Source organism: Bubalus bubalis, chromosome 2, assembly GCF_019923935.1.
Source record: "Bubalus bubalis isolate 160015118507 breed Murrah chromosome 2, NDDB_SH_1, whole genome shotgun sequence".
Lineage (NCBI taxonomy): Eukaryota > Metazoa > Chordata > Mammalia > Artiodactyla > Bovidae > Bubalus > Bubalus bubalis.
In genome coordinates this window covers 613,398-683,477 of record NC_059158.1, presented here as the reverse complement: position 1 = coordinate 683,477, position 70,080 = coordinate 613,398, and the positions used below count along the sequence as shown (strand labels likewise).

The following is a 70,080-nucleotide window of genomic DNA, read 5'->3' as shown; positions in this document are numbered from 1 at the left end:
GCGTCTCAGGCCGATTAGGCAGGTGCGGGCCGGATGCGCGGGCCGAGGCCGCGAGCAGGGCGTCGGGCAGCCGCACGGGGCAGTACAGGTGCGCACCGGCTGCCGGGCCTCGGAGCGGCTTGGCCGGGGCCGGGGCGGCCAGGGGTGCTAGGAGGAGGGGCGGCGCCTCGGCCCCGCGAGCTAGCAGCCCCGGCGGCTCGGCCGCTCCAAACGCGCAGAGCGGCAGCAGGGCCCCAGCGGGCGCAGCCTGGAGCAGCGCCGGGTAGGCGGGCGGCGGCGGGCAAGGAGCCGCTCCCCAAGGAGGGCGCGCCCCGGGGCCCGCCTCCCCAGCGCGGCGGCTGCGGAAGGGCTTGCTGAGGATACTGTCGATGGCGAAGGGGCCGGAGAATCTGCCTACCGGGCTGGCGCGCCCCTCCGGGCGGGAGGGCGAGCGCGCGCGGGGCGAAGCCGGGGCCTGGGCGACGGGCGCGGGCGGCGGGGGCGCGCCGTCCGGGGGCCGGAGCGCGGGGCCGGGGGCCGCTCCCCGGTGGCTGAGGCGCTTGCGGCGGCGGCGGAAGACCCCGTCGGCGAAGGTGTACTCGCTGTTAGGGTTCAGCATCCAGTAGTTGTCCTTGCCCCAGGGTCGAGAAGGGTCGCGAAGCACCTTGACGAAGCAGTCGTTGAGCGAGAGGTTGTGGCGCACGGAGTTGCGCCAGCCGGTGTAGCTGCCGCGGAAGAACGGGAACTTGCCCATGAGGTACTCGTTGATCTCGGCCAGCGTCAGGCGCCCGCCCGCCGAGTCGCGGATGGCCATTGCGATGAGCGCGATGTACGAATACGGGGGCTTGGGCCGCCGGGTGTACGGCTTGCCGCGCGCGCCCTCGCCGCCGCCCGCACCCCCCGAACCTGCGCCCCCGGCTCTGGGCCCCGCCGTCGCCCCCGCCGCGCCCGCCGCGCCCGCCTCCTCGGCGCCCGGCCCGCCGCCCGCGCTCCGCTCGCCGCTGCCTGCCGCCGGGCTGTTGGCTGCGCAGTCCCCGTCCGAGCCCAGGGAGTCGTCGCCCGCGGCCGATAGCGGAGATGGCGCGTCGCTGCCGCCCGCACCCTCCAAGTCACTCCCCGGCTTATCCCCTAGACCCGGGCGGGGCCCGAACACCTCCAGCTTCATGCCCGCGCCCGTCCCCGCCCGGCGCGTACCCTTTGCCTCCGCGCGGTTCTGGACAGCGGGCGCCCGGGGCGTGGTGGCGATCGGGGCCCGGGTCCTGGCCTCTCTCTCCCGGAGCTCGCCTTCCTCTGGGTGAGACAGTCGCTTTCCGGATTGGAGTCCCCTTCCGCTGGAGTTCTTCTTTGGAGTGGTTGTGCTTATTGGGTGAACCGACAGGGGCGAAGAGGGAGGAGCTGGGGGCGTACTGGCTTCAGGGTGAGGAGCGGAGACTTGGGGGAAGGCGTGCAGAGCCGCGGTTCTAGCCTCGGGTGCCGGGGCGCGCGGGGCTTGGAGTTCCTACCGGAGGAGGAAGCGTGCGCATCTGCTTCCCGTTCCAGAGATGGGGTTTCTTCTCCCGCAGTCGCAGGTCCCGGACAGGCGTCCTCGCGGGTCGAGTCAGTGCTGGCTCCCGTGCCTGCCACCCCGGGGCGAGGGTCCAGCCTTCAGCCTCGAGCGCCCACAGAGCCGAGTCCCCGATGCCGCGGCGCCCGCAACCGCCTTCCCGCCCCTGGCCTCCGGAGCAGCATCTCCACGCCTGCCGCCGCGGGCCCGTCTCGTCTCCACCTTCGGCCCGTCCCAATATAACCCCGCGGCACCCCGCGAGGGCGGGGCCTGGGCGCCGACGACGGATGCGGAACGAGGTGGCCCAGGTGGCCGCGGCTCCGGAGCGGGCGCGCGCTAGGTGGAGGCCACGCGGCGGCGCGGCCGCAGGTTGTTTGTTTTGGGTCCGCCCGGCCCCGCCTTCCTCCTCCCGCCAATGGGAGGCGTGCGCGCGGCTGAGGTCCTCGCGTGTGCGCGCGTGCGTGTGCGCCTCGGCTCGGGGGCCGCGCGCGGGCGCTCGGGAGGGGCCCCTTCGCCCCGGAGCTCACGGAAGCCATACGAGAGCGCGGCCGGGGCACCTGTCGGGACGCCTGGCGCGGCTGGGGCCCGCGGGCTCCCTAAGCCACACTTGGTGTGCGGGTGCTCTGCGAGGGGAAACGGCGCTGCTCCCCCACGCAGACCCCCGTCGTCCCGGCAGAGGGGCAAGCAGCGGAGCACGCGCAGGACACTGCGGTGACCTCCCACCGGGGCCGCTCGACGTGTCCTTCTCGGGACCTCGTTTTGGGGACAGTCTCTCTCTTCTTTCCTTCTCTAATGAATAAAAGTCTGGACTCAGGATTGGCTGCACCTGAGATGACCTTGACTCGCTCTCATACTGGCCTGACTTTCTTTGTCTTCCGTGGCCTCTTCCCTCACCTGGGCGGGGGCTCCTGCGAGGAGCGGCGGGCGGGGCCCCTGCCGGCTTTGCACGGCTCTCGCCCCCGGGCTGCCCGGCGGCCCTCCTGCTCCAGGACGTTCGCTGTGGTTTCCGTGGCACCGGCGTCTGGCGGTCGGGAAAGCGGGCCCTCTCACCTCAGCGGGACGCCCGGCGGCGTGGATGATCCCCGAGGGCGCACTTCTAACCCGCTGCCCTTCCAAGCTGAGGCTTCGTCCTTTTCCGGCCTTTGTTGCAAATAAGCGACAGAGCTGCGAGTAGGTGGGACCCCCGTCGATGTTTATTTTATTACTTTCCACCATTTGTGCAGAAAATGTACACAACCCTCTCTTATCTTTTTTCAGGCAGTTTTAAAGGCATTCAGCATGGGGTCCGAAAAATGACGGGGCCATGGAGATGTTGTTTCTGGCGTTTGGGGAAAAGATCTGCTTTAGAGATTAGATTGGATTGCGTGCCTGCCGAGAGCTGGGAGCTGGCAGGAATGGCTTTTTTTCTGAAGGCAGCTGCCGGAGGGGGCTGGCTCCAGGCCAGGGGTCTGTGGTCCCCAGGACCTGGAGGTGGGGTGGGCTGGAACAGGAGAGCAGCAGGTGAACAGCCAGGGTGACAGCGTTGGCAATGAGTGCCGTCCTGGTGTGAACTCTGGAGGTGGGACCAAGGCCTGTTTTATGGGGCAGGTAAGCTGGGAGCTTGAAGTGTGGGCCATCCGGCTGCTGCAGAGTCTAAGGCAGGCCAGAGACACTCCAGGGCCAGGTGCGCGGGGACCCAGTTCCACCCTGGAGACGCCTAGGAGGCAGTCCTGCAGGCCTGTCCGCCTGGCCACCACCACAGCCCTGCCTCAAGCCACCCAGAGCCTGGATTCGCAGCAGTTCCCTTTCTGGGCTCCCCACCGGCTGCCCCCCAGCCCCTCCTGTCTCTGTCTCTGCTTCCCCCTCGGCCCCCAGTGGTTCTCCAGCTGGAAGGTTAGTCTGGGAAGTGCTAGTGAGCTGGGCATGTCGGGGGTTTGATCAGAAGGGAGAGAAGAGACCTACTCACTGGGCCCTGTTGCCACTCACAACACGCACAGCAGCGACCTTGGGCCCTGTCCTCCCTGCCGCGCGTGTAAAATGATGCCCAACAGAAGGACTCCTGTGCTCATTGCCTTCGGCACTGCTCCTTTCTTGGGGTGAATATACGGCATTGCATTTCCGCCTCTGGGCACTTGGGCCTTTGGGTGAACTCCCAGAGCCCTGAGATCCTACCCCTCGCCCCTGCTCCAGCCTGGCCTGGTAAGAGGGGGCGTGTTGAAGTATGGGTGCTCTCCCCCCCACTCCCCCATTCAAAGGAGTGTTGGTCCTGCCGGGGAAGCAGCCCCCCACCCTGCCCCCTGCAGCAGGGTCTCCTCCACCATCACCATTCTGCTGGGGAAAGGACCAGCCATCACTCCCGTGGGGCGGTCTCTCCCTGCCTCAGGGCTGGGCTGCTGGTGGGCTGCAGGTTTGGGAGGAGGGGAGTGAGGTGCGAGGGGCATGGAAGTGGGGGGACTGTCACCAAGAAAACCTTTTTTATTTTCAGAGTGACAGCTTTGGGAGATGGGGAGAGGGCTTTGTAAAGGAAGACCCCATTGACCGTGGTGGGCAGAGGGCCACTCGGAAGGTTGGAAAGGCCCCCCAGGAAGCCAGGAGTTCTTTTTACGTCCCTGCTGTGTCTCCAATCCTTGCCTCAAGGACTCTCTCGCTGTGCCATTCCTCGAGGCAGGGTTGCGCTGCTGTTCAGAACCCTTGTTACCTTTACCGTTCTTTCACTCCCAAGAAGTCCTCCCCCTTCTGCCGGTACAAGAAGGCGGAGGTGGATGGAGGTTGCCCTCCCCTCTGCATCGCGTGCACGGCGCCCTCCAGGCCGGTGTGGACCCTGCAGGCATCTCACGTCTGCTGTTTGTGGGTTCCCTAGAAAGGCTTGGAGACGTCTGCTCCCTAACTTTCAATCCCTCGGGGACCAGCATTGATGGGTTAATGATAAATGCCCATCCGTGGAGCCTCACCAAGCACTGTGTTGGGTTTGAAAGACCCATCTGTTTGTCCATTTATTCCCTTGCCCTTGAACTTGTGTGGCAATGAGGAGGTAAACCTGGCAAAGCATGAGCTCGCGTCTCAGTGGTCACCAGGGCTCCTTGAGCCTGGAGAAGGGCACAGCAACCCACTCCAGGATTCTTGCCTGGAGAATTCCAAGGACAGAGGAGTCTGGTGGGCTGCAGTCCATGGAAAGAGTCGGACACGACTCGGAGACTAACCCTTTCTTTACTTTCTTTCTTCTTGGGCTCCTGGAAGTGGTTTTAGGCAAAGGAAGGACGTGTGTCCATCTCCAGACAAAGACTAACAGCTGGAAACCCTCGGTGGGTTTCGAACTCACTGTTACCTGATGTTTCACTGCTCCATGCCTAAACCTCGGGGTGTGACTTCTGGAATGTGAAGGACTCGGTGGACCTGACTCTGCTGGAGACGTGGGAGCTGGCCCCAGTGCACACAGCATCCTGGACCCAAAGGAGCCAGGGAATCAGCTCTCTCACTCTCCCCTGCCCCCGGACACCTGGAACCGTTGGTGAGCTTCTTGCCGGGTTCCCTCTGCAGGAGCCACCTTTGGCCTCTGGGTCTGAAGAGAAGGTGAACTTACGTTGCCTGCCCTGGGGTCCCAGGCCTCTAACTCTGTGAGAGCGGCCGTGTTGGGGCCCCAGTCCACAGGCGTGGCTCAGATCCGAGCTCCATCACTTGTGGAACGGGGTGGGGCTGAAAGCTGGGGCCTGATGTCCTCTTCAGGGCTCAGGCCCAGCTCCCTGGACATGCCTTGCTCGTGGTGGAAGGGTGGAAGGAGGGGAGCTGGCTCTGCCCAGGCCTCCTCCGTGGCCTGGCTGGCTCGTGGTGACGCAGGGCCCTTGGGGGAGCCTGCAGGGTGGGCACGAGTCCCTGTTGGAGCCTGCCTCGCTGGCCTGAGCTCTGTCACTCTCTTCCTGCTTCTGCTCGGCCGGGGACTCGGTTTAAGCAAGGGCCGGGCACTGTCCGGCACTGTTCACCAGGGAAACCCAAGGGCTGTGCTGGAAGTTTCTCTGGAGACCACAGGGGTCCTGACCACAAGAAGCCTGGTGGGTGTCCCTGCGCTGCAGATGCCGCTCCTGGGCGGTGGGCCCCGGGCGTGGGAAGGGCGGGCAGGGGCGCAGTGACCTGGGGCGGAGAGAGGGGTATGGGGCTCCCTGGGGAAGGGGGTGAGGACGGGGGTCAGCCCCAGCTTGGGGCAGAGGAAAGTCGGGGGGAGGATGGAGGCCAGGGGAGCCGCCTGAAGCTCACGACAGCCCTGCTCCCTGTGGGAGCTGCTGCTGAAGGGGAGGAAACCTGGGGGACTTATCACGGTGCGGTGATGGCTTGATCCTGGGGTCATGGAGCCGTCCTCAGGGCAGCGCTCCTGGTCCAGCTCTAGTCCAGCTTCCCTTTCACCTGAAGTCCTTTAACTTGTGAGTTTTAAAAGCAGAGCAAGAAAGCTTGCACTTCCCTTTACGGTAGGCTAACGACCAGACACACGCCCGTGTTTGTCCAGGAAGGAGACCTCTGGGGTGTGTTTGAGCCTCCCCTCTCCCCCTGGCACTGCCCCTTTGACCTGCTGCCACAGCATCCAGCGAGACGGGGGAGACGGCAGCTGGGACCCGCTGTGTCCTTGGAACGAGACGGTGTGTGCAGGGCCCACTCAGCCCTCCCCTGCCTTGACCAGGAGCCCCAGATCCTGGGGGTACAGCTTACCATGGGCAGTTGGGCCTATGGAGACCAGACGTCTTTGCAAAAGTTCAAAAACTCCCTTCAAAATCCCACAGGGCCCCCATCGAACTCCTTAATCTTGGCTCAATTAAACTGAGCACCGACTGTGGAGCAGTCAGAAATATGACGGGGGCTTCCCTGGTGGCCCAGTGGTCGGACTCTGCATTCCCTCCGTAGGACCGCAGGTTCCATGCCTGGCTGGAGAACTAAGATCCTGTGGGACTGAGATCCGCAGCATGGCCAGTTTGTTTTTTTTTTTAATTAAAAAAAAAATTATGAAAACATGATTCTACAATTTTATGCCCCAAAATATTGGCCACTCTAAATAGTTTATATTTTTAAATGAATAACTTAATGACATCATTCATGCATTTAGAACACTTCAGAAAGCTTTTTGTTTTGGAGAGTTCCACATAGTTATTGTAAAAGGTAAAGAAAATAGGATAATGAACTCCCACATACCCTAGATTCCACTCTAGCCACTCCCAACCGATGGCCAATATTATTCTGTCCTTATTCCTTCCCATTCCTCTGCCACCTACCTACATTTTTTAAAAGACAAACCACAGACAGCATATAATTTTATCTATATTTCACTGTTATTCTAAAGATAATAATTCATTAAAAAAATAACCAAATTCCATTATCATACCTACAAAATTAATAGTAATTTTAACATTAAATACTCGGTATTCAAATTTTCAATTATCTTAAAATGTAAGATTACTTTAAAGTCATTTTTACTGAGCTACATTTTTCGTATAATAAAATGTACCTATATTAAGGGTGCAGTTAAACTGACAAATTTATACACTCCTCTGCTGCTGCTGCTGCTGCTGCTGCTAAGTCGCTTCAGTTGTGTCCGACTCTGTACGACCCCATAGATGGCAGCCCACCAGGCTCCCCCGTCCCTGGGATCCTCCAGGCAAGAACACTGGAGTGGGTTGCCATCTCCTTCTCCAATGCATGAAAGTGAAAAGTGAAAGTGAAGTTGCTCAGTTGTGTCGGACTCCTTGCGACCCCATAGACGGCAGCCCACCAGGCTCCTCCGTCCATGGGATTTTCCAGGCAAGAGTACTGGTGTGGGGTGCCATTGCCTTCTCCGATACACTCCTCTAACCACCATCATATCAAGATATAGAATATTTTTGCCACCATGGGAAGCTGCTTCCTACGCTTGCTATCAACTTCACCTCCTTTTCCATCCTCAGCCCCAGGCTACCTTTGCTTTTCTTTTTTTTTTACATTTGTGAACAGCAAGGAGATCCAACCAGTCCATCCTAAAGAAAATCAACCCTGAATATTTACTGGAAGGACTGATGCTGAAGCTGAAGCTCTAACACTTAAGCCACCTGATGAAAAGAGCCAACTCACTAGAAAAGACCCTGATTCTGGGAAAGATTGAAGGCAGAAGGAGAAGAGGACGACAGAGGATGAGATGGTTGGATGGCATCACTGACTCAATGGACCAGAGTTTGAGCAAACTCTGGGGGTTGGTGATGGACAGGGAGGCCTGGCGTGCTGCGGTTCACGGGGTTGCAGAGAGATGGACTGACTTAGTGACTGAGCAACAACAACAAAACATTTATGTGAATTTAGGAATTATAGGATGTATGTATATATATCTGTTTTTTCTTTTTCTGGCCACTTGAAACATTTACTGCCAACAGCTGGTTCTCAGCAATCTGACTGACCCTCCTCCTGTGGCTGGTCTCTGCCACCTGCTCTGTGTCTTCTTCCTGGACTCTAATTACACACGTTTGACTACTTGACAATTAACCTACAGGTTGCTGAGCTTGTGTGTTTGTATTTTGTCTTTTTCCTCTCTATCTGAACATTTTCCATTGCAGTGTCTGCATATTCACTGATCTTTCTTTTGGAATATCTGATCCGATGTTACAATTGTCCAGTTAAATTTTCCCAACAGATACTATACTTTTCTTCTCTAGAAGTCCCATTTGATTCTTTTTTAAAAAATATTTTCCATCTGTCTCTTCATCCTGTTCATGTTTTCCTTTTAGATTTTAAATATGCGTGTAACATATTTTTAGGTGTCCTTGTCCGCTGTTTCCAGCCTCTCATTTGTAGATTTGTTTCTTTTGACTGATTTTCCTTCTTGTTATGGGTAAAATTTTGCTGATTTTTTTTTTTTTTTTGCATGTCTAGTAATTTTTAATTGGATGCAGGACATGAACTTTAGGTCACTGAGTGTTTGGATTTTGTTTCTTTTTTTAAAAGGGTTTTTGAATTTGTTTTGCTCAAAAAGTAAGTTATGTGTTTCTGATTAACCCTTACCAAGGTTATTTACTTATTTAAATTGGAGTCTGTTGCTTCACAACGTCGTGGTCGTTTCTTCTGTACAACAGCGTGAATCAGACGTGTGTACACATATATCCGCTCCCTCTCGAGCCTCCCGCTCTACAGCCCCCGCCCTGGGTCATCACAGAGCCCTGAGCTGAGCTCCCGCAGCTCCCGCAGCTGCCTGAGCCTCCCGCCCTACAGCCCCCGCCCTGGGTCATCACAGAGCCCTGAGCTGAGCTCCCCCAGCTCCCGCAGCTGTCTGTCTGCCTGTGGCAGTGTATGAACGTCAGTGCCCACTCTCGATCTGTCCCCACCCTGCCTCCCACCCCCATGTCTGTAAGTCCGCACCGGGTTTGTTCTTAAGCCCTCTTTTAGGGCAGCTGTAGACTAGTCTGCGGAGAAGGCAATGGCACCCCACTCCAGTACTCTTGCCTGGAAAATCCCATGGATGGAGGAGCCTGGCAGGCTGCAGTCCATGGGGTCACTAAGAGTCGGACACGACTGAGCGACTTCACTTTCACTTCTCACTTTCATGCATTGGAGAAGGAAATGGCAACCCACTCCGGTGTTTTTGCCTGGAGAATTCCAGGGACGGGGGAGCCTGGTGGGCTGCTGTCTATGGGGTCACACAGAGTCGGACACGACCGAAGCGACTTAGCAGCAGCAGCAGCAGACTAGTCTGCAGTCAGTCCCGTTCCTAAGACGCGCCACTTTTGGCATCTCCGCCTACGGCCCTGGGTGTTCGAGCGGACGTGTCCACTGTGGCTGGTTGGAAGCCGTAGCTCTCCCAGCCCCGTGAGGTCTGGGAACCGTCGCAATTGCAGCTCTTCTTTGGTTCTTGGTCCAGCCTTGCACATGCCGCCCCGCCCCGTGCATGGTCTGGATTTGCCCAGGCTTGAGGGCCCCTGCAGACTTCAGACCCTCCGGTGCAGTCCCCTCACGCCCAGCAGGCCCCGCTGCCCGAGCTCAGCCCCGCGCCCCTCGGCTCAGACGTGGGCCTCTTCTCCCCTCGGCTCGGACGTGGGCCTCTTCTCCCCTCGGCTCGGACGTGGGCCTCGTCTCCCCTCGGCTGAGACGTGGGCCTCGTCTCCCCTCGGCTCGGACGTGGGCCTCTTCTCCCCTCGGCTCGCACGTGGGCCTCTTCTCCCCTCGGCTGGGACGTGGCCCTCTTCTCCCCTCGGCTCGCACGTGGGCCTCTTCTCCCCTCGGCTCGGACGTGGGCCTCTTCTCCCCTCGGCTCGGACGTGGGCCTCTTCTCCCCTCGGCTCGGACGTGGGCCTCGTCTCCCCTCGGCTCGGACGTGGGCCTCGTCTCCCCTCGGCTCGGACGTGGGCCTCTTCTCCCCTCGGCTGGGACGTGGGCCTCTTCTCCCCTCGGCTCGCACGTGGGCCTCTTCTCCCCTCGGCTCGCACGTGGGCCTCTTCTCCCCTCTTCTCCCCTCGGCTCCCACGTGGGCCTCGTCTCCCCTCGTCTGCCCTCAGCTGGGACGTGAGCCTCGTCTCCCCTCTTCTCCCCTCCCCTCCCCTCATCTCCCCTCTTCTCCCCTTGTCTCCCCTCTTCTCCCCTCGTCTCCCCTCTTCTCCCCTCGTCTCCCCTCCCCTCCCCTCTGCACGGGGGCCTCGTCTCCCCTCGTATCCCCTCTTCTCCCCTCCCCTCCCCTCGTCTCCCCTCGTCTCCCCTCTTCTCCCCTCGTCTCCCCTCCCCTTCCCTCGTCTCCCCTCTTCTCCCTCGTCTCCCCTCCCCTATTCTCCTTCGTCTCCCCTCCCCTCGTCTCCCCTCCCCTCGTCTCCCCTCCCCTCCCCTCGTCTCCCCTCATCTCCCCTCGCCTCGTCTCCCTTGTCTCCCCTCCCCTCGTCTCCCCTTCCCTCTTCTCCCTCGTCTCCCCTCCCCTCCCCTCTGCACGGGGGCCTCGTCTCCCCTCCCCTCCCCTCATCTCCCCTCTTCTCCCTCGTCTCCCCTCCCCTCTTCTCCCTCGCCTCCCCTCCCCTCCCCTCATCTCCCCTCGCCTCCCCTCCCCTCCCCTCGTCTCCCCTCCCCTCTTCTCCCTCGTCTCCCCTCCCCTCCCCTCTGCACGGCGGCCTCGTCTCTCCTGCTCCTGTCCTTTTGCTGTCGCTCTAAGTTTACTTTCAGGCAAAACTCGAGGCTGGAGTAATCTCTGGGATCAGCATCATATTGTTTTATATCTTATGTCTAAACACATTTTTATTTGTATTTTGCCCAATTTTCTGTTTGTTCAGTGGAGAAAAATATTCTGATTTCTCCTTCATAGTTGGGAATATAAGCCATGACTTTAAGACACAGTTTATGTACTTGAATTGGGATTCAGATAAAGCTCACACAGTTTGATTGGCTCGTGTGTCTTTTAACCTTTTTAAATGATCAAGTCCATCCTTCGCCTTCCTTGCTGTCTCTTTTTCCTGCCACTTTCTTTTGCTGAAACACTGGCCATGTTTGTATGTTGAGTTTCACACATCATTCTGGATTTCACTGACTCTGTTCCCAGGGTGTTTGAACCTGTTCCTCTGTACATGTTCCCTGGTAGCTGGTCACTGGATTGAGAGACTCGATCAGATTCAGATTAGGTTTTTTCAAGACAACTTTAAAGATGTTGGTTGGTTTTCCATCATAAGGCACACGCCTTTTTGTTGTGTTAGCAGTCACTGATGCTCAGTAACTAGACTAAAGCCTTTCATTTAATTTGCTGAGTTATCACAGAGCCTGGGTCTCAGCAAGGATGAGTTTCTAGACTGAGCAAATGGGACCGTTATATCTAGCCATGTACTTGTTTTCAAAAATACCAATTATGATGACAACTTGGAGCTCCAGTAAAATGTGGAGTGTTTTTAAACTTGCTCAAGGCAAAGTTGTCCCATTTGTACACACTGGAAGGAGGCCACGCTGAATTATATCCATCCATACCTGTTCCTTTCAAAGCTGTGCTCTAGTTGAAGCTGGGCTCAAGTGGTGCTGCCAGGAGGGAAGGCACCTGCCCTCTTCAATGTGAGGCAAGAACAGTTTTTCAGATCAGTCCTCGACAAGGATGATCCTGTGGTGCCACTGTCCCTGCCTGGGGGTAGGCACAGGACTGTGTCCCGTGTGTCGTGTCCACGGGGGCTGTGCCTGCAGGGGTCGTGTCCACGGGGGCTGCATCCTTAGAGGCTGCATCCTTGGGGGGTGTGTCCATGGATGCTGCCTCAGCTCTGCGGGTAGCTTGTCCAGAAGGCCTGTCCACCATCTGCATGGACATGCCTGTGGCCATGGAATGCTCTCTGTCTGCTTTGATATGCCCGATCCTCATCCTAGTCCCGTGAGGACAGGGCGGGTGATGGTGAGAGTACTGAGCGCGGGTGCTGTTCGGGGCTCCGCCGTGAGCCTGGGGACCCTAGCGTGGGTCTGGCTGGGGCCCCTACCCTTTCAAGTCCCACAGTCTTGTCCAGTTTCTTATCTTGCAGCAGCTGTTGCCTCACTGGGGGAATAACAAAGAGTCAGAGTGAGGATTAAATGAAGCCTGAGTGTGCTCGGAGACGTCAGCTTAGAACAATGCTCAGCAAGTGGCCAGGACCACAGGGGCTCAGTGGGCAGTGGCCACCTGCTCCCTGCCCGTTCCTGTATCTTCCCTGAGGAGCTTGTGACTGAGGGAACTTGACCTGCCCACAGCAGAAGCCTCGAGCGAGTTCAGCTTGCTGCCAGAACGTTTACAGGGAGCTTGGTGATGCTCGGCCTGGGCCAAGGGGCCTGATGGTCCTTGAGAGCCCAGGACATGTGTGAGCCGAGGGGACTTTGGGGGCTGACCCCGCTGGCTCCGAGTGTCTGAGCGGGTCCTGAGACGTGTCCTGTGGTGCCGTGAGGTTGGGGTTCAGAGGCGTGGGGGGCAGGCTTCTGACCGCTCCCCGTGTGCTGGACTGAGCCCCTGGGAGCAGCTACCTTGCAGCCTCTCCAGCAGCTGCAGGGCCTCGCCATGAACTACCAGGTGGGAGGGAAGTGCTCCGGACCGGGCGCTCACGGGTCAAGCTCTCAGCTGACCGGGTCACCGTTGCCCTCTGGGCGCTGGGCCCCAGGGAGAGGGTGTGCCTGGCGGCTCCTCGGAAGGCCGCTCTGCAGCAAAGGACGCATCAGGAGCCTGGGTATGAGTCCTCCAGGAAGGGAGGACTCTTCCTCGCAAGGCTCACATCAGGGGAGCTTTGAGAAGCTTTCAGCAGCTTTGTCCTGTGCGTGGCTCCCTCCCGCTGGGGCCTGCCGCCCTGGGGGAAGGAGCGGGCAGGACGCGCTTACCTCCGCCGGGTGCCGGGTGTGGTAGCTGCTGCCTATCTGTCTGTCTGAACTCGACTGTTTTGGGTTCAGAGGCAACAGCAAAGCTTCATCACCTCATTCACTCGGGGCGGCTCCCCTGTGGACCTGGGCTCAGTGAGGACGGCCGGCCCGCTGCCCCAAGCCAAGAGTGGTGGGGGTCTCAGCCCCAGACTGACACAGACCCCTGCACTCTACACCACCGTCTCCTGCCCAACCTCCCCCGGACGCACCGGGTCTATGCACTGGGCACCAGGACTGGGCACCCCTTTTCTCAACACTTTACCCACAGTTACTTCGCAGCTCGACGCTGCTGTTGGTCAAATGCCAAGCTGAAAGTGAGCCGGGTGCCCCCGGGGCACAGGGTCCCCTCTGTGAGCTCCCCGGTCTGCGTGTCACTGGTGTGACTTTCCTGCCCGAGGAGAAGAGGTGTGCATGTGTGCACATGCGTATGTGGTGTATGAGCATGAATACGTGTCTACATGTTTGCCTGAGCACGGGTGCCTGCAAGTGCCCTGCACATGTGTGAACATGCGTGTGTATGTACATGTGTGCAGGTGTGCATGTGGGTGGGTGTATGTACATGAAGAAGAATTAGAAGTGTGTGTGAGGTGTGATTGGAGGCACCTGATTGCTGGCCATTTTTTTGCATTGACCAGCCCATCAAGTCACTTAACCTACTACTTGGACATTAGTTCTGTCAACAGTTAAGCATAGGACTTGGACTGCATTATCCCAAAGAGAATTTTCAGCCTGAAAAGTCTGTGTTTCCGTCATGAATGCTCTGAAGCCTTTACAACCCCTGGTGGAGAGCGGACGAGCTGACCTTGGTGACTGTGCCCTCGAAGTGCGCTCCGACCTGCCTTGTAGGTTTGTTCTGATCCTATGTCCGGGTGACACTGGTTTGGACTGCATTTCCTGGCTTCCTGCTAAAGCTGGGATGGGTTTTACCTCCAGTCGTGTGGCCCAGGGGCTGCGGTATCACCAAGAGCATGGGCGAGCTGAGTAGGAGGACGGCCCCAGGAACAGGCTGGAGGGGGAGGGCAGTGCCCACTGCTGAGGCCTCCATGACCACTCTGGGGGAGGGCAGTGCCCACTGCTGAGGCCGCCATGACCGCCCTGGGGGAGGGTGGGTGCCCAGCGCCCAGGCCCTTGGCTGCCCGGTGCACACTCAGCCCTGACTTCCATCTGCCGAGATGGGACACTGTCCTCCATCGACTGAGGGCTTCTCGTGAGCTGGGGGCACTGATGGGGGCCGTCTGTGGGGCGAGCCAACATCTGTTTCCACCTTCTGGGTGGTGGGGTTGCAGGTATCTGCAGCCTCAGCTGGGCTCCCTTTGGGGGAAGCCGGGATGGAGCTGTGCTCTCGGTGGATTTGGGGGCCACCAAGGACATCAACAGGTGTGGGGCTCGGGTGCGGCAGGCTCATTGGGTGCGGTGGGCGCCGTGGCCAGGCGGCACAGATGGACCCAAGCTGGACTGCGCTTCGGTCGTTGCCTGGCTGTGAGTTTCCTCCTTTGCCGGGAGCGGGGCTTGAGACGAGGTGGTTATGTGTCCTTCCAGCCTGCAGTGCTTTGGAAGGAGGAGCAGAGCTAGCTAGACTCAGCAGAGCCTGGGGCCGGAGGGGCGGCTGGGAAGTGACCAGTGTTCGTGGGTTGATTGACCAGGAATCAGACGATGAGGGGATCCTCTTGGTCCTGACAGTGAACTGAGTGGATCACCATTCTCAGCTGCCTTGAAGGAGTTCTGATGTGTTTGAGATCCTCTTTGTGAATTTCGATTCTGCAGTCCCGGGTAATCGAAGGGAACGACAGAAGCCCCTGGGGCCACAGGACGGCTCTGGATGAGCCCTGGGGTCCCTGGCATGGACGGCAGACAGAGGGGCCTGCAGCCTCCAGGGTTCGTGAGCTCAGGCGCTGTCCTGAGAGTGGTTTTGGAGGCGTGCAGGCTGAAGTCCCAGCTCAGTGCAGGGCCACTAGCAAGAGCAGCTGCACAGCCCTCCCGGGCACACGGGGCCCTCCTCCTCCGCGAGCCCGGCTTTCCAGGCCCTGGGGGACAGGGGAGGCCGTGCCGTCTGCCGAGACTCACGGCCCACGAGGCCCAATGCTCTACAGTCATTTTCAAGCCTCTGTGTCACTTGGTCATCCTATCCCTATGCTGACGGGGACCCTGAGGCCAAGAGGCTGGAACACGTCTCCACACAGCCACAAGCCTGGGGCGGGGGCGCAGCCTGGCCTCTGACCCCACACCCCCTCCTTCACACGTGCCCGGCTTCCTGGAGGACAGTCTGTCACCAAAGCTTAGTCTCTGCTTCAATAAAGGGAGATTTAAGTTTCTGAAGAGGAGAAGAGGGTTAGCCCTGTTGGAACCATCCCAAGCGATAAAAGCCACTTCTTGTGGGGGCGCCGGCACTCATCACAGAAAAAGAGACTCGGCGGCTGAGCCAGTGGAGGGGGGAGCCTGTCGCTGATCAGTCTGCACTTTCCTCCCTCCCACCCCCTGGGTCTCACCGCCAACCTCCTGGGCTCTGTGACTGAGCCACCAGCGGCGTCTGACACCCGGCTCGCCAGCCTGCCCCGTGTCCTGGGAACGTAGGGTCTCGTATCGGGTGCCCCACCCCTTGCCCAGGTGCCCACGCTGTGTATAAGCAGAAATGAAGGCTGCAAGGTGGGGATAAATAGTTTCCACAGAGAAAAAGTCAGTAGCCAAAAAAGACAGAGTTTACTATTCTTAACATGTAACGTGTCATGGCTAATTAATGAGAAAAAGACAAACAGTCCAATTGTAAAATGGGCAAAGGGCATAAACACAACAGCCCGGGTTAAAACATCCATAGCCCGCTTGCACCCGGAGGTAAGTGGAAGCGCAGCCTGGCTGGAGGACACGTTGGGGGAGGGGCCCACCGGCCTGAGTCCTGGGTCACTGTTGTTTGGCTCCACGATCTTCGGCACGTGAGACTTGCTGAGACCTGGTCATTCTCTGTGAAACAGGGGCAGGAGGTACCCGCCTGCAGGGCTGTCCTGAGGTTGGAAGAGTTGATTCTGTGAGGAGCTGAGCGAGCGCCTGGTATGCACACTCTGACGTCTCTGCCAGCGGCGCAGGGCTGCTGATAACGAGGCATGTTCATGAGTTCACACCTCGCCGATATCACACGCGTGATGGAAACAGCAGGGAAATGCTACTTGTTGCCTATTGGAGTGGGCGAAGCTGGAAGCGTTGCTAACAACCCCCGAAGGTGAGGTGCGGGAAACCAGTCCTGGGCTGGTGGGACCCAGCTCCCCACCTCCACCGGGCGATTTGGCCGTTTGCCCTCATGCTGGAAATGCAGACAGGCCCTGACTCAGTCTTCTCCTAGAAATTAACCCGGGGAAGTTCTGGGACGAGGGCACAGTGAAGAATGTGTCAGGATGCTTATCCTGCCATTGTTTGTAGGAGCAACAATTCAGAAGCAATTATGAATGGATCATCAGTTCAGTTCAGTTTAGTTCAGTCGCTCAGTTGTGTCCGACTCTTTGCGACCCCATGAACTGCAGCACTCCAGGTTGCCCTGTCCATCACCAGCTCCCGGAGTTCACCCAAACCCATGTCCATCAAGTCGGTGACGCCATCCAACCATCTCATCCTCTATCGTCCCCTTCTCCTCCTGCCCTCAATCTTTCCCAGTATCAGGGTCTTTTCCAATGTGTCAGCTCTCGGCATCAGGTGGCCAAAATATTGGAGTTTCAGCTTCAACATCAGTCCTTCCAATGAACACCCAGGACTGATCTCCTTTAGGATGGACTGGTTGGATCTCCTTGCAGTCCAAGGGACTCTCAAGAGTCTTCTCCAACACCACAGTTCAAAAGCATTGCTTCTTCTGTGTTCAGCTTTCTTTATAGTCCAACTCTCAGATCCATACATGACTACTGGAAAAACCATAGCCTTGACTAGACGGACCTTTGTTGGCAAAGTAATGTCTCTGCTTTTGAATATGCTGTCTAGGTTGGTCATAACTTTTCTTCCAAGGAGTAAGCGTCTTTTAATTTCATGGCTGCAGTCACCATCTGCAGTGATTTTGGAGCCCAGAAAAATAAAGTCAGCCACTGTCTCCCCATCTATCTGCCATGAAGTGATGGGACCGGATGCCATGATCTTAGTTTTCTGAATGTTGAGCTTTAAGCCAACTTTTTCACTCTCCACTTTCTCTTTCATCAAGAGGCTTTTTAGTTCCCCTTCACTTTCTGCCATAAGGGTGGTGTCATCTGCATATCTGAGGTTATTGATATTTCTCCCAGCAATCTTGATTCCAGTTTGTGCTTCCTCCAGGCCAGCGTTTCTCATGATGTACTCTGCATATAAGTTAAATAAGCCGGGTGACAATATACAGCCTTGATGTACTCCATTTCCTATTTGGAACCAATCTGTTGTTCCATGCCCAGTTCTAACTGTTGCTTCCTGACCTGCACACAGGTTTCTCAAGAAGCAGATCAGGTGGTCTGGTATGCCCATCTCTTTCAGAATTTTCCACAGTTTATTGTGATCCACACTGTCAAAGGCTTTGGCATAGTCAATAAAGCAGAAATAGATGTTTTACTGGAATTCTCTTGCTTTTTCCATGATCCAGTGATGTTGGCAATTTGATCTCTGGTTCCTCTGCCTTTTCTAAAAGCAGCTTGAACATCTGGAAGTTCACGGTTCACGTATGGCTGAAGCCTGGCTTGGAGAATTTTGAGCATGACTTTACTAGCGTGTGAGATGAGTGCAATTGTGCAGTAGTTTGAGCATTCTTTGGCATTGCCTTTCTTTGGGATTGGAATGAAAACTGACCTTTTCCAGTTCTGTGGCCGCTGCTGAGTTTTCCAGATTTGTTGGCATATTGAGTGCAGCACTTTCACAGCATCATCTATGGATCATAGTTGGATCAAATCAGCATGTTTTATACCTTAGATGTCCACAGTGTGTACACCTGTGTAAACTGTATCTCAATAAAAAAACTCAGGAGCCTTTTAAACACCCCTAAGTGAGACTGGTCAGTAACTCGCACTTCGTCCATACAAGGGTGTCCTTTCTGACCACACAGCAGCACGGTGCAGTGTCCCAGCCTGCAGCAGCGGTCACGGGTGAGGCCCCTGACGGCGACGGTAAAGAGAGACGCGTCTGTCCACGCCTCCGTTTGTCTGCACCACCTATCAGTTCAATTAAAGGGAAAAGTTTAGAAAGAGGCACTAGCTTTGAAACATCTACATTCCCTTCTTCTTGGGAACTAGGTTTATGATCTGACTCTTGTGTGTCTATTATCTTTTAACCAGAAAAAAGAAAACAAATGCGTTTTTTGGTCCTTTACCAGCTTACACTGTATGCAGAGATCTGTGTGTTGATTTGGCTCCAAGTGTACACTGACTTGGAGCTTTGGTCCAAGAACACATCATCCTAGCGTTCTTCCTTTTCTCCTTTCCTTGTTTGTCATCCAGGAGTGTTTCTTCATTCTTTAGTCTGTGACTCAGCAGCGAGACATGAGAGCCAGTGTTTTGCAAGAGTCTCCGTGCAGTGGCGGGCACCCTGGCCCTGGCGCCAGAGCCAGGCGGGCACGGAGCGTCGCCGCCCGCCTGCCGGGGGAGGACGCAGCCCCAAGGGGTGGGGCGAGCCGGAGCCAGCCGGTCAATGCCGGACGCCCGGCCGGGGCCTCGGGCAGCACCGCGACGCATAGGGCTCCTCTGCTGGTCTGGCTGAGACTCACTGCAGCGAAGGGTCCCTGAGGTGTCTGCCGGACTGTGTCACCCAGCTGTTCGCTAGGGAACTGGGGGGACGCGCCCCGGTGGCTCCTAAGCCACCCTGGTATGCGTCTCTTTCCCTCTTGGCTTGAGTTTCCCACCGTCCACCAGGCTTTCACAGACTTTCACAATGCCCCAGTCAGCCTTGTTCTGCGCCATGTACAGTGTTTAGCAACTCTTGCTCCATCCGCGCTGCCCAGAATCCTGGGGAGCAGGCAGAGCGGGAATCACCATCATCATTTTGCAAATGAGGAAGGAGCTCAAAGACTTCTGAGGCTTGGCTGGGCACCCACAGCACGGCCAGGCTGGCGCTGGGTCCTCTGTCCCCGCTGGTTGCGTTTCTCACTGTGAGTCTTCAGCTTTGCAGAAAGCCGTTGCCGTTGTCCTCTGTGGACCACCCGAGAGCTGACCTTCAGTTTTCCAACTGAGACCCTTGGTTTAAACTGTGGACCTGCACGGGTGCACACATTGGTGTGCGCACACACACACGCACATGCCTGAAACAAAAGTTTTAAGAAGCGAAACTTAACCTTTCTCCCCTGTGCACGCAATGACTCAGACGTTTTCTAGTCTTTTCATCCCATTCTATTCTTTCTCCAAAAGAAAAAGGAAGGGAAAGTTTGCCCCTGACGTGGTGACTTGACTTCATGACCCCCGGCGAGGCAGGGTGTGTGCCCCGTGTGCCCCTCTGGAGGGTGGGCTCCCGGGCGGGGGTCCGGAGGGGAGGGGCGGAGCGCCCGTCTCTGCAGAATGGAGCGAGGGGCCCGCAGGGTGGGTGCAGACAGAGACAGGCCGGTGTGAACGGAGCGGCTCGAGGGCCCGAAGGGCAGCTTCATCCTCTGCCTCTTGTCTTTCTCCGGTGGGGGATGGGCCGTGTTGCCTGGGGGCCCTGAGGTTCTGTCTCCTTCCCCATTCGGGGTCAGGCGGCCTCTTGGGGAGGACGCTCAGCTCTCCCCACTCATCCTTGGTCAGGATTGTCATGACCATGCCACCAGCCGCTGAGGGTCCCCAGGTGACTGGGCATGGGCTCCCTGAGGCCGCAGAGGGCTTTCAGCAGACCTCGGGCTGGGGTTCCAGTGAGCTGCTCCCCTGCAGCGGCCTAACGGCCGCAGCCTCAGAGCACAGCCTGCACCCGGGCTCTTCACCTTCGTAGGTGGGAGATCATTGCCTCACATTTCACAGACGCAGAGGTCAGCGTCCGTCCAAAGCCTGGAAAGGGCTGTGGACCCAGAGGATCCTAAAGGCTGAAGTCAAAGAAGATGGTGCTGAAGAGGGAATTCTCAGGGGAAGTTCTTCCTTGCGGCCCACTCTTCTGTAGACGACCTGGTGAAGCACAGAGTCTGCTGTGTCTGACCTCACAGGATTAGCCCTCTTCTCTTCTTTGTGCCTGCGGACGCACTAATTCTCTCGTGTCGCGTCTGACTCTGCGACCCATGCACTGGAGCACATCAGGCTTCCCTGTCCTTCTCTGTCTCCCAGAATTTGCTGAAACTCATGTCCATTGAGTTGATGATGCCATCCAACCATCTCATCCTCTGTTGCCCCCTTCTCCTGTTGCCCCCAGTCTTTCCCAATGTCAGGGTCTTTTCTAATAAGTCAGGTCTTCCCATCACATGGCCAAAGTATTGAAGCTTTAACTTCAGCATCAGTCCTTCCAGTGAATATTCAGGGTTGATTTCCTTTAGGATTGACTGGTTTGATCTCCTTGCAGTCCAAAGGACTCTCAAGAGTCTTCTCCAGCACCACAGCTTGAAAGCATCAACTCTTCAGTGGTTAGTCTTCTTTATGGTCCAACTCTCACGTCCATTGTTGCCTGAATCCATTAGAAAATGAGATGAGTTACCAGTGATAGAAAATTCAAATTAATGGTGACTCAAACACAAAATGCTTGAAGTACCCCCGAAAAGTTGGAAGAGGGACTGGGGTCAGTCCAGGGCTGGCATGGCTATTCCACTGGGTCCTCAGAGGCCCAGGCTCTGTCTCGCCACTCCCTAGACTGCATCACCCAGAGTGGATGCTGGTGCTCCTGCCATCACATCCACATTCCAGCCAGCAGGAAGGAGAAAGAGGCGAGGAAGGAGGCCTCTCTTCTCTGTAGGCAACATTTCCCGAGAGGTACGTGTGCAACTCTGCTTGAATCTCCTTGACCGGAAAGCACTGTTGTGGCCACACCCGGATACAGGAGACGGGAAGTATAGTCCTCACTTGGGACAGTTGGGCATTGAGGGACTGGGCACCTGTGCAGGGGCCGGCATCAGCTCCTGCTACGGGGCTCCAGGGAGTCGATGTCTTAGCCGGAGGGGACTGGGAGGGTCCCACGTGAAACCCTTGGTGGTAGATTTTAGTAACTCGGGCTCTGCTTTGTGGAGCAGAAAATGGAGCTGCCTGGCTGGTGGGTGGAGTCCCTGGGCACTGGAATCGATCTTAAAGGTGGGAGGAACAGGACTTCAGGCAGACAGTGTCTGGGGCGCTGTCTTCAGTAGATCAGCGAAGGCTCTGGAGTGATTTTGAACTTGGACTCAAATGCCAGAGCTGCTGAGTGACCTTGGGAAAAGCGTTTGGTCTCTGGAAGCTTCCTCGGTCTTGTCCCCTGGACACCTGACTTGTCTTGGCTCCTGGCAGCGTCCCCTGCTACAGGAGGCCCCTCTGACCCTGGCCTCACCTGGAAAGAAGGCAGCCGTTGGCTCATGGTTTTCAAGGTCCCTTCAAGCCCCCAGCTCTTCTGACTCTTCATTTAGGGCCAGTCAGTCCAGCACTGTTGCATTAGGCTGGTTTTTTTTTTTTAATGCTGACACAATTCAGTTATTTTTAAAACAGTTTCCATAAACAGAGAGAAAGCAAATGGCTTTCTACCTGCTTTTCAGGCATGAGTAAATACTGACAAACGCTTGCAGGTAAGTTTCCGTGATGGAACCAGTCACCTGGGTGACCATGCATCGCAGGCACACAGCGCACTCCAAGCCACACGAGTGTCTGGAGCGGGGCGGTCAGGACGGAGCAGGGGGCTGAGTCTGGCTTCCCCTGGACACCAGGACTTTCAGGAGAAAGTTGCTGCAGAAACATCTACAAGGTGTTTCCAAGAGCAGTTTAATCGTGACCGCCAGCCCCAGTCTTGCATCAGCGTCCCCAGCTCAGCTGGAGTCACATCAGGAGAAATGCATCTGACGCTCTGCCCCTACGGCCTTGATGCCGAGCCTCGGGGAGCACACCAGGGCAGGGAGCGTCTCATTCTCACCCCCAGGTACTCCTTGGAGCCTTGGGGGGCTCTGCCAGCTGTCGACATGGGGCGGTCCACCTACCTCCAGGGCCCGGCCCCCACCCAGATCTCCATGCATCGCCAGGCTCAGGGACCACGAAGTTAAACCGCCACATCACCGCCTCCCTCCCCCAGCGCTGCTGAGGGTTGTGGCTGAGCTCCCCCACCCCTGGCGCCCCACACCACCCCAGGGCAGGTCTGGTCCCAGGGTTCCTGGGCGCCCTGCATGACGGAGCTTCTCCTGGGATTTCTCAAGCAGGGTCTGCTTTGTCCCCAGAAGAGGGATGCTTGGGAACTCTGGTTCTGAAGAATGCATGAACCCGCGGGGACTGAGGCCCACTTCTCCTTGCTGGTGTTGGGCAACCCAGAGTGGCTCCCTGTGCTCTCCCACCAGGCCCGGCTTGGAGAGAGGCCCTGGGACTGCGCTGCCCGGGGAGTAGCCGCGGGCCTCAGATGGCTTCCGGGCGGGGATCGAGGGCCGCGTGTTCATTTCCTGTCCCTGTACACACGTGTCTGGACAGCCGCGGGTCTGGTCCGGACCCTCTGGGACTGAGCAGTTGCAGACAAAGGTCAGCCTGTGTCAGCAGCAGGCCCGGGACCTGGATTTTGTTTTGTGCAGAACGGGCAGCCAGCAGAGCCTTTGGATTAAGGGCAGGGAGCTGGGAGTGGTGCCCAGGAGACAGGCTGAGACGGTGGCAGTGACCAGGGGAGTAAGGAAGACGGGGACACAGAGGAGGGAATTCTCGGGTGACGACCGGGCTTCATGCCTGGAGGTCCATATTGGCTGAACAACCAGGCCAGTAGCGGGTGCTTCAGCCCAGAGAACCGTACATGGACAGCCTGCAGGGGGTCCGCACCCCATCAGACCTGCCTGAGGCCCGCTCAGAGCCGAGCGCCCACAGCAGCGCCTCCTGGGCAGGGGCTCCAGGTGCTCACCCCCACTCCGTCGGGCTCACCTGGGTCCCAGGGCAGGGCCAGAGTGGAGGCGGGAGCACCTGTTCCTGCCTGGGGAGTTCATCTAGCGTGAGACAGGTGCGGGGCCTGGAGCCGGGGTTCGGGAGGCCGTTTTGCCTCCAGGCCTGCATTGCAGTGACCCCTGTGCTCAAGAGTGGACGGAGGCTACTCAGGGGCTGCCACGTGGACTCGGTTCAGGGTGAGGAGCAGGACCCGTGCGCGGGGTGGGATCAGAGGCTGGGGAGCATCCAGGAGGGTGAGCAGGGGATGGCCAGGCTCCAGAGGCCAGGCCTGAGTCTGCTGGACTCTGGGGGCGGCCAGGAGTGACCTGTGCAGTTTGCAGGTTTGATGGGTGCTGGCGGGGCACCTCTGCTCTGGCCCCGTCCCTCTCCCCGACTCTGTGATAAATGGGTGTGGTGTGCGAGGCTCCTGGGGAGAATGACACATGTAAGTGCCTCAGAAAGCTCTGGTGCCGTCTGAGAACAATCCCTGCGCCCAGTCAAGGGAGTCCAAGGCCGGTGCCTGTGAGCGTAGCTGGCTCCTCACCCCCAGTGAGCCGAGTGCGGCATGACCAGCTTGAGGGACACTACGTATCCAGGGACAGATTTTCCAAAAGTGCAAAATGGAATGTGTGGAGAAGCAGGGCGGTTGTTTCCTGAGAGTTTGTCCTGAACAGCTGGGAACAGCACCCCACTCCCGCTCCCGAGGAGGCTGTTCCTTCTGTCTGTTGCTCCTTCTGCAAGCAGGGCAGCTCACTGTAGGGATTCTCAGGCTGAGCGGGGGCAGGAGGGGACTCGAGTTGCTGTTATCTTCCTGTTTGACAGAAACAACGGAGGCAGGGCGTCTGGGGACCTGCCAGGGTCGCGGGCTCTGGCGGGGCAGCCGCGCGATACCCGCCGGCTCAGGCTCTCTGCCGTCTGCTCCACATCCAGCCGCTCTCAGCTCACCTGCCGTCCTGCCGCCACCCTCTGGCTTGCCTTGGACCCAGGTGCCCAGGGGTCCCGCCTTCACAGAGCGCCTGTCCCAGGGCAGTGAGTGACTGGCCAGCACCCACACTACGAAGGGACTGCACCACCAGTGGGCGGGGGCTGGGCGCCCAGTGGGGCACTGGGGGCCGGAAACTCGCCATGACCAGCTGTCTCGCAAAGGTCACTGCCAGGGTCACTCATGCACGTGGGGAGCATTCTAGAGAATGTACATTAACGAGTCTAGGACAAGCTGTACAGTTTAGAAGGACTGTTTCTTTCTGCTTCATTTTTCTCTCACTGACATGCCTGACAAGTTCGCCCCAAAACACTCGGCCCCACTGACACATTTTTTATTTTAAAAAAATGTTTATTTTATGGATATTTTATTCTTGTAATCAGTTTTCCCTTAGCATATTTTGTTTTTTAAAATAAGAAAGGGAACAAGAAAAAAAGCAAAAGATTATCTTAATCCTACTGCTCTAACACAAATTTGCAGTTCTCTTAAATACCAAAAAACTGTACAAAACACAAAAAATGGAAACCTGAAACTAGGCAATCTTAACCATTCTCTTGACAACCAGTGAAAATAAAATTCTATGAACAGATCCCCCCAGGAGCCAGAATTTCCAGTTTGTTCACGGGACTTTCCAGGAGCTGGGCACTGCCTCTTGCACTGAGTAAATAGCAGATGATAAAGAGTAGAAAGAGTTCCTCTTTCCTGGTTGAGCGACCAAGTAACACAGAAGAAATCATTTCTGTTTAGAAAGAAAATAAAAGAAAGTGTCGTTTTATGGGCAAAGCGCGAGGTGCCGTCACCCCATGCTGAGGTCCCTGTGAATCCCATACCCGTTCTGGGGCCTCTGCCTCCAGATCGCCCATCCTCCAGGCTGCAGGACGGTGTCCACCCAGAGAGCATCTCTTGGTCCTTGGGGCCCGCCCAGAGCCAGGAGCTGGAGGTGCCAGGACAGGGGCCAGAGCCCACGGAGTCCCTAAGCATCTGCCCGGGGCTCGGACGCAGGGGGTCTGGTCTGTTTCTGAGCGTCCTCACCCATGGCGACTGTTGTTCCAAACCGACATCCATACAAACAGCCTTCTCCAGCCCAGCTCAGCTTCGCCTTCAGGAGCCGGGGCTCTGCGGTCACCATGGGCCAGGGGATGGTGCAGGCCTGCCCCACGACGTGACCTGCTGGTGCCCAGCTCCGGCTACTTCCAGCCAGTGGTGGAGGGTAGAAGGGCTGATCTCAAAGCCCCTTGTGGCTGTGAGCTGGGGTGGGGCTTTCCTTCTCCGGGGACACCCTGGTTCTGCCACCATCTGCTGTTTTACATGAAGTCTGTCTCAGGGCCTGGGTTTGGTGAGGGTTCACCATCATGTCTGGGTCTGCAGACCTATTCCACTTAGACGGCGGAGCAGGTGGCACTCTGGGTGATGACCACAGGCTGGACGCTGGCATTGACATCCTGGCTGCGGCACCCAGACAGTGTGTGACCTGTCCGAGGTTCTCAACCTCTCCGAACCTCATGGCAAGTTTTGTTTCAGTTCAGGGGAAACCTGGCCCCCATGGCTTCAGAACGTTCCTCCCTTGAAGCGACTCTGAGGGCTGTGTGGCTGAATTCTGAGAAGCCCTGGTGGGGTCTGCAGGCGTCCACGGGGATTTCTCATAGCTGTTAGCACCTGCTGACACTCTTGGTGTGGGGCCTTCACAGGGCAGGGTGTTTCCGGCTGTTTCAGGCTGTTTTGGGATGTTTCAGGGTGTTTCAGGCTATTTCAGAGTGTTTTTCGATGTTTTGGGGTGTTTCAGAATGTTTCAGGATGTTTTGGAGTGTTTCAGGTGGTTTTTCAGGGTGTTTCAGGATGTTTCAGGGTGTTTCAACATGTTTCAGGGTGATTCAGGATGTTTTGGGGTGTTTCAGGATGTTTCAGGTGGTTTTTCAGGGTGTTTCAGGCTGTTTCGGGGTTTTTCAGGATGTTTTGGGATATTTTTGGGTGTTTCGGCATGTTTCAGGATGTTTCACAGTGTTTCGGGGTGTTTCAGGTTATTTTGGGATGTTTTAGGGTGTTTCAGGCCATTTTGGGGTGTTTCAGGATGTTTCAGGATGTTTTGGGGATATTTCAGTATGTTTTGGGATGTTTCCGGGTGTTTCAGGGTGTTTCCAGGTGTTTCAGCATGTTTCAGGGTGTTTCCAGGTGTTTCAGGCTGTTTCAGGGTGTTTTAGAGTGTTTCAGCATGTTTCAGGATGTTTTGGGGTGTTTCAGGCTGTTTGGGGCTGTTTCAAGCTGTTTCAGGGTGTTTCCGGGTGTTTCGGGGTGTTTCAAGCTGTTTCAGGATGTTTCAGGCTGCCAGGAGGCTCCGGGCTCCAGCCTTGAATCCAGTCCTGCTGCCCGTCACCTATATGGAGGAAGCCCCCCCGCCCAGCCTGTCTCCCTGGTGACCCGCCTAGAGTGATGAGACCCCACGATCTGTCTTGTGATCACAAGGGAATCTAACGTCACAGAGAAGAGAGGAGGACCCCAAACCCCGGGGGCTCGAGGCTCAGACAACTCAGGGTGCCTCTTGAATGAAAGGGTGTGAGGCTGCCATGCTGAACGTCTCTCGGGTTCTCTGGATGAGGTGCTGCAGCTGCCCCAGGTCACAGAGCAGCTTGGGAAGTGAGGACCCTAGCCCTGCGCCCAGGCCTGGGCGCTTCCCCATGGAGCCGTTCCGGAGTTCGCTCCCAGCAGCAACTCCTGACTCACCCCGCATGACTTCCTGGCTGAGCCCTGTGGAGCCACCAGCCCATCCCTGCTCCCCACGTTCTGCTTATGCAACGCTCCCCTCCCTCCTGGAAGCTGGGCTGCAGGGCCAGCAGCCTCATCCCGCCGCTTTGCAGCTCCGTGGTCTCAGGCATCCCTACCAATCGAGACCACAGTCAGCTCGCTTCATCCCACCCCAGTGCCATCAGGAGGACTATCTGAGGGCCCAGAAAGCTGCGGTTCTGTCAGACCCGGTCCACAGCGAGCCTTCCCGTCTCACAGGCTCTGAGTCTGTCTCACGGTCAGCGTTTCAGTGGCCCCTGCCTGCTTCCGGTGCCTTTGCTCTATTTCTATTATCAAATCATACAGTCTTTGCAAAACAGATCAGACTTTTGGCCTCTGCCTCCTTTCCTCACTAGCACACTCCAAAGTCTTGTAAATATATTTATTAACTTACTCGTATTTGTGATAACAAGGTTTTGTTGGTTGCCGCAAATATTCACAGGTTTATCTCCACTGTTTTCTAATTATGTTTGAACTTTAAGCTATAAATTGCATGGGCTGTCCTGTGTCTCCCACCCATAAACTGCAGGTAGCTTGTTGAGCAGAGTGCTAGACAGGTGTCTAGGCGTTTCATGAGGACTGAGCCTGCAGGCCGTGTGGGCTTGCTGGCTGGCTGGATACACAGGGTCAGGCCTTCCTGGCTGTCGTCCCGTCTAGACCACTGCTGGCAGAAGAAAGAAGAAACTGACTCTGTATGAGAATTTGATGCTAAAAAGTGTAGTTTTTCGAACACATGGCCTTGGAGAAATTCTGTGCCAGCACGTTTCACAGTGAAGCCTGGTGTGTGCACCCGAGTTGCCTCTCCAGCCAGGCGAACTCACCACACCTGCCGTGCAGCCTGCCTGCCCTCTGTTCCTTCCTCCAGCCGGCTATCAGTGCATCTTATTTTTAATTACAAGGATGTCCTCTCCTCCGTAAATACTTAGTCTTGAGAGAGTTTGATATTCGTTTACAGTTTTTCTCTTTTGAGGTAAACTTTGTGTCCTAAGTTGCTCAGTCGTGTCTGACTCTTTGTGACCCCATGGACTGTAGCCAACCACACACCTCTGTCCGTGGGGTTCTCCAGGCAAGAACACTGCAGTGGGTTGCCATGCCCTCCTCCAGGGGATCTTCCCGACACAGGGATGGAACCCAGGTCTCCCGTATCGCAAGCAGATTCTTTACCATCTGAGTTACTCAAAGTGAAATGCAAACCTCAAGGGTCACATCCTCTGGGTTTTGACCAGGGTGTTAGTGTGACCCAAACATATATCAAGATGTCGAACGTGGCCCCTGACCCCTAAAGCTCTATGACGCTGATCAAGCCCCACCCACCCCCGCCAAGTGAACTTGTCCTGTAGAATTTGAGACGAACACATGCACACAGCGTGCACTCTTTGTGCAAAGCCTTCTTTTATTTAGCAAATTCCTGTGAGGGTTCGTGTGCGCTGTTGGACACGTGAGCAGTTCACGGCTTTCTGTGTCTAGACTGTAGTCCGTTGGAGGAGTCCACTGCACGTAGCTTACACGTTCTCCGACGGATGGACACATGGGCGGTTTTCACCTTTTGGCTACTGTAAGTAAAGCCATTACAGACATTCTTATGGAGATCTTTGCAGAAATGTGTTTTCATTTTCTTGGGCAAACGCCTGGTGCCTGCGTCACATGCAGCTGTATGTTTGGTTTTTAAGAAACTGCGAGATGTTTTCCCAAAGTAATTGTGCCGTTTTATATTGTGATTGCTTTACATCCTCACCAATATTAAGTCTTGTCAATATTTCTTTGTCTCAGGGAATTGTCTGATCTAGTGGTCCAGTAGTTAGGACTCTGTGCTTCCTTTGCTGAAGGTCCAGGTTCAATCCCTTGTTGGGGAAGTAAGGCCCCGTAAGCCGCATAGCACAGCCAGAAAGAGAGAATCTTGGGCTCAGACCCGCTCCTTGGCACGCAGTGGCACCTCGTGGCAGCTTTCATTTTCAATCCCCTCATCTGTGGTAATGTTGAACAGTTTTCACGTTTCCCTTCTTTTGTTGAAATCTCTCACTTGCTTTTATTTTTATTGAGTTTTAGGAGCTCTTTATAGAGTGTGAATATTTGTTTTGCAAATAACTTCTCCCAGTCTGTTTCTTGCCTAATCATTATCTTAAAGGTATTTTTTAATGACCACCAGTGTAAAATTTTGATAAAGACTAGTCATTTTTTATTTTATGATTATTGTTTTCCATATCTTGGCTGAAAAATCCTTGGTTACCTGAAGTCACAAAGATATTCCTATGCTCTCCTTTAAAAGCTTCATGGTTTTAGCTTTTACATTTTAGTTTATGACTCATCTCAAATTAATTCTGGTGGGTGGTGTAAAATAAGGATCACTGTGTATTTTTTCTGCACCGATGTACCATTTGTTTGATCTGTTTTTCTACAGAATCTGAAAAGAAGGCTACATTTTCCACATCCACTTGTCTTCCTCAAAGGCCCACAGGCTACCCTTCTAGTTTCTAAATGGTATTATGATGAAGATTTTCGTTATGTAGTAGATTGAGGTGCATCATGCAGCATGCCAAGCTTGTTTGAAAACCATTGCAGTAACTCAGATCACAGACCACCACCCCAAATTAAATGTTACGGCACACCTACATAGTCCAGTTTCTGCCTGCTGACTTTTCTTAAGTCATCTTCAATGTTTTTAGCTGGTATCATTACTATTATTATGTAGAGCACTTTGTTTCACGACAGCATTACTCAGCTTTTGAATTTTATAGTCTAAACCAGAAATAAAGTTTTATTTCATGACTCATTTTATGTAAGTAAGCAAATCATTTTGTTGAGCAAGGGTGTTTCATCTCATGATGATGGCAAAGAATTTGGGGATTAACTAAATGATGGATGTAGAATTTAATAGGTTGTGACAGACCGAGGCATAATCTTTTAAATCTTTATGAATATGTTTATATACTGTGTTTTACTTAAATACTAAATAGTCAGTATCTTTGGACTCTTATTAAAATCTCCCATATATTTCAAAGAGTAAGAATTCATGATATGCATTATTGTTCACTCATTTCAGTTCTTTGATTTGTTTTTGATAATACCCCATACTATAAATTCTTTAGAAGAATCTCTTTAACCAACAGACAAAGCACCACACATCCATCACCCTTACCCTGCCTAGCAGGCTTTCCACAGATCAGAACCTTTGGAATCTCGTTCATTCTCTTAGGAGATCCTAGGGAGGCTTTTCTCATTAGCAGGGCAGGTATGTTCATTTGTATTTGTCTTTCCTTGATAGAGACATGGAGACCACAAACGTATCTTTCCTTCAATCTAGAATCCGCTCTTTGGTGTATAATGAAATTTGACATGAGGTGAGTGCATCTTGGGCAGCAGGGACTAAAGTGTCTTTGTTGAAGAACTAAAGGGCATCAGGGTGGGACGGGCCCTTTGTGTAAACAACTTGAGGCCAGGACTCTCGGGTGCAGTAGAATTATCAGGTTGAAATTGTGGGCCAAGCAATGTGTGTGTGCACGTGTGTGTGATTGTCTAGATCAATTAGGTAATGTATTAGCTACCAGATGCTGAATAACAAATCACCCCAAACATAGCACCCTAAGACAACAAGCAGTTATTATATCAGTTTCTGTGGGCTGGGCCTGGGAGCACTCAGCAATTGGTTCCAGCTCAAGCCCCATCATTGCCAGCGCTGTGGTCATCCAGAGGTTCAGCAGAGAGCATGTCTGCCTCACATGGTCGTGAGTGGACCTGTGTCCTTGGTACCTGTTGGCTGGAATCTCAGTGTTTTGTCTTGAGATTGCCTGAGAATCCCCAGGATGGGCCATGGCTTCCCCGGAGCTGGTGATTCAGGGTGAAAACTCAGAGCTCCTCCGTCACTGCCACTGTGTTCGACTGAAATGGGACCATGTGGTGCAGCCTGGGGGGTGGTACCCAAGGAGAGTCCCTCCTGCAGAACTGGGCACATTGCTGACTGTACCTGATACACAGATGTTTCTCTACTTCATTCGCTTTCAATATCAATTTTCTATCCAGTAGGACATCCATAATGTCACATCATCGAAACAGAATCATTATAGGTAGAATAATAAGGCCTTATTAATTTTTTGGAAAAAAAAATCTCCTTTTCTATATAACTCCTCACTCTGAGAAGATAAACATTTATGGATCACAGAAACGACTGTCCAGTGGATCTTCAAAGCTCCAAGCAGAACACGGCAGTTGTTACTGACCCTTGTTTTAAAAATGAGAGAAGCTGCAGTGGCCGAGTGACTGGCCTGAATGTCACGTCCACGTCCGGGGGAGGGAGGAAGCGGCCATCCCCATGGTCCTGAGATGGGATCCCTCATGAGCCATCTTGGGAGGGACGCCGAGTGGCCGCCCACTCTGCAGTGAGCAGGTGAGGCTGAGTAAGGTGCCCGGGTGTAGCCTTGGAGGTCACAGCATGGGAGGGTGCACGCGGGGCTGAGATTCAGTGCAGGACTTCAGGCTGGAGCCTTAGCCTTCCACCGCACTGCTGTCCCCACAGAGCCCAGGGCCCTGTTCCCACTGTATCCTCTGCAGGGCGTCTGGGATGGTGTCAAGACCTCACTGCAGTCCTCTTGGGGGGGGACACTCTGGGATGGGTGTCAGGACCTCACTGCAGTCCTCTGGGGGGAACACTCTGGGATGGGTATCAGGACCTCACTGCGGTCCTCTCTGGGGTGACACTCTGGGATGGGTGTCAGATCCTCACTGCAGTCCTCTGGGGGGGCAGTCTGGGATGGCGTCAGGTCTTATGATGTGTCAAGGTCATGTGTGTGCAGGATGGATTGGTGCCTCATGTCTGACCCACGTCTCCGGACATCCAGCACCCTCATCCCCCCAGACACTCCCGCCCTTTGGGCTCCTGCCCTAGGCTGGCACTGGGCTGGTATTTGGACATAGGACCTTGGGGTTGTGTAGGGGACAGAGTGCATGTGAGCTGAGAGCCGGAGGCAGGAGGTGCCATACATGCCCAGAAGACTGGACCCCACCTTCCCCACTCACCCTCACCCCCCACCCCCGCCACCCTGGACTGCAAGGACTCATGATGCTCAAGCAGAAGACTGAGCTGCGAGGTGGGAGGTGGTGACCCTCACTGCGTTAGCCTCTGTCACATCCTGGGTCCCACCTCTGAGGTCACCTGGGGAGCCATTCTCGGGTCATCCCTCCTCCAGGTGACATTCTCAGCTGCAGCAGAAACTGACTTGGGCCAATTTTGGAAGAAAAAGAAGGTATTAAAATGTGCTGACCTTCCAGGCGGCCTGAACAGTCCACCTTCCCATCTTGCAGAGCCGGGAAAGTCCTACGGTGACATCACGGACCGGGAGCAAGGTCACGACGTGACCGAGGCCACTCTCCAAGGGGACACCAGTGGCCACCGCTGCAGACCAAGGGCAGCTCCTGCGCCTTGTGCTTGGCACAACCAGCTCCTGAGCCACTGTCCCCCGCCTGTGGAGCCCGGGAGGCAAGGGTCAGCTTCCCTGAACGGCAGCCTTGCCCCCATAGTGACCAGCACAACCTAAACCGAGTAACGATGAGACCGCGGGCGGCCCTGCCTGCAGCCCTGGCCCGCTCTCTCCCCGGTGAGTCTCCTTCCGGGAACCCTCCCACACCTGCTGCCATTTTCCGCCTTCGGCTCAGTTTCGCCCCAGAATGAACTGCGCTGCCATCCCCCATCTGACTGGATGGTTTTGGAGAAGCGACTTTTGATGGAAAGCACCAAAACAGAGAAATCAGGGGTCGGGGGTGCCAAAGAAAACGCCGCAAGCTTTTACCAGAGCTGACCTGTCTGCTTTTTTTGTGTTAAAGATGCAACCGTGTACTCTTCCCTCTGGGCTTGCTCATTCTAGGGCTCCATCCACCAACTTAGCACTGAGTACACTGTGCGTGGCTCCAGGTTTGCCTGGCCCAGGAGGCAGTCCATGGAGACTCTTTGAAAAGTGATCTAAGACATTCCTGCTTTAGCTCACCGTTTCCGTGAAGCCCACCCAGATTTCTCTGGCCACCCCTGTGTCAAGGTCAGCAGAGACCTCACTGTTTCCCAGGGATTTCCCTGCTGGAGGCTTGTTCTCTGCTCTAAAACACCAGGGTCCAGCACCTGCCTGGAGGAAGGAGGCCCAGGACCCTCGGGGCGCAGCAGTGAGGCTCTCTGACCTCAGTTCGGTCTTTAGCAACGACTTCTCAGAGGTGCTGACGTCTAAGGTACACCAGTCTGTCTGACCTTCACAAGAGTTCACCCCTCACCCCCGAGAAGAAAGGGCTCTGTTACACACCCGAGGAGTCAGGCAAAAATTCCTGAGTCAATGCTTACTTTAAATGCAATGAGCTCTTTGAAAGCAAATATGTTTGTTGTATGTATGTGTCCAGGGCTGTATTTTAAAGCAAGTGTCTATCAATCTCGTGGCAACCTCAGCCTCAGGACATTGTTGAGCCAAAGAGCTCCCTGAGATTTTAGAAAGGATTAGCTGTGCCGGTGAATAGGACTAGGTTCTGTAATTATTCCCGAAGCCGTTTCTCAGTGGGCAATTAGGGGATTAAGCCTACGATTTGATCAAATGTTCAGGCCTTTTACACCCTGGACCGCACTCGCCAGGCCTTGGAATACCTCCATTTGTCCTAATACAACAGTCGTCCTTAAAGGAATCACTCAGCTAAGGGATTTACCACCAACAATTAAACTGAAGGCACTACAGCTCAGACAGCAAAGCTTAATGATTTTACTGTCTCCAACATCACAGAGAATTTCATCCCTCTCAGAATTTCACAATGGTACCTCGTCAGTCCTGTGTGGACAGCGCACCAGCCAGATCAAAGGCTGAGCCTCCACACACGAGTTTTATGTTCCATCTAAGTGATTCTTCTGTAAGAAAGCGGAATGACGAAAGGTTAATTGTAGAAGTACTAGGAATACTGCCGTGAACTTTATGAAGTCAGTGGGCAATGAATAAATGTCCTCTGAAGAGCAGCCTTCCTGCCTATTAAGGCGTGAATCACTCTCATTAGGGACACAGCCTTCATTACACCCATTTCAGGCTTCCTGTCCAGAGTGCGCCGTAGAGCTTGGCATTTGCTGCGTCCTTTGCATGAGACAGTCTCCTTGAACAGAAGGAGACGGCAGTGGTACTTAATAGCGGCAGTGCACGTATATCCATCGTTTTCAGAGGCAGCGAGGGTCTCCATCCTTCCGGGTGTGGCCTTGCTTCTCTCTCAGGCTCCCTGGCTGTCTCCCCTCTGTGCCCACAGATGCCTTACGCTTTTGTGCAGTTTTTCAGGCAGGCAAAGAGGCTTAGACTTTCTTTTGTGTAACTCAGTCTTTTTATGTAACTTCACCACTAAATTTTTTATACAATGTTACAACTATTTGTCTATGTCCTTGGTCGTGGGCAGGGAGGCAGGGGCTGGGGGCCATGAGTTTGTTCTCCAGAAAACACTGGTGATGTTTTTTGTTGTCACAATTTGGGGTGCAGGGGTAGAGGTTGGGGTGCTGTAGAGCAGCTGGGACACAGGGCAGCCCCTGGATATAGGCTCAGCTGCTCCAAAGGCCAGCAATGCTGAGGCTGAAGCCTGGACACTGGGGCCTTTCCTGCTAGATGGAGGGCCCGACACACAGGAGGCACGCAGATCTTTTCAGAGGAATGAGCGTCTACCGTTGATTCTGTCTCCTCTCCCAAGTCTGCAGCTGGAGCTGGGTTCATGGCAAGCGTGGAAACCGTTTACCTGCAGAGGTGGGTGGAAGACCCGCCCTCGCTCCCCACCGGGGGCCCAGTGTCCCCAGAGACCCCTGAACCTTCTCTGGTCCCCTGCCTAGCATCCTTCAGGGCAGCCCCAGCTACAGATGAAAACATTCTTTTTTTTGCCCAGAACTGTTTTGCCTGGAAAACATCTTCTCCTTTCCAGCTCCACGGTTCACATGCAGGGAAGAAAGCAGGAAAGGACCGGGTGCAGAGCCGCTGAGCAGAGAGAGCAGGGGCCCTCCCTCGGCCCCGGGGGATGAAGTGTTTGGAGAAGCGTGGCTCTGGGCTCATCTGGAAAGTATGTGTCTTGAAAGGGAGATGATGCAAAACACCCTGCTTGGTGCCCGCAACTGTCGCCTGGAGGCTTGGCTCTCCCTGCCAAGAACCGGGTGACTCCAGGCTGGAAACGTTCAGGATCCCATTAGGTGGGCGTTGGGCTGGGGGCTGGGGCCCAGCTCCAGGGTCACCGCGGCGTGGCTTCAGTCGAATGTCCCCCACCACGCTCCCCTTTGGAGGATGTTTCATTTACCTCTGGTCTCACAGCCTCTGTTTCTCTCGCCCGACCTTTGAAAGAGCCGGCCACGATGGCCGTCCAGCCGATAAAGGTGTGAGACGAGCCGGCGGGTGGGGTGCTCCGTGTGTCCAAGTCCGCTTGATAAAGGCCTTTGTGGGTGTTGATCTGCCGCATCTGAAGTGTGATTTCAGACGAAACTCGAGGACGGATGGACCCTGGTCAGAGAAGGCTAGAGCTGGGGTTCCCCGCCCCCAGGCCCCGTCTCCTGACAAAGCCCTCCTGGAAAGCTGCTCTTTCAGAGCAGGCCCAGGGCGCCACCTCCTAGATGCGGCTTTGGTGGGTCCTTTGCTCTCGGCTATGAGACTTGCCCCAAGTTGGACGAGACCAGCTTGCCCATCAATGGTTAACCTTGGCCAGTGGGCTTCTCAACAGATGCTGTTTGCTCAAGACCCAGCCCTTCTGGTTGCTTCAAGGAAGTGGTGTGTGATTATGTTTGTATGTGCGAGTGGCTTTTCCTTTCTAAACACACAGATTTCAGGGTGATGGCATTGTCGTGTGGGGATCAGCGAGTCCACCTGGGGCCAGGGCGCCTGCAGGAGGGGGTCGGGCCTGTGGGGGTGGTGGGCTCCTGGCCAGCCCGTGGCCCAGGCGGGCTGTTTGCCCAGGTCTGTGTGTCTGTCCCCCGTCACGGCCGGGTGGTGGTGAGCACCCTGCTCCATGCAGAATCTGCGAGGCCATGAGGGAGACGCATCAGCCCTCTCTGGGAGCCCCGTGGCGGGCAGTCATCTGACCTGACGGAGACCTGGGTGTCACGTTCCCGGCTTGTGCCTTTGCCCTATAAGCTTTGCTGTGAGCCTGTGGGCCCCAGGGCAGCCATGAGTCCCTGTGGGGGCTTCTGGAGTGGGGGTCGTACCGGCTCTGGGGACGCCGGTCCTGCGTGGGGTCCGCTCTCATCTCTCCCAGAGCTCCTGTGGGTGCCGAATAGGGGGAGGGGCACGGCCCCCAGGGGCTGGGGAGGGCAGAGGCTCTGGCTGGGTTGACCTGCCCCAGGGACGTTTGGACATCTTTTTGTCTGGTGGTGAGTCCTGGGGTGCTGTGCTGCTGGCCCTTCGCAGGCGGCGGGGCAGCATGTCCCCTGAGCGCAGGGCCCCTCCATGCCGGCTCACAGCCCCGGGCGTGTGGGGCACAGCTGAGGCCCTGGGCCGCGGCTGTGAGGTGCTGTCCCGAAAAGCCCCAGCCCCTCTCCTACCTGCTCTCCCCTCCCCGGGCGCGACGCTAACCCAGGGTGTGTAGCAGCAGCAGCAGCGCCGTTTGCCCTGCATCCACTGCACGGCCGGCTGGGCAGTCAGAGCTCGCCTTGCCTTGTGGTGGCTCCCACCTGAGAGCGCCCAGCTCCTTGGAATCCCACACCCACAGGCAGTGTCCTTGCCCGCGTTCCTCTGGCACTTTCCACCTGAGCCTGGCCCCGCAGACCCCGGGCGCCCCCAGTCTCCTGCTGTTGTCAGCTTGGTGACTGCGAGCCCACCAGGGTGGTGCCCGTCCCTGCCTCCTTCCCTCCTGCACGGCTCTGCTGCCCCTGCTCTGGCCCTGGGTCCCGGGGACCCTACCTGGAACCGCTCCCCCCAACCTCGCTGCTGTGGCCCGTGCTGCCAAGGTCACCCAAGGTCACTGGGGCTGGTCCCCTACAAGGACCCCGCGGCACCCTGAGCCCCACCCCCAGTCTGATTTCTTCAGCCTCAGCCAGTGTGCCCGTTACCATGTGCGTTAAATCAGGCCCCCTCCTGACCAGGGCTCCCCATCCCCAGGACCCAGTCAAGTTCCCGCCCTGGCCCCAGCCCTGGGGCCCTGGGCCTGCTCCTCTGCAGACCAGCCCTCCTGCTCTCCCGTTGGGGCCGGGCCTTGGACTTTTACCGCCCATGTTCCTGCCTGGGATCTCCTCCCCCGGGACTTTCCACCTGCCGCTCGTGTAACCCACGGCTTGCTCAGCCTCATTTCCTCGGGCCCCAGGATGCCAGCCTCCACTCTGCCCTTCGAGCGCTTTGCTCTCTGCCTGGCCTCGAGTGCCCGACAGTGCACGTTCTGGGTGCGCACGCCTGCTTCTTCTGTCTGCCCTGTTAGAGTGCCAGGCCCGTGGGGCGGGGATTTCATCTCTATTAGTCACAATACCTCCCAGGTGCCTGGAACAGCGAGGGGAACAGCGTGGGTGCTGCCTGGATGCCCATGAGGTCCCCTCCCCTCGGACGGACAAAGAGAGAGACCGGCCAGGGGCTTCGGCTCCCGCAGTCCTAGGGGCAGCCTGGCTGGAGGCTTTCCCCAGCGGTCGTATAAGCAGGTGGAGCTGGCTACTCAGGAAGTCCTCTTTCCTGAAATCCTCAGGAGGACGGGAGCCAGGAGTGCGGCGAGCTGGCCTCAAGGTTGGGGGAGCCGCTCGTCGTACGCTTGTCAGATGCTCTCTCCAAGTATCCTGCCGTCCTGGGCCACGGACTGCGTCTTTGGTTTCCCCTCTCCTCACTCAGGGTTGACTCGCTCCCTCTCTGAAGTGCAGATGCCTCTGGGAGATGTAGCAGTTCTCCTAGACAGGCATCAGGGGGCTCTTTTCTCTCTCAAGGTCTCAAGGGAAGTGAGACCATACTTACTCGGATGAGCTCACGCCAGAAATCGAGAGGTTTGAAACTTATCGCTATTTTCTCCAAAAGTGATTTGAGGCAAACAAGGGCAAACCCACAGTTATGATTATTGCTGTTATTGTTTCTTGACTATTATTATTAACGAAATCTATGCCAACCTTCGGGATAATTCCAAAATTCTGAAGACAAAGTCATCAGGACTCTGTCCTAGCTCCTCTACAATCAGGGTTAAAGGAATGTTTCAGGAAGTCAGTGCGCTGGCGCTGGCGGGTTTGCTCAGCTCCTGCGAGCTGTCGGGGACACTGGGCTGAAGGAGCTCCAGCTCCCCTACCCCCTGCCCTCCGATACGGACTGTTGTCCACACATGCTCGTGCCCAGGAAGCTGTGCCTGGGAGCCTCTGTGGTCTTTATTTGTGCCACATGCTCTCGTGTTCTGGTCATTTTCTACCATGAATTTTAAGACAGGCTGCATATCTATAAAGAAAAGAAATTCAGCGATAAATGCTTCTGGGAATAAGGTGCGCTTGAAAAAAGTGGACAGCTGCAAAATTTTGTTTCAAGTAGGCAGAGTAAATCTGAGAGATGATTATCTTTGACCCAGTTTCTACTTTCTGCTAAGAGTGTGGAAAATACTTTTGCAATTACAGGGGTTGGATTTGGGCTTCTTGACTCTGTAATGAGTTTGACAAAGGATGTTTACGTAACTGAACTTGGGGGAGTCTTGCCAAAGCAGCAAACGAGTCGCTCTGCTGCTCTGACTGCCAGCAGCCATTACAGCCCGTGTTGCATCACGTTTCTTTCATGTAGATTATCAGTCACTGGAACCTCCTCAGGTCACTGTTACCATTTCCCCCCTTGGCATCAAAGCAAGTTTACTGAGCTAACTCATTACTCTTGCTTTTGAAATGTAAGCATTGATTGGCAAGTTTATGCCAAACATCTTGCGTAAGTTTCTCCTGGAAGCTGTAAAATCTAATCTGAAAAGGAAAGTAGGAACAACTTCTACAGATGTTAGTATAACACACACTGAGAGCGTTTTCTTTGTTGCTATCCAGTTCTTTTTGTAGCTTTTTTTTTTTTTTTTTGGTAATTGGAAATAGTTCCTAAAGTTGTTGTTTGGCAGATAAGGAAATATGTTCAAGTACTTGATCCCTCTTGGATGATGTGTATTGATTGGTCGCTTTCACATTTCAAACAGTCACGCTCATTCCTTGTTTTCCCCTTCTGTTCTTAGAAGAGCAATTCATTCAATTGAGATCACTTTTTAATCAACTATTCCCCTCCCACATACTTTAAAGGGCATATTTGCTGCTGCTAAGTCGCTTCAGTCCTGTCTGACTCTGAGTGACCCCATAGACAGCAGCCCACCAGGCTCCCCCGTCCCTGGGATTCTCCAGGCAAGAACGCTGGAATGGGTTGCCATTTCCTTCTCCAATGCTTGAAAGTGAAAAGTGAAAGTGAAGTCGCTCAGTTGTGTCTGACTCTTAGCGACCCCATGGACTGCAGCCCACCAGGCTCCTCTGTCCATGGGATTTTTCAGGCAAGAGTACTGGAGTGGGGTGCCATCGCCTTCTCAGAAAGGGCATATTTAAATAGCTCTTATTTTGCTCAACCAGCCCCTGTCTGGGAAACATGCTATGGTCCGCTCCTCAAACAATCGGCCTCCCTAGAATGTCTCCATTTAAGAATTGTTGTTTAGTCACTCAGTCACGTCTGACTCTTTGCGACCCCACGGACTATGCAGCCTGCCAGGCTCCTCTGTCCATGGGATTCTCCAGGCAAGAATACTGGAGTGGGCTGCCATTTCCTCCTCCAGGGGATCTTCCCAAACCAGGGGTCAAACTTGTGTCCCCTGCATTGGCAGGCAGATTCTTCACCGCTGAGCCACCAGGGAAGACATTCTAACTATTAACGACCCCTTAATCACCTGCTCAGTTGCTCTGAGGCTACCAGGAATGCTTCAGAGTGTCTGATCCTTCCTCCCCCTTCCTGCTCTCCGTCTCCTTGTAGCACTTGGCACCGAAGCCACACTCCAGGCTTCGAATTCTCTTCTCCCTGAGCCTCTGTGCCTTCCAGATTCCTGTCCTCGTCTCCTGACGGACCCCCTTTCCTTGGGCTCCTCCCGGGGGCTGCTCTCCAGGGTCCATGCTCCCATCAGTGTTCCCACTTTCTTGTTCCTGGTGACCGTCTCTGTCTCATGACTTCAGATACGACTTTTGGATTGGAGACGCTCATCTCTGCTGTCTGCTGTCCCGATCTCCGAGGGTCTTCAAGCACCTTTGCTTGGACGTGTCAGGACCATCTCACACTCAACGCATCTGAAGCCACAGCAGCGTGGCCAGTTTCCCTTTTCAAGTCCTTTATTTCCATGAACGGTGTCATTACTCTTCTAATCAGTCTCAGAATCTTGAAATAATCTCTCGTGTTTGCTTCTTCTCTCACATAGCTATGCTGTAGATCATGACAGGTGTTGCCATTTCTATAAGCTTCCACATTACCCCTCAGTATTACTAGGTTATTCCTAAGTAATGACTGACTGCGTTATTACCTGCTTAGAAAGACACCTTATATTTGAATGACCTGACGAGGAGCCACAGGACAAGATCACACCGAAACTGGAAGGATAAGCATTAGGCTTTGAGTCAGTCTTTTGAGTCAGAGTAGCTTCTGGGGCCTGGTCTCATCCATCCATCATCCCACTCATCCACATATCCAACCACCTACCTACCTACCCACCTACCTACTTACCTATGAACTGACTTGCCTACATCTCTGTCTCTCTTCCAGAATTTCTCAGCATTGACACCACTGAGAATGTCTTTACAAATAATTCAGTGTTCTGTAAGTCATGTTACAATATTCAGCGTGCATTGTCTACCTGTAATTTTTTCTCTTTTTTTAGAAGACTAGTTGAAGAAATTGGACAAGCCCTTATCTGGCTTCTGATTAAAGGACTTAGCATGGTCAGGACTTAGGAGACACCAAAGAAAGAGCTTTGCCCAGTGGAAATTGGAAGACGTTTTATTACTCAATCCCTTCTGGCCAATCCCCAGATGACCCTTCTGACCTGCTGTGGGTTCATCCAGCTTCCTTTAGAGCCTCTCACCTGGACCTGCTCCCCTGTGGCGTCCTTGGAGCAGAGTCCACCTGGGTCACAGCAGCGGCAGGACTGAGTCCCGACCCTGCCCGCATCCCAGCAGGACTGCCCTCTGTGCCCCTCAGCCAGGTCATCCTCCTGCTGGGCCGCTGCCACGCAGCCCTCCTCTGAGAGGCTGTGATGCCGTGCTGTGCGTGCTCACACGTGCTCACACGTGCTCACACGGCTCTGTGAGGGGCTGTCTGGCTCTCACCCGACTGCCCACCTCCATGAACACAGCAGCGCCCGAGCTGCAGAGGCTTCGGTCCCTGGTGGTTTCACTTTGCCGGCTGGAGCCCTGGAGGCGGGCGGCCTGGCTGAGGGGTGCGAGCTTCCCCCCGTCACAGATGGCAGGCCCTCGCCGTGTCCGCGGGCCGTGCGGGGTCTCTGCCCGTCCTTTCCCCGCACGGCCGACCTCCTCACACGCGCGGTGCTGCGCGTGTGTGTCTCTGAGTCGCCTCACTTGCTGGGCCCCTTCGCGCTGGGTTGTGGGTCTCTCCTCATCTTCACCACTTGTGGAAGCTTGTGCGCCTGCCTGTCTGTGGTGGGCGTTGGCTTGTCTACGGACCGTCCCTTTCAGAAGGTGCACTACAGGGGTGTGCCCCAGTGCGCCATCTGCCTACCGATTTCATTTATACTCTGCTTTTGCCTTACGTGTTGAAGTTCTTTTCTGTAGTTGATTAGGTGTGTGCGTATTTACAAGTGTATGTCTGTGGGGGGTGTGTGTGTGTGTGTCTGTCTCTGTGTGTATCTGTGTGTGGTGTGTATGTGTGTGTGTACTGTGTGTCTGTGTGTGTGTATGTGTGTGGTGTGTATGTCTCTCTGTGTGTGTGTCTGCATGTGTGTCTCTGTGTGTATCTGTGTGTGGTGCGTGTGTGTCTGCATGTGTGTCTCTGTGTGTGTGGTACGTGTGTGTCTGTGTGTGTGTGTGTTTGTGGTGTGTGTGTGGTGTGTGTGTGTCTGTGTGTGTCTATGTGTGTGTGTGTCTGTGTGTGTGGTGTGTGTGTCTATGTGTGTGTGTGTCTGTGTGTGTGGTGTGTGTGTCTATGTATGTGTGTATCTGTGTGTGTGGTATGTGTGTGTGTGTTGGTGTGTGTGAGTCTGTGTGTGTGTGTGTGGTGTGTGTGTCTCTGTGTATGTCTGTGTATGTGTGTCTGTGTCTGTGTGTGGTGTGTGTGTGTGTCTATGTGGTGTGTGTGTCTCTGTATCTGTGTGTGTGTACTGTGTGTGTCTGTGTGTGGTGTATGTGTGTGTGTGTATGGTGTGTGTGTCTTTGTGTGTCTCTGTGTGTGTGCTATGTGTGTGTGTACTGTGTGTCTGTGTGTGTATGTGTGTGGATCTGTGTGTGGTGTGTATGTCTCTGTGTGTGGTGCGTGTGTCTCTGTGTGTGTCTCTGTGTGTGTGTGTGTGTGTGTGTATGTGTGTGGTGTGTGTGTCTCTGTGTGTCTGTGTGTGTGTGTGTGTATGTGTGTGGTGTGTGTGTCTCTGTGTGTATCTGTGTGTGTGTGTGTGTGTGTGTGTGTGTCTGTGTCTGTCTGTGTCTGTGTGTGTGGTGTGTGGGCGTATATTCTGAACCCCTTCTTCTTTCTCCTTTGTTCCCTTATTTGTTAGATCTTTCTACGCACTCGGTCCTTAATGCATTGTGCTGAAATTTACTGTAAATTGTTACTGGTTTCCTTTGTGCGTTTAGATCCTTTTCTCACCAGCGTTCGTTTTGCATGTGCTGTGAGTCTCTGTCCCTCCAGATGGATCACCATGTGGCCAGTCTCATTTATTTAATAAACCCACCTCCACTCACCAAACTGAAATGCCAGCCGTGTCATTTATTATATTCTTACATAAATTAAGCTGTTTCAAGAATTTGGTTTTTTTTCATTAACCTGTTTGTCTTCATGCCAGAATCATCTCTTCATGTTGATCATGGTGCGAGTTGTATAGTGTGTGTTGGCAGCTGGTAAGACAAGTACCCCCACCCACAGCATCCCCCACACACCAGGAAACTTTTTTCTTTGCTATCTTTGCTTTATTTTTCCATAGGAACATTAAGATAACTTAAACCTACATTTCTACCAAATCCAAAAGGATTAAAATTGCAGTTTTTAGATTATTTATTAATTTTTGGATGGTTGAAAATTTATCAGATTGACTCTTCTCACTCAAGAGCATAATAGATTGTCTGCATTCCTCAGAACTTGTTTTTTGATAAGAACTTCTGATAAGATTTTATGATATTCTTCACATCACCTGCACAGTATTTCTTATGGAATGTTTTCCTATTCTATAGACTTCTCTATTAAGAATTAAACATTTCCCCAAATATCTATGTTTAGCTATTTAATACCAGTATAGAAAAAAATCGTTACAGATTTTTGTGTGTTTATCTTGTATATGGATACTTCGTTAACTTCGATTAATTCTAATTTTTTTCCTCCAAGTTCTAATTTTTTTTCCCTCCAGATTCCTCTTGAATTTTGTAGAATCACATCACCAGCAAGGAATGAATTGCCTTCACTCCGCCAGTATTCATGTGGGCTGTTTCTTTTTCTCGTTTCAGTGTCAGATCGCTGGTTATCTGTGTTGAGTTGGTGAGAGGGCCCTGCGTTCTTCCTGCCTCTGATGCAGGTGCCCGGCCTTTTTCATTTACAAGGAGGCCTGTTAGTCTTTGTCCTCTACTGTGTTGCATGCATTCAGTTTCCATTCCCATTTAACTGAACTTGGGCAGAACAGCCCTTGAGCGTTTATGTCTTCAGAGCATCAGCTGTGTGCTTGTGAGATTCTCCTCGTGGGTTTAACAAGCTATGTTGCTTTGTCTTCAAACAGTAAATGCACATTTATTCTTGGGTTAAAACTAATTTGACCCTATTCTGTTATTCTATTGAGACACTTAGGAGTTCATTTTATTCACTACTTTAAAATTTTTTAATTCATAAATATTATTTGTCTACAGGGTATTTTGGGTACTGTGTTAATCTTATAAAGATTGTTATTAAACATAGACTAGCTTTAGAGAGTGAATTAAGGAAATTTTCATCTTCTTATGCACCATATGTGAATATATGTTACATTAATAGGCACTGTACAGAAATATGAGACTGGACTCAGCTCTGAAGCCAGCTGGCCTGGGATCTTTTTCGATGGTACATGTTTAATCACTCTGAGTCTCTCATATAGTAACACATCTCTTTTTTCTTCTTAAGGGGAAATTTTGTATTTGTTAGAAAAATCACTACATTTTTTCTAGGTTTTAGCTTCATTTCCCCAGAGTTATGGATGCTATTTACTTATTATTCCTATATTTTTTGTGTCTGTATACATTCTTCCAGAGTTTTGTGTATTTCTTTTATGTTTCTTTTTCTTAATCAGGTCCATGGAGAGATTATTTATTTTAATGGTCTTTCCAAGTAGTCAGTTCTAAGATTTATTTGTCTTTTCTACTATTTTTTTTATTTTTCTTAATTTCAGCTTATATCTGTCTTTACTGATTCTCCCAGTTAGTTTTTCTCACACTCTTTCTCCCTCGCATCTTAAGATAGATAGTTAGCACTGCTTTAGCCGCATCTGTTTTAGTATAAAATATTTTTTTATTGTTTTGGAGATAGATTTAATTTAAAATTTGATTTTCAATATTTTTAAATGGATTATTTACAAAGAGATATTTTAGTTTCTAACAAAGGCTTTTTTCTATCATATTCTTCTAATTTTATTGGATTATGATCAGAATATCCTGACATATTTTTCTGTTAGGTCTGTCTAATTCTGAAAGAAGCAAATTCTGCTGTAATTTTTTTTTTTTGGTAACTACTACTATTTGTGACTATTATATATTTTCCTTAAATACCTTTAAATCACATTTTTTATGTGAATATTGTAGCTCCTGCTTTCATCACCTTTGCCTAGTGTCTCTGTCTTCGTCGGCTATCTCTTCACTACTGTATTTTGTCCACCTTAGGACAAAGGCTAGCCTTGTACATCAGTTTGCAACAAACTAACATTCCCTGGGGGCTCAGACAGCAAAGAACTCGCCTGCAATGCAGGAGACCTGTGTGTGATCCCTGAATTGGGAAGATTCCCTGGAGGAGGGCATGGTAACCCACTCCAGTATTCTTGCCTGAAGCATCCCATGGACAGAGGAGCCTGGCGGGCTACAGTCCACGTGGTCACAGAGTCAGACACGACTGAGTGACTCAACACACAAGCACACAGCATACAGGTATCACCCTAAACCCTTCCCAGAGCAAGGAGGAGGATGAGTGAGAAAGAAAGGAGAGAAAAAGAGAAAGGAAAAAAAAGAAAACAAATCAATCACTAAATAATAGAGAGAAATTTGGAGACTTCAGCATGGGCCCAGGCGAGGCACAGGATAAGGAAGGTGACTCAGTGTGCTCTGAAGTCAGCGTCCCTTATTGATCCTAGTTCTTCTCATTTTGAACCAGGCCTCTCTCCTCCCATAAAAATATTTATTAACTTGAAATGTACACAAATATATACATATTAAAAATGAGAAAATAAAAAGTGGAATAAATTCTACTTCACTTTAATGGTCTGTCCCTGTAAAGAACTGCATTAGTAAGAAGACTGATTCAGGTACTTCTAATTTTAGACTCGAAGCTTTGTGGGTTAGTTGGGCCAAATTAAACATCTGTAAGGAATGTTAAGTGTTTAACCACGGGCTTGGGGTCGGGGGGTGGTGGTGCGTGGAGCTAACAGACTCTGATTCGCCTTTCTGATGACGTCTCTCATCTGTGATTTCTGCTGTTCAGCTTTGGGCTGTGAACATGGCGAGCTGCCCAGGGAGCTGGGGGCACAGGCCGTACCCCAGGGTTCTGTGCGTTTTGTTCCCGCAGGTTCAAGGAGCAGCCGGACCGGTGTGCACCCAGAGCCTCGCCGGGCGCGGTCACCGCTGGATGTGGGCACGAGAGTCACATGAAGGACTCAACAGACGAGTTCCCCAGATGCATTCCTGTGGTCTGCCGGCTGTGTTTAGTAATTTAGTCACGACTTCAAGGGTCTAATTACAGGGTTTTGTTTTTATTTTTAAAAACAGTGTAGTCTTGACATGAACGGTCCCTGCAGTGCACCTTCTCTCTTTATCAACAGCCCCTTCTTGACAGACCTGGTGCTGAACGGTCTACACACCCTGACACTCAGAGAACTCGGGTTTCAAGGCTGCGAGGCTCAGCGAGGCTGGTTAAACCCCTACCTCATCTGTACGCCTCATCAGAGGGAGTGACGCTAGAGGCCTGAGGCGGAAGGCTGGCTGTTAGCTGGGTTAGCGCTTTCTGAGTCTGTTTGGTTCACTGTATTTACCAGATTTTAATAGGAGTTAATTTATGTGGCTACAAGGCCAGTGAGGCTATTATCTTGTACTGGGAAAAGCTGCCATCATCCAACTAGGGAATGCAGCTCTAAACGTCTCCCTGTGCAGTCTGAATTACACAGTGAGGAATCCGGGGTTTGAATGAGAGTATTCTAGACAACAGTGATGGACGCAACAGTGACGGACCCTGAGTACGTGCCTCCTCCGCTGGGCGCCCACCCGTCGCCCGTCCTCATGGAGCCCTCCCGACCGCCTAGATCCCGTCTCCCTGGGTGAGAGGCATCTGTGAACCCGCTGCCCAGGTCGGGGGTCAGGTGGCCACACCGGACTCCGTGTTCCCCGGAACCCCTACGCGAGGACAGCTTCATGGGGCATCACCAGCAGTGACTGGAGCCCCAGGACTGCTGTGCTGGGTGCAGAGGGTTCAAGGTGCTGACTGTGTTGGTGGGGGGGGGGGTCTCTGTCACAGGCAGAGCGTTTTAGGGCTGCTCGTTCACCCCGTCTCTTCCTCATGGGGATCAGGGCAGGGGGGCAGCGGCGGCTGGGCCCTGAGCTGGGAACGGGGCCCCGCAGAGCGTCTGCCCCCAGGCACACGGAGCCCTTGGTGTCGGGGGGCCAGAACTCCAGGTCAGGACCCTGCCAGGCTGTGGCTGCACGGGATGGAGCCGAGTCACCAGGGGCCTGCAGCCCCACGTCTGGGGTGGGGGTGGAGGGAGAGGAGCCACACGTGGAGGAGGCAGGGGTGGGGGGGGTGGAGACCCGGTGGGTGGGGAGACCCGGGGCGGGCAGAGACCTGGGGGGCGGCCGGCGCAGAGACGTGGCTGACAGCAGCAGCCTTCACCGCTTGATGCAGCTGCCGAACACCCTCGGAGAAGAGATGCTGCAGAAGATGCATCCCGAAGGAGAGGCCAGCCCCACGGGCGAGGGGGGCTCAGGAGATCAGAGGGCAGAGGGGCTGAAGGCTGACCTCAGGGGGCTAATGTTGTTACGAAGGAAGGAGCTCGTTCCCTTCAATATGTGACCAACCGTTTCTCCCCCTTATTCTGAAAGTCCTGTCTGGGGAAGGTCCCTTTTGTCGTAGTCTAGGGTCTTCCCCCAAAGCCAGATGGGAGGTAGAGGTCCGCAGGCTGCCCAGTCTCCCTAAGGAGCCAGGATGCGGGTTGGGGAGCAGAAGGTCTGTCTGATGTGCTGGGAACAGGTCTGTGAACCCCGGTCTTCACTGAATTGCTTCCCGGGAGGACTGTGGTTGGGTGACGCCAGGACAACCCAGTAGCTGCAGGTCCACGGTGCCACCCTGGACGTGGCCACACAGTCCACTGCCCACACCCGGGTCCACAGTACCTGCTCCGTGCACTGGCAGGGGTGGGCCTCGGCCAGCACTCCACCCCTCTGTCAGGGGCACCTGACACCCCGCCACCCCTCCATCCTCCCACACCCCGACCAGCAGTCACTGCTTGCGGGCGTCCACCTCCGTTGGCTCTGCTCTCCAACAGGTTGGATCAAGTCACGTAGCATCTCTGAACTGCAGTTCCTTTGCCTCCCTTTGTGAGGATCAAACGAGTGCTACACAGACAAGAAGCCTTCCATATCCCCAGGTTCTGCACTCACAGACTTAACCAACTCTGGATGGAAAATATTTGAAAACAAATTCGAGAAAGTTCCAAAGAGCACAACTTGAATTTCCTACACACTGGCAAGCATTTACAGGCGTTTATGTTGCATTTATAGCAGTCTACGCAGCATTCACACTGCATTAGGCGTTACACGCCGTCCAGGTGACTTGATGCGCACAGGAGGATGAATACAGGAAGGACACGTGTGATATGAAGGGGTCTCGAGCATCCCCAGGTTTTAGATTTCATGGAGGTCCTGGAACCCACCTCCCCATCAGACACCAAGGGGTGACTGTATGCTACCTGCTGCTTCATGGACACTCCATGGATCGTAACTTTTGTTATTAGTTGGCACTGATGGAAATTTTTTGGAACTTCATATTAAAAGCGGAGAAAACCACACAGAATCTCTGAGGCCTCAGGGTGCTGACGTCCAGCCCAGCCCTGAAGCCCCCTTCCTAGCCCTTTAGACCATGGTTGGCAAGTCAGAGCAAAGCTGTGGCGGGAACTCTGGACGGAAGGACAGAAGCTCACGACTGAGGTTCTAGAGCAGAGGGCCGGAGGCCTGAGGTGGACGCGGGGCAGCAACGCCCAGCCCTGGGGAGGGGACCCGAGGGGCGCGGCCGGCCAGCCTCGGTGCCGACCCGAGGCCTGGCCGTCTGGGAACAGATCACAGTCAGGGGAAGCCATGCGGTTTAGAAAACAAGGGCTTGTTTGTCGTCATGCTCCTCTGGAGCCCGAGGCAGCGGTGTGGGTCCCCAAACCACTGAAACTGGGCAGGAGCCACGCCTGCTCTGGGTGCATGTGTGCCCGTCCCTGTGCCAAGCAGCCGCCTCCTCCAGGCAGGACGTAGGGGTGCCAATGGCCCGGTGGGCTGGGCCCATGAGAGTGCACAGGCCTCCCCCAAACCTGGCAGCGGTTGGGGGGCGTCCATGCCCCCTCTCTCCTTGCATGAGCCTTCCCCTCGAGGTTCCCATGACTTCCTCTGGGGCGTGCACAGCACAACCCTTGTGGCTTCATCCTGGACCCCAAGGCTGTCAGAGGGAGACGGAGAAGACCAGGCAGAGCCCCTCTTCCGGGCGGAGCTAGAGGGAAGGGGGAATGACCGCAGCCCGTCCTGAAAGCAAACCTCAGCATGTTTCCATGGCGACGCTGTGGCTGGGTGTTCAGAAGGCAGGAGCATGCTTTGTACCAGCACTGTCCACAACGAAAGTCAGAGTCCCCCTCCACGCAGGAATCCGCCCCCGGGACCCCGCTGGCCAGGGTCCCCCGAACTCCAGTCTGCTCTCGTCCATGGTCCCCGCCGCCCTGCAGGCCCCTGGCAGGAAACCAGTGACTCCCATGGCCGTGGACCTGCCAGGGCCCGTTCCTAACCCTCCCCACCCTGAGCACGAACCCCTCAAACGGGAGTCCAGGGGCATCTTTGGGGGTTTCTCCCTAAACCTGGGAGGGAGACTTGTGGCTGTTTGTGTACTTTGCTCCCTGAACCCCAAGGATGTCTGGGGAAGGCTCTGTGCTTCAGCGGCTTAATCACCTCCATTAGGGTTAATTACCGTAATTACCGCTCCACAGTCGTAATTGTAGCTCCTGCTGTCTTTACAAGGATCTCTGAGGCCCTATGAGTTTTGCGCGGTTGTTTACATAGTCTTTGATTTTGTTTGTGCTTCACACTGTTTACTTCTTGCTCCCGAGGGCTTGGCTGGGTGGCCCGCTCAGGACCGGCGCGGCCTGGGCTCAGGACCGGCGCGTCCCACTCAGGACTGGCACGGCCTGGGCTCAGGACCGGCATGGCCCGCTCAGGACCAGCGCGGCCTGCTCAGGCTCAGGACCGGCGTGGCCCGCTCGGGCTCAGGACCGGTGCGGCCCACTCAGGACCGGTGCGGCCCGCTCGGGCTCAGGACCGGCGCGGCCCACTCAGGACTGGCACGGCCTGGGCTCAGGACCGGCATGGCCCGCTCAGGACCAGCGCGGCCTGCTCAGGCTCAGGACCGGCGTGGCCCGCTCGGGCTCAGGATTGGCGCGGCCCACTCAGGACTGGCACGGCCTGGGCTCAGGACCGGCGCGGCCCGCTCAGGCTCAGGACCGGCGCGGCCCGCTCAGGCTCAGGACCGGCGCGGCCCGCTCAGGACCGGCGCGGCCCGGGCTCTGGGCTGGTGCTCAGCCGCGTGGTGCTGTCAGCCTGAGACGGCGGAGGTCACTGAGCAGCTCGGCACAGCAGGTCGTGAAAATGCACAGTCACCCTGCAGACCTCACGACCACCAAAACACTCCTGGAGACTCACTGTGAGTCTCAAAAACGGCACATATTCAGGCCGGCCCCACCACCCCACCCCAAGTTACCCCAGAACAGATGCCCGGCTGTTCTCATGGCTTATTGAGACCGGTGAGGGGTCTCCCATTCGTAGTCTTCCGGTTTGAATTACCTTCTCAAGTGTTCACTCAGGCTTCTATTGAAGTGTTTAATAATAAAATCCATTACTTATGAGTGTAAATATGTAACTTCATTTATTATTATGGTAAACAATTTAACAGTAGTGGTATTAATAATGAGAATAGACGTTTAGGAGGCCTCCCTAAGTGCCTACCGCCACGCTAATGCTGGCGTGTTTTCTGTCCTTTAATCCTCACTGTCTGGTGAGGTCTAATCAATTATTATCCCATTAAAACGATACAAGCTTATGAAGGTTAAATGAGCCACACAAACTCACACAGCTAGTGACACAGTCTGGTTTATTAAGAACTTGACTTGGAATTTTAACCACCTGACTGTCGTATTAAGTTCTTGCCTTCTGGTTTATTGTTCGTTTTTCACTTTAACCAATGCTCTTCTTAATGTAGAAAATTTCAGATGTTCGTATAGTCCTGCACATTTATCTTTCATTATTGGATTTTTTTGTGACTATGTTTAGGGTCACTGTCCCTACTAGGGATCAGATCAGCATTTAGCTTTATTGCTTTCTAGTCTTTTTTGTTGGTAACTTTCTGTATATAACTCTCTGTATTCCATTCAAAACTTATTTTGCTGTAAGATGTGATTTGGGAATGAAGTTCTTTACTAAATAATATGTCTTCACTTCTGATTTTAAAATCCAGCGTCTATCAGATGTGAGTCCATCACGCATGCAGGAGTCTGATTGGCGCCTCATTCTGTTCGGTGGGTCTGTCACCTCTTCTCCCCGACGTCCTGCCGTCTTGATCCCGGCCCTGTCGTGCTGTGCTGGCGTCTGGGGAGCAAACCCTCTCCCCCTGGGCCCACGCGCCCCTGGCTGTTCTATAATCAGGGGGAGAGGGCTCCTCCCTGGCTCTGATACTCCCCATGGGCTGTCCAGGCCCATCGACAGTTCTCTGGTGTTGAACTGTTTGGTGGGCCGCTCAGAGTCCTGTTTTCTGAGGAGAGTTGCGAGCCTCCCATCCCCCAGGGGTAGAATTGACGATGAGTCCAGTGGAAGGGCTGGTGGACTTCCCGGCCGCAGGGCCCCCAGACCCTGGTCGTGGTCAGCAGAGGGAGGCTGCATGCTTGCCACTGACGGCAGGTGATGGGGAGGTTGGGGGAGCCTGGCCCTTTGTGTGCGACGGTGAAAGAGGCTCAGTCCTCACCCAGAGTCAAACAGAGGATTTGCACGTAGACTTCTCATCATTCATGATGCCGTTTGTTCCTTCTCAATTTATAGCCCGAGAAACACATTTTGGACAGAAACCAAGACAGGAAGTAATGGGAGTGGTTAGACAACGGGGGAGGTGTAGGTTAGAGGCACCCTCCCCAGCCCCGGTTCCGGGGTCACAGTGCGGTTCCAGGTGGACCAGCGGGGCCCAGGAACCAGGCGTGTGTAGGAGGCGTCAAGGGCCCCTGGGCAGACCTGGGTCCTGCATGGCCAGTGGCCGCTGCCTAGAGACTGTCTCACCCACTGGGCTGTGAATACTGCTGCCTTTTGGCCCCGGAAACCAGGGGAGGAAACCCCAGCCTGGACCTCACCGTCTGCTCTGCACCGTCAGGGGTCAAGTGCAGTGGCCTGTGGGCGCCCAGGGTCTGTGACGTCCGTGCCTCTGAGACACCTCCAGCCCACAGCCAGGAGCCTCGTGGTGGGCAATGAGCCTCACCCATGCCGCTGTGCACAGGCCTCTCCCCACACTGGGCACGGCTAGTGGCCTTGGTCCTCAGGGGTTCCTCAGCAATTCTTGAAGCAGAAGATTCACGAAGCAGGCATGTGCTCTCTAGGCTGCATGGTTCACCTTCAGCCGCAGGGACCAGGCATCTGGCCTGGCCTGGGACGGCGGCTCTGGCAGGCGGGAGAGCTGGGGAGAGGCCCCCAAAGTCTCCTGATTGAGTCTCTGACCAGACCTGACTCTGGGCTGCAGAGTGAAGGGGGCCTGGGTGAGGGTCCTGTCTGCCCCAGTTGCCCTTAAGTTCCCCGGACATGGTCATTCTAAATGCAAAGGCAGACAGTGTAAAGAACTGAAGACACTCACAGGAAACTAAAGCCAGCCAGTTGTCTTTTCAGAGCTCCAGCCTCTTCACTGAAAATCCTGAGCTGTTCATTAGGCATTTTACAAAAGCCTGATTATGCAAATGCCCACATGCTTATCAACCGTCAGCTCACTGTCCGTGTGGGACTGGAGAAGGTGTGCTTCCTCTTGACCCGGTTGGTCCTCCCAAGAGTACTGGCAGGAGCAAGCCGGATTCCCCCATCTGTTGCCAGGCGCTCCCCGCACTCGGCGGTCCTCTGCTGGGGGCCCGGCTGCCTGGCTCTCACTGACCGCAGGGAGCCGAGACAGCTAAGATCCCTGGGGGTTGAGGAGATGCCACTCGTTGGCTGTTCTCCACGCGTTCAGATTCATATCTGAGCTCAGCAGGCTTTGTGTGCTTTCCCCACATGCTGGGACAGGCCTGTTCTCAGAGACCAGCTGCGGGAGGAGGGAAGCAGCTTGTCTGACATGCGGTCCCTGGTGCAGGACCACCTGTCCCACACGGGGCTTCCCCTGGTCAGTCCTCCTCCTCGGGGTCGGGAGCTTCCTCCGGGGACTCTGCGCCATCCCCTAAGCATGAACCCGCTCTCTAACTCACACAGAGCCACTGCCCCCCTGCCCCCATCCTGGATGTTTATCTAAGTCTCTGGCAAAAAGGTAGCTTACAATTCTTTAATTAAGACGCTTGTGTTTGAAGCGGTGGTGACAGAAGCCCCCTGGCTCCTCCGGCTCGTCACGCGCAGCACAAGGGTTTCGGTCTGGATTCCATCAGGCCATGACATGGTGTCTGCACCTGTGGCAACCTCATTATTCACAGGAATGAGGCAAAGGTGAGCTCAGAGTGGTCCTGGAGATGGAGAGGAAGCTGGAAACATCCAAGGACGGGCTTGGCGGAACCTGGGGGCTGATGGAGGCAGAGAGGGACCCAGAAGGACATAGGAGAGATGACCTTTGTCTCCAGCCATCATGGCTGTGGGATGCCCTGGGGTGTCACTGAAACGGGTGGGGGGGGCACCCAGGTGAGAATGTTTTTGGACATTTGGATCTATTGAACTTAAACTGTTTGGAAGCTAACTGTTTGCTTGTCTGAGTCTCTGACCAGACCTGATTCTGGACTGCAAAGTGAAGGGGGCCTGGGTGAGGGTCCATTCTGCCCCAGTGGCCTCTAAGTTCTCCAGATGTGGTCATTCTAAATGCAAAGGCCGACAGGGTAAAAAAGCTGAAGACACTAACGAGAAACTAAACTAAACATAGTCTTCCCAGCGCTGTAGAGACATTTGGGAGTGAAGTAGGAGCCTTCAGTTCAGGACGACAGGTCTAGATGGGGTGGGACCCTGAGTGGAGCTGGCCAGTGGGGCCGCGTCGCATGGGCAGCCCCCGCGGATGCACTGGCACGTGTACATGCCAGTGTCTTCTGTCTCAATGACTCATGAAAACAAGACCTCTGTCGCTGTCTCTCTTCAGTGTTCCACCCGACATCTAGGAGAAAACTATTCATGCTTGTGCTGAATCGTGTCCAACTCTTTGCGACTCCCTGGACTGTGGCTCGCCAGGCTCCTCTGTCCATGGGATTCTCCAGGCAAGAACACTGGAGTGGGTTACCATTCCCTTCTCCAGGGGATCAGGGGATTAAATGGAGTTCACATTTACACTTGCAACTTGCACACCCACATTTTCCACCAGCTAAGGAGAAAGCTGCACCAACCACAGCACTCCATGAGGCTGCGGGAGGCTTTAGAGGCACGCGTGGCGATGCTTGCCCCTGAAGGACGGGGCTGCGTCAAACACAGGGCCCTCGGGGACGGCATGCGGTGTCACTTTGACCCTGGGACACCACACTTCTTCGTTGCACAGACTGTCCTGTGATTTCCCAACATGGTAGGAGTCGTCTGTGTTCCTTGTCCTGTATTCTCGGATTGTCCTGTCTTTCCCGATTGGCTGGGCTTAATCTTACGCATTGATTTTTTTGTCACCTCTTCATGTCAAGGTGGACTTGTCAGGACATTGCCCAGGTCTCAGTGCAGCAGTGGTCCGTGGCCTTTGACTGCAGGGCGGCCCTGTGCGGAGCCCAGCTCTGTCACTGACTCGCAGCTCCGTGCTCTCAGGCGAGCTCTCAAACGTCTCTGAGGCTGGGCGTCCGCGTCCTAGAAGCCGAGGGTGAAGCGTGCTGGTTGCGGGCTGCGTTGAGGACTGAAGGTGAACGCATGAGGGGCCAGGCCCGTGGTGAGAGCTTGTGCTCTGCTGAGGCCTGCGGGCTGGGGGCACGTCAGAGGGGAGGGTTCGCCCTGACGCTTGGTCACCGACATTCCCTGCTTCTCGTTTGCTGCGGGCGGTGCCCACGCCCGTCCTCCATCCAGGGAAATATTTTTAAAGTCTTTCCCAATCTTCTTGGGGCTCTGGGAGACTCTGGTCTGGGGGAGACCAGCTTCCTCTCAGCACGCTGCTGTCTGGAGCTCTTTGTTCAGGCCTCAGTCAGAAAAAACCAGCACACGAACCTGGAAAACAACGCTTGGCAGGAACTTGGCAGCAGCAGCCCCCTTGTTGCCAGAACCCTTGTTCTCAGTGTGGGTGGCTCAGATGGCACTTAATTAAATGCGTTTTCCTATAAATTCTCGGCAGTGTGCTTATTTTTGCTGGTGGCTAATGACTGTGCCATCTCTAAGGCAACCCAACTTGGCAGCTCACAGAGTAGAAACGAGGGTGTGGAAACTCCACATTGCTTCTTAGCGCCCAGCCGCGCTCCTCACCGGCCGCCAGCGAGGCCAGATTATCTGTTGTCTTTCGCACTCTGCTCTGTCTTTCGGCACTTTCCTCCCAGGGGACTCACCGACACGCCTGCACGACACAAACAATCCTACTATTTGGGGGCCGAGTGCACCGCATGCACGGTCACCAGAGCCTCAGATTCTTGATCTAATTTGATTTTCACAGGTCTTTGAGGTGGGTATTCGTGTGCCCATTTAGCAGATGGAGAAAACAAGTTCAAGGAGGTTCCGTGCTGTGCTCATTCAGCTGTGAAGTGGTCAGCATGAAGCGTCATTGCTAAAGCCCATGAGCTTTCCCTTGTGCCCTGGGGACTTTGCTAAGAAGGTTTTCAGACGGTCTCAACAGCCCCTCCTGGGGCAGCCCATCTCCAGAAATGACATCTGCCTTCACTCAGGGCCACGTCTCACACGAAGCCTCCGTCCACGGCAGGAGCACCGGGAAGGTCATCAGCGGCCGGGTGGAGCAGGTGAAACACTGGAGTTCATCTTCCTCACGTTTCTGATTCGCCACAGGGGTTTACTTGGCAGAGACACAGCTTCTTAGGCACATTTTATGTACTTGAAGACCAAGGTGAAGGTTGGCTGGAAGTTGTAAACTGGACCAAGAACAGGGGACGCGTTGGTGGGCTGCTCTTACCGCCCACACGCGCTTTCCCAGCACGCCTGCTTCCTCAGGGCTGTAGCTGGTGGGGACAAGCAAGATGTTAGAGAGGGGTGAGTGGCACAGACTGCTTTTAATGTGTATTTACAGCTTCATCCACTGTGATGGACATCGATGGATAGACTTGACTGAATACCTCTTGCAGCTTCATTTAAAAGATATTTTTCTATGTCTGGTTTGGCAACCGTTTTCTTTCCGTGTTTACAGACACCATGCATCGTCTTCTGCATTCCACTTTTTTTTTTTTGAAGTCAACTGTGGATACAACTCTGCTTCCTTGAAGGCAGCGGCCCCTTCCTGCTTCACTGTCCACGGCTCTCACCCCTGGCTGTGCTTTGATTTTTGGTATGTTGGCCTGTGATGTTTACAGCCTAGCGTGACATACATGGATCTAAGCGTGTTTCTCCCACACTGCCTTTATCCAGCTTCAATTTCTTAGAGCTTCTTGCATCTATGGGTTCGTGTTTTTACTGTTTGGTGAAATTTCTTGGCCAATTCCTCCTCAAATTTCGTTTCTGACCCTTTTCTTCCTCTCTTCCTCTGGAACTCCTTTTCCATGGATGTCACACCTTCCCACTGTGTGATGCGTTTCTCAAGCTCTCATATATGTTTTCTCAGCATTGTCCTCTCTTTGGTCAGTCTTCCTACAAGCCTGTCTCCCTCGTCTCTCCCCGGCTCTGCTGAGTTCACTGTTGAGCCTGACTCTGCATTCTTCATTCTGATAATTATATATTTCATTTCTAGCTTTTTTTTCTTTTTATAGCTTTTTAAAAAATATCAGTTCTCCATCTTTGCCATCTCTTCTTTTAGCTATTAATCACAGCTATTTAAATATTCTGTCTGATAACAGTAAAACCCAGATGACCTGAGGGGCTGTTTCTATTGTCTTTCATTTTTCCCTGGTTTTCATTCCTTTGGCCCTATTTACTAGGACTCCTGACAATTCATGGTTGGATGCTGGATATTGTGTATAAAAGCTTTAGATTGTCTTAATGATGCTATCTTTATTTCCGTGGAAGCTCCTCCTCTCACAGGCAGTCTGTGGGGCTAGCGTACCCTGGTTCCATCGGGGGCTTTGGCCACCCATGTCCTCGTGGACAGGACTGTTCCTGGTCACTCCTCACCTGCAGGCCCACGCCCAGGGCTCCCCCTCGGGGGCCCCTCCATTCTCTCTGGCATCCTGAGTTTCCTGATAGCTCTGCTCAGCTTTGTGGCCTCTTGGGCAACATTCTGTCCTTGGCTCCTTGGACGATGGCCGCACACAGGGTGGGAAATGGCACAGGCCTCAGGGTGGACACAGCGTGGGGCCAGGCTCGCTTCTCTGTGGCTTCTGTTTCTCCAGATTCTCAGCTTCTCTGGTGCCGCTGCCTTGGTGTGGGGACTCTGACCTGATCCCCAGTGAATGCACTGAGTTCCTGCCTTCTCCACTTAGGCCCTAGCAGATGCTCTGGTGGAAAAGCCAGGAGGAACGTGATGCTCAGATGTGATTCCTACTTCTCCGAGCACCTGGTCCGAGTCCTGCTTGAGTGCAGCCTACTGTCTTCAGCAGCTCGTATCGCATTTTATGCTCATTCTCGGCGGGATGGTCCTATTGACACAGGCTCCTTCACTGGAGCCAGAGAGGAAAGTCCTAGAACCACAGCTCTGAGTTGCAAGCTTCACTTCTCTTCTCTGGTCTCATTTGAGCCACTTGGATAATGAAATAGACCTTACCTGGGTTGTAGCACTGAAATCAAAATGAGGAAAACTGGATTTCTTTCCGGAATCCATAGGAAAGTGCTCTGTGACAGTGGGTTTTCTGATCCACTGTCCTGTCTGAACTATGCTTGTCTATTTAATTGCTGCTAAGTCACTTCAGTCGTGTCCGACTCTGTGTGACCCCATAGATGGCAGCCCACCAGGCTCCCCCGTCCCTGGGATCCTCCAGGCAAGAACACTGGAGTGGGTTGCCATTTCCTTCTCCAGTGCATGAAAGTGAAAAGTGAAAGTGAAGTCGCTCAGTCGTGTCCAACCCTCAGCGACCCCACGGGCTGCAGCCTTCCAGGCTCCTCCATCCGTGGGATTTTCCAGGCAGGAGCACTGGAGTGGGGCGCCATTGCTAGGGCTACTGAAATTATTTAAATGAAGTAGAGAGACAAAAGTAAGATTTTTCTTGTTATTCTTCCTCATTCTAAGTTAGTTCCCCGTGAGAACTGAGAAGTGAATTCCTACTTAAACTCTTGCTACAACAGCCAACAGCAACCCTTTCTGCCTTGTGTCATGCCCACCTTTGCCATTTGCTCCCCCCGCACACCCCGTCCAGGAAATTGGAGGAGGAGGGCAAACGTTGACTCCGTGCGAAGCTGCCGTTGGAGCCCAATCTGTTTCTGTCCTGCAGCATCTTTATGGGCCTTGGTTTGTACAGCGTTTGGAGTTGATTTCAGGATGTTTTCAAGAGAAACGCCTTCTGTTCCCAGAGGAGATGCTGACCTAAGTCGTGCATGCTCGCTCCACCAGCCGGAGGGAGGGGAGAAGGTCTGAGGGGGCTGAGCGCACGCAGCTGAGCCGCCAGAGTGTACGGTCCTGGCCATCTCAGGAAGCCAAGGCTGAGCCAACTTTTCTCTAGGTTAGCCTAATCTAAAAATAACACTTTCATCTCATTAATAGGCCGGTCATTATCTGATGTTTTGCTGTGGGTTCAGGGCCCCAGAATTTATCATGCTTTGATGATAGCGTGGTTCCAGTTATCTGACTCACGAGGGATGGGCCTGGCGCAGATTGAGGTCTGTCCGGGGCCTCGGCTGGGACAGGGCTTGTCAAGTCCCCAGCCCTGTTTATGCCATGTAGGCGGAGCTATAGAAAGTCTTGCATTCCATCTGGCAAGGGGAGCCCCGTGGTTGGAGCAGGGGAGGGAAAAACTATCTAAAGATATTTTTTCTTTCTGCTAGTCCCACTAGGAGATTGACTCTTGTTGTTAATCCCAGTCAGGGGAAGCCAGGTCACCCTGGAGGTTGACTAGGGTGGCCGAGCACCATGGCCTCTTTTCACCGTCAAATTTCTGGATTGAGGATCAGGCCCTTCTCTCTTCGACAAAGTCTCCTGGGCCTTGTTTGTTTGTTTGTTTTGTTTTACACTGCAGGAGACTCTCAGAGGACTCAGGCTTTTTATTCTGAAATTGCAGAGGGGAGGAAGGAAGGGCAGCAAGCAGCGTATGCAGACGCCTGGTGCAGCCACCGGGAGCAGAGATCCCGAGGGGGTGACTGTCGCCAGGAGGCCCTGAGGGTGGCAGACACAGGTGCCCCTCAGGGGGGTGTGGGGGGGACAGTAGGCAGGACAGCCCCCCACGGGCCGCTCCCTGAGCGACAGGTGACCATGTTTGGTGATGTGGAGGTGAGGAGGTTGTGGGTCAGCCCCAGTGGGACGTGAGGTGATCATGCGCATGTTGGGGCAGGCTATGCCCAGTGGCCCTTCCTTGGAGGGCGTCTAGGATCCCCTGGCATCTGCCTGCCAGACGCAGCAGCACCCCAGCCCAGCTGTGAAGACAGAACTATCCCCTGAGGCCATGATCACTCTCAGTTGAGCTTCCTTCCCTGCTAGGAAGGAAGCCGTCCGGGCCAGAGAGCTGAGAATCCTGTGCTTTTCAATGGCCATCCATCAACCCCAGACTCTTGCACACATTCGGCAAACAAACAAAAGGACAGTTGAAAAGCCCCATCCGGGGGCAAAGGTTTTACTCCACCCAGGTCGAGTTCACCGAGATGCTCCCGTCGCTCTGAATAAACGTCACCACCTTGGGAGGGACGAGCACCTGCTCAGCTGCTGCCTGGGGTCGGTCTCCCACTTTGGTTCCCATTCGTTGTCTCACTTTAGCTCGCTTGGTCTCATTCAGCAGATCTCATGTGTTTGCCAGTAAACTGTGTGTGCCTGGTAACCGGTGACGGCGACACCGGAGCCTGACAATATTATCCAGTGTGTTTGGGATTTCTGGTTAAGGCAACTTCAGGATAACGTGCAGTGATTCATACCGGTTTACTGACCAAAACTACGGAAGAAAGCCTGGTAGGAGGAGTTTCTGCGGCTCAAGGAAGCTCCCGTGGCTGATCTGAAACGAAGAAATGTGGTCACCTCCTGGGCCCCGGATCTGAACAGGAAGTGAACCCAGGAATGTAGGCTCTGGGTTCCTGGTGGGGCAGGAGGGGCTGGGTGAGGAGGGGCCCTGGGCCCAGCCCCAGTGTGGCAGGAGTGGACAATGGAGCCTGGAGAGGTCCCCACAGCGTGTCGCTTCCAGTGGGGGGGATCAGGGTCTGCGTCCCTAACCACGGCCCTAAATTCACACAGGGAGACCCAATGGGGCCTCAGCACGCTGAGGGCAGCCGTGAGCCACCCCTCCTGGTCCTTGGGGCCTCACAGGGCCGACACAGGGAGGTGGGCAGCAGCTCTGCTGGGCTGAACCGAGACACCCAGGATGTCCCAGCAGGAGTGGGCGACTCCATCAGGGCCTCCCCCACCAACCCAGGACACAACCTCCCTCGTGGCTGCTGCCCTGCTGTCCAGGCAGAGCAGGAACACGATGATCAGTATTCTCATTAGATCTGATTTATTGACCTCAGAGCAGCCTTTGATCTCACGGAGACACGAGAGGAGAGAGGAGGGCGTGGGGCTGAGGACGAGAACAGGCTGGGTTGGGGTAGTGGGGTGGGGAGGCCGGGCTGCTCCCCAGCATGCAGGCCTGTGTCGGGGGTGGACACGAGGAGGCCTAGCCACTGCCCCCAGGGCAGGCGTCGGGGTGGACACAGGGAGGCCTGGCCACCGCCCCCAGGGCTGGCATCGGGGTGGACATGGGGAGGCCTGGCCACCACCCCCAGGGTGCCTCGTGGGCTCGCTGGAAACTCTGTGCCTCTGTGTTTGGCTTGGCGGGCGTCTCCCCATCCCCAGGTCTGGATGCGTTTCCACGTCGCCCTCAGGTGACCTGCAGCAGTCTCCCCTCTCCCTCAGGCAGTCACTTTCCAGTGGGGACCCCCAGGGGGACTGCCCTGGGTGGCATGTGCTTTGTTTGATGGACCTTGTTCTTACTGCTGCGGCCTCAGAGGCTTTAATCAAAGGCCACGTGGGAGCGCTGCCAGCTAGTTAGCTGGTGATGCTTCGAGGCTGACTGAGCGGGACTGAAACCTTTCCCCGAGACGGCGGGCTTGAGCTGTCCAGGAAGATGGACAGTGCACGAGTCACTCACCGGGCGAGGCTCCCCGTCGACAAGAGCGGAGGAGCCACAGGCTTGTGCAACGTGGGCCTGCAGGGACATGTCCGTGCCCGGGGCTGGCCTGGTGGGGGTAAGCGGTGGGCGTGTGGTCGCTAGAGGGCATGGACAGGGCTCAGGCACCTCTGCTGTGTCCACGGGAAGCACCCAGAAGTCCTCGAACTGTGCTTTTAAGAGAAAGCTGAGGCTGGACTTGGGTGCAGGCTCAGGTCTCTGTGTTTTCATACCTGATTTACGACGGAACCTTCCTTTCTTCTGGGCAACTGCTTTTCGAGCCCCAAGCCTGGGTCAGACCCTCTCAGAACCCTCCGAGCAGAGGCTTGCAGCCAGGTTTGGAAAGGAGCAGGCGGTAACTACAGAACCTCCCTAAGAGGTCGCGATGGGCGGGGCTGCGAGGTACACCCTGGGCACTTGGCGGGAGCGGGTGAGGAGGGCGTGAGCGGGCACAGAGCCTGGCTGGCTGTCCTGGCTCCGGGCCCCCCGGCACCTCCTCCTCCAGCCCCCGGTATGGTGTCTGTCTAGCCTGCAGAGCGCATCTTTCTCCTTTTATTCTTGATGATGAGATCATCCAATATTGATGTCACCTGACTTCAACACTAGCTGTTACCTGGTTTGGTACCTGGTGTCTGGCTAACACTGCATTTCTGCAATAAAGCAATTGGCTTGAGGTCTTACTGTTGACAAGTGCAGGAATTTAGACAGAAGTTGGATGGATTCACCTTGAACTACCAGCAAAAGAAAGGATTTGGTAATTAAATTAAGAATTAAGGAAACCATGGGGATTTGATTACACCTTTTAAAGAGAATCAATTGTCTTAAGGCTCCTTTATGTATCCATTTACCTTCAAAATAAAATAAAATATTATTTCATACGTTTTCCAAAAGGACTAGACATAAACTTCAACATCTGGTTCTGTTGTTAAAATTGCAAGTTGAACTTACATTTTAAAGTATAAAAACTAGATTTTTCCTAAATCACATCAAATAGCGTACGTTAGCGTCATTTTAACATTTTTTATTGAGTTATTAATAACAACAAAATACTCAAATAAAGGTCTTCAGTTGGTTGATACAAGAGAACTACCCTTAAATTTCTGAGGATGTGACCCCCTTTGAGAATCGGATCAGGAATACAGACTTCTCAGACAAGAAGAGGCCCAGACAGTGCGGCAGATGGGTGCAGAATTCCTGAGCTGGGGGCGTTTGCTTGCAGATGTCCTGGTTTTCAAGCTGGTGGGTGGACCCCTGGGCGACTCCTGACCTAGAGTGGGAGCCTCCCCAGTCCAGTACCTTCTCCCAACTCTAGCACCAGCCGCCCAGTGACAGCCTCAGACCCCACGGGTAAGTGCTCAGCCCCACAAGATGCCCCCACCTGAGACCCAATCGCGTCTCCACTGCTTCTGACCAACCAGCTGTAGATGTGAGGCTCCCAGGACCCCCTCCTCAGGCTCAATCAATTTCCTGGAGTAGCTCATGGAACTCAGAGAAGCGTATTACTAACCAGACCCCTGTGAATTATGAAGAATGAAGCTCAGGGTGCAGGAGAGCTGGGGAAGGCACAAGCCTCCCCGTCTCCCCAGGTGCTCTGTCCTCAAAAAGCCTCATGCTCCCCATCTCGGAGTTCTCCAGGCCTGTTTTCTGGGGTTTACAGAGGCTTTGCTTGACTGATCAGATTGCTGGCCATTGGCGATCAATCTAGCCTCCAACCCCGGAGGTCAGGAGGAGCGACTGAGGCTTCTAACCCTCTTATCTCCGTGGGTTCTGCAGGCTGCCAGCCCCCTCCTCGGGTGCTTCCAAAGCCTCATCAACAAGACAAAAGGCAGCCTCATCATCTCAGCATTCAGGACATTCTAAGTGTTTAGGAGCTCTGCGGAAGCATCAGGATAAAACAAGCATGTATCTCTCATAAATCCCAGTCTCACATATAACAAAACACCTGTGGAACATTTGTGTATGGAAGTGTGTATGTGTGTGTGTGTGTGTGTGCACGCGTGTGTGTATTTCCAAAGTGTATCCATATGTCCCCTACTCTCATAATCAATACGGTTTAGAGGCCACAGCTTCTCATGCCACAAGGCCCCTGTCTGAGCTCCATGGCCTTCTTTCTCTTCTCCTTAAGGTGACACTCAACTCACGGGGTGGGGACAGGAGGAAACGTCAGATGATGACAGGCGGCTCAGCAGGCCAGTCGCTGGGGCCAGGCCTCATCTTGGGACGTCCCCCCTCAGGAAGCAGCACAGGGGATCCAAGGTGGCCGGGGTGGGCTGTGAATGTGGACCTGGGACACGGAGGCAAGGCTGTGCTGTCCACTGTGGCTCTAGAGCTGGGGACGGGTCAGCAGGAAGAGCAGAGCCCCCAAGGCTGGAGGCGCAGGGACATTGGCCCCCAGGAGCCAGGACTCCCGAGAGTCTCAGCGGGGGCCAAGCTGCACTGCTCCTGCCTGGGGATGGCGTGGAAGATTCCAGAATGTTCCTCCTTATCCTCAGGCACAGGTCTGTACCCACCTCGCACACAGACCCCCTAGGTGCCAGAGCCCCAGGCCTGCACCAGGCCGGCCGTCCTCCCGGTCCTGCATAGGTCCCTGGCCCAGTCCCTCCTGCCCTGCCAGCTGGACCGGCGCTGTCCCTGAGTGAGACCGTCCCGCTGGCGGCCCGTCCTTGCCTCTCATCACTGCCTTGTGTGCAGGGGAATGTCGGACACTCGGGTCTGTTCAGACCCTGCCAAGTTCAGGAGGGCTGGGCACTCCGTCTCTCAGGACCCCCACCCCTACTCAGCTCCTGGTCCAGGACACCAGCCCCACCAGCTGCTGGTCCACCCTGTCTCCAAGGGCCTGGCTTTGCTCTGGGCTCGGCCTTGTTCTGACTCCGCTCACTGTTCCTACTGTTTTAGTTCAGTCACTCAGCTGTGTCTGACTCTTTGCAACCTCATGCCCTGTAGCCCGCCAGGCTCATCTGTCCATGGTTTTCCCAGCAAGCATACTGGAGTGGGTTTCCATTTCCTTCTCCAGGGGAATCTTCCCAACCCAGGGATCAAACCCACATCTCCTGCGTTGGCAGGCAGGTGTCACGATGACACCTCCTCATTTTAGCCGTTTATTTTGCTTTTCTCACCGAGGCTCAGCATTTCCAGTGCAAAGGGCACGTGACTAACCTGCTTCACTTTCCTATGCTCTTGGCCATTCCTTGTTAATATTCATGGGCCCTTGGCAACGACCATCCTCAAGTGGAGGGTCACCATGATCCTGGGGTCTGCGGAACAGCAAGGGGGAAGCTGGCAGCCCCGTCGCTGCGGGGTCCACACTGACTCCCCCTGCTGAGCACAGGCGAGCAGGTGTGCCCAGGGAGGACAGTGACGCCGGCTCTACCTGGAGCCTGTTTCCTGTGCTTCTGTCGTCCCCACTGGCTGGAGGAAAGACAGAGTGCAGGGAAGGAATAAACCCGGATTCGGGCTTCTCGAGCCTTGCTCCTAACCAGGGGCGACACGCTGGTCTCAGTGACTGGCCATGAAGCCAAAGCTGCCATGGATCTCTGGGAATGCTGCTTCTTTCCCGATGAGAAAGGACAGACAGGGCTGGTGTGTCTTGTTCTTCGTCACACCTTGAATGGGAATGTGATGGTTGGAGCTGCAGAAACAGCATTGCAACCCTGAAGGAAAAGAGAAAACAGATGCAGAGACGTGAGTCCTGGCATTACTCAGTGACCGAACCAACACTAGCAGGTGCTTACATGGAAACTTGTGTTGGAAATTGAGCCCTTCCTTTTTATTAAGTGATTTATTCTGGGCTGTGCTGGGAATAATCTCTTCACTGCTGTGTGCAGTCTCTCTCTAGCTGCAGCGCTCAGGCTTCTCACTGTAGAGTCTGCTCTTGTGCAGAGCACGGGCTCTGGGCACAGGCTTCAGCAGTTGCAGCTCATGGGCTCAGCAGCCTTGGCTCCAGGGCCCTTGAGAAAAGACTCAACAGGTGTGCCGCACGGGCTTAGCTGCTTCATGGTTTGGGGGATCTTCCCGGATCGGGAATTGAACCTGAGTCTCCTGCACTGGCAGGTGGGTTCTTTACCACTGAGCCACCAGGAAAGCCCCGAACTCTTCTTTTAAAGCCACTGTAGTTCAATTTTCTGTTACTTGCAGCTAAGTGCTTCCCTAACTGAAAAGCTCTCAGTATTTTATTAGAACCGAATCGATGCCCATGGCTGTTCTTCCTCTTGTTGCAGACACAAGCACACACATGTGTCCATTTGTCCTAAACAGCATTTCTGGAAAGCTGTTTGAACAGTTTGCGCTGGGCACCACCAACCCAATTACGTGGCTCACGTCCTCCAGGTGGAATTTTCCCTCTGTTCATGACGCTGGTGTGTTGAAGCCACCCAGGTTCACACAGACTGGATGGAGCTTGGCTGGAGGATTGAGGGGGTTGCTGTGCTTGAGCCTGCAGGGGGTCCAGGCCTGCAGGGGACACACCTCCAGGGGGGCTCACCTCCAGGGGGGCTCACCTTCAGGACGGGCTCACCTCCAGGGGGGTTCACTTGCAGGGGGGGGCTCACCTCCAGGATGGGCTCACCTCCGGGGGGGCTCACTTCCAGGGGGCTCACCTCCAGGAGGGCTCACCTCCAATCCACTTCCCTTGGGCCGCGCCCTCCCCTGCCTGCCTGCTCTCAGGGGGATTAGCGTGAGGGCTGCCCATTTACCTGTCAGACTCTGACATGGTCAGACTTGAAAATCATGACTTTTCCTTGTCCCAGACATGAACAAATCAACCCTGATCCTCCGCCTGCCACTCCCTCGCTAATAAATTAGCAGAGTTTACATAACCCGCAGTCGGCAGTTTGCGCTGGGCGCCACCAACCCAATTACGCGGCTCACGTCCTCCAGGTGGAATTTTCCTTCTGTTCATGATGCTTTCGACAGTGAGCAGCTGAACCTGGCTGTAAAAGTGTCTGGTGGGTCCCCTCGGGGGCAGCCAGGGGCCAGCCTCCTCCACGCATCACCCCTTTAATTGCCCTAAGAGTCCCCGGGGCAGGAGCAGGGAGTGGTACTATTATTTTCTCCGCTGACAGATGAGAAGAAAGAGGCTCTGAGGTATTGGAGTGCCAGGTCTGTGTCCTGGGCTGCAACGTCTCCAGGGAGACGTGGACCGAGGTCCAGACCCCACCCTTCTGGGCTTTCAAGGGACTCTGTCTCAGGGCACGAACACATGGTCACTGATGGAGGGACTCGACTTTGTAAAGATGGAACAAAAGGTCACGACTTGCAGGACTCATTTTCCCGGTTTCCTCCACTTGAAGGAGGAGAGGGAGCCTTGAGCCGTGTGAGGCCCGTTTGGGGTAAGAAGCCACCACGATCAGCGCCCCACCCCCCGACTCCTCTCAGTGCAGGTGGTTCCAGGGGCTGAGCTTTTCCCCCAGAACCACTCCTGGTCCCGGTGGCCGAGGCCCTCATGGGGTCCTGGGTGCTGGGCCCCTTTCCCTGTTGCTGTGATGGAGCCAAAGCTGCAGTGGGCGGGGTGCTGACTCTGCCCACTGGTGTGTCTGCACACCTCACCCCTCGCCCCCCTTGAAGAACAGGCAACTGAGTGACGGCGTCTGGCTGTGGCCTGGGGGACAGGTCCCGATCCGGCCTGGGAGAGGGAGTGGGGCCCCACCAGGCCCGCCCGGGTGCAGCTGCCCCCAGGGGAGGGCTCGGGCTGGGGAGCGCTGGACTGGCTACGTTCCGGGGGACGGCCCTGTCACCTGCCAGAAGACTGCGCAGAAAACTGAGGTCCTCTAGATTGGGCATAGTGGCAGATGCCATCTCCAGAACGCAGGAGAGAGGCTGCTTCTTCAAGGAAGAGAACTGACGGTGTTTATGAGCCAATGATAAACTCTGAGTTTTGAAGGGAAAACTAGAATTTTGGAAAACTTATCTACCACTATAAGCAAGATGATCAAACCAATCAATCCTAAAGGAAATCAGTCCTGAATATTCATTGGAAGGACTGATGCTGAAGCTGAAACTCCAATAGTCTGGCCACCTGATGGGAAGAACTGACTCACTGGAAGAGACCCTGATGCTGGGAAAGATTGAAGGTGGGAGGAGAAGGGGACGACAGAGGATGAGATGGTTGGATGGCATCACTGACTCAATGGACATGAGTTTGAGCAAACTCTGGGAGATAGTGATGGACAGGGAGGGAAGCCTGGCGTCCATGGGGTCGCAGAGAGTCAGACACGACTGAGTGGCAAACACACTTTCATGAAAGCCCTTCCAGGGTCCCTCCATAGACTGTAAGCACATAAAGGTGCCCTGACTCCAGCAAGCCTAAAATGACTGTTGAGGAAATTTTTAAAGGTCTCGATGGGGAGGGGATGAGGTTCCTAGTTCTCTTTCTTCTTCTGGCGGCTGGAAGAGGGGCGGCTGGACTCTACAGCGTGACCCCCACCTTGCCATCTGGTGGAGCCTGGTGCTCCCCTGGGCCCCAGCATTACAGCGTTCACGTTCTCCGAAGCCTCTCCTTACCGTTTGACTGACGCTGGCTGAGCTGAGAACACCAACCTGGGCCCCAGGAGTCTCCATCCCCGCTGATGTGGTGGCCGCACCCGCCACAGTCCTGGGCAGTTGCCTCTCCAGGGGACCTTCTCACCCACAGTGGACCTGCTGGAGTCGGAAGGTGCCCACTCAGCTTTTTCTGGAGGGGACACTGGTTTGGAAAGTCTGGGGCTTTTAGTGCCTCTGTGTCTCCATCAGCAAAACACGGCGTGAGCCAGCGCCCGGCTCGTCCCCTCGCTGACTGGTGACGTCACGCAGCAGCTTGGAGTCGGCCGTAATTGGCAGCATTTCTGCCAGAGAAACTGGCAGATGCTATGAATCAGGGATTTTGTGTTTCCATAGAACCAGTGATCACATATTTTCCAGCATGTCTCTGCTTACTCCTCTTACCTTGCAGAGAAATCAAAGCAAAGCAACGGCGCCTGGGTTGAAGGGCCCAGTGGTAGCAGCTGTTTCTGTGGCCCTGTAGTGTGTGAACCGAGAACTTCCAGATGTTCAAGCTGGATTTAGAAAAGGCAGCAGAGACAGATCAAATTGCCAACATTTGTTGGATCATAGAAAAAGCAGGAGAATTTCAGAAAAAACATCTACTTCTGCTTCATTGACTACGCTATAGCCTTTGACTGTGTGGATTACAGCAAACTGGAAAATTCTCAGAGAAATGGAATACCAGGCCACCTTACCTGCCTCCTGAGAAATCTGTATGCAGGTCAAGAAGCAGCAGTTAGAACCAGACATGGAACAATCATCTTGTTCTAAATTGGGAAAGGAGTATGTCAAGGCTGTATATTGTCACCCTGCTTATTTAACTTATATGCAGAGTACATCATGAGAAATGCTGGGGTGGAAGAAGCATAAGCTGGAGTTAAGATTGTTAGAAATATCAATAATCTCAGATACGCAGATGACACCACTCTTATGGCAGAAAATGGAGAATTAAAGAGCCTCTTGATGAAAGTGAAAGAGGAGAGTGAAGAAGTTGGCTTAAAATTCTACATTCAAAAAATGAAGATCATGGCATATGGTCCCATCACTTCATGGCAAATAGATGGGGAAACAATAAAAACAGTGAGAGACTTCATTTTCTTGGGCTTCGAAATCACTGCAGATGGTGACTGCAGCCATGAAATTAAAAGACGCTTGATCCTTGGAAGAAAAGCTATGACAAACCTAGACAGCATAGTTAAAAGCAGAGACAATACTTTGCCAACAAAGGTCCATCTAGTCAAAGCTATGATTTTTCCAGTAGTCATGTATGGATGTGAGAGTTGGACTATAAGGAAAGCTGAGCACTGAAGAATTGATGCTTTTGAACTGTGGTGTTGGAGAAGACTCTTGCAAGTCCCTTGGACTGCAAGGAGATCCAACCAGTCCAACCTAAAGGAAATCAGTGCTGAATATTCATTGGAAGGACTGATGCTGAAGCTGAAACTCCAATACTTTGGCCACCTGATGTGAAGAACTGACTCATTGGAAAAGACCCTGATGCTAGGAAAGATTGAAGGCAGGCAGAGAAGGGGACGACAGAGGATGAGATGGCTGGATGGCATCACTGACTTGATGGACATGAGTTTGAGTGCACTCCGGGAGTTGGTGATGGACGGGGAGGCCTGGTGTACTACCATCCATGGGGTTGCAAAGAGTCAGACACGACTGAGCGACTGAACTGACCTGAAACAATGAACAGAGCCTCCTTATGTTTTTAGTTTCAAAGTGAGTGCTTCTGGGGTCCATACGTCAAGTAGTCACCCAAAGGTCTGAGGACATCCTCTTGCTGATGGGGGCCCAGAGGCATGTGCTCTGGACAGCCCAGGGTTCATCTGGGTCACCACTCTGCCTCTGAGCATGAAAGCTCCCATCTCATCCCCCAGGTTCCCCTAGGAACCAGTGCGAAACGTTTCTCTAAGTGGTTTATTGCCAAGGTTTAGAAACTAGTTTATTTTTAGGCATGAGTGATCTTAAGCAGATTTGATTTAAAGCCTTTTGATTCTGCAAATCCAATTTCATTTAGGAAGGAGGAGGAGGAGGCTGGGGAAGGGGGGAGACAAGAAAAATGAGGCACGCTGTTCATTTAAAAATAGTGCTTATTTAATTACATTTTCCAGATTAATTTTGCCATTAAATGAGGAAGCACGATATTAGTTTGGTTGTGTGTGAACCATTTCTAATTGGAGTGGATACTTGTCAAGTCATTGCAAGGTGAAACATCTCTAATTAAAGGTATTAATCATGGGTTTGGAGGGGGTATTTTTACACCCTGTGCTTATTTGGAGGACCGACACTGTCACCGTTCCATCAGACCCAGTGAGCTTGTCCTGCTCAGCTCAGAGCAGCGGCTCACGCACTCTGAGTGTTTTCCCTGTCTTTATTTCTGTAAAAACAGCATATGGATTTTTAATCTGATTCATGTTTCTAAATGTTACATGCGACTCTTTAAAATAAAATAAAACTCAAATGGGCTTCCTTCCCAGTCGACATGGAAACAGAGGGTGATGAATTATGTCGTCAACTTCTCTTCCCCATCCTGGTCTTTCTTATCTTTGAACCAGAAAAGAGAGACAAGCACCTACTTTTCAAGGCATTAAACAATCTTCTTTAATTTTAACTGAATTAATTCAAGAGAAGAGAATGTTCCTCCAGCTGTAGAGGTTCTGATACTAAAACCGCCTCAGGGGCCGTGACTCTCGGACCTTCATCGTCAGTTGTTCTCGCCCAACTGCAGTTCACACCATGTTCCCGGGTGCTGAACCGCCGGGCGTCTGGAGCCCAGCCAGCCCCCCAGGGTCACCGCTCCAGTGTAACTGCCCTTCCTTCCCAGAACTTAGACTCTGATGCTAGAACTGAGCGTGTGGAAGAGGTTCAAGAGAAGGATCTGGAAATAAGGTACCATGGGCTCACACTGCTGGTGAGCATCTTGACGGTCCCAGGACTGTGTCATGTTCTATGAAAAATAAGGGTCCCGTCACGAG

The 70,080-nt window shown here is 54.1% G+C and overlaps 1 protein-coding gene and 1 long non-coding RNA gene across 2 annotated transcripts in view; one reads left to right on the top strand and one right to left on the bottom strand.

The window, feature by feature from the left end:
- Positions 1-2,822, bottom strand: part of FOXQ1 (forkhead box Q1) — a 3,631-nt gene extending 809 nt beyond the window's left edge. Inside the window, exon 1 of the mRNA XM_025264734.3 lies at positions 1-2,822. This exon is cut by the window's left edge and continues 809 nt beyond it. Coding sequence (XP_025120519.3) covers positions 1-1,144 — 1,144 coding nt within the window. The 5' untranslated portion in view covers positions 1,145-2,822.
- A 25,120-nt stretch (positions 2,823-27,942) lies between these two features.
- Positions 27,943-31,893, top strand: LOC123328195. The gene is made up of 3 exons (XR_006542985.1): positions 27,943-28,076; positions 29,784-29,859; positions 31,817-31,893. It is a non-coding gene; the product is annotated as an uncharacterized LOC123328195 (long non-coding RNA).
- The last annotated feature ends 38,187 nt before the right edge of the window (positions 31,894-70,080 follow it).